Here is a 72,089-nt window from a genome sequence, read left to right on the forward strand (position 1 = left end):
CACGAATCTTTTTCATCAAAGCTGCATAAAAACAGATCGCTTTCAAGATGGGAACTAAATAAATGTCAAACTAGAAAGCATGATATCAAGACTATTGACTCCAAAATCTTTTTACACGAAACTTTTTCATCAAAGCTGCATAAATACAGATCACTTTCAAAATGGGGAACCAAATAAATGTCAAACTAGAAAGCATGATATCAAGACTATTGAGTAAAAGTAACATGGCTAAAATTGGGTTATGCTGAACTTACTTCCCACGAAGAATCTCCGGAGCAAGAATCCATAATCGAGTAATAAAATCATGAAAGGTCCAGTGAGTGGGAAATCCAGCGCATTTAATTCTTACTGCTTCAAGAACACCCTACAATAACACAATGGGCGAAAACTCTACAGGGGTAAGTTTAATTAGAGAAGCTACATGCCATTGGAAATTGTATTTCATCACATTATGCGAGTTATTTTTAAATGTAATTTCCAGTTGTCCCCTATTCAATATGAATAAACAGATAGGAGAGTAATTAATTAAGGATTGACCGAATAAATCCAGTATTTACTTGAAAGAGAATAGGAAAGTAGTAGCTAGTAAGATTGTATCAGGCAATGGAAGTGTCAACAGTTCTACTCAGAAAATATGGCAGAACTTAATTCTTAATTAGACTTACACCAGATCGTAATTGTTGGATGACGTTCATATGTTCAAATATGAAAGGTTTTAGTTGTGTATTTGGCTTCACGCATCTAATATAGTGTGGCTCTGTCAGATTGAGTGTATCCATCAATTGTTGTAATTGTAGCTGTACAAATAAGTACAAGAGTATTAACCTTCTGGCCTTTGGATTGAGGTAAGGCCTATCAGATACTGACAATATAAAGAACCATATTTTATAAACCTTGAAACGAGAACCAATGGAAGAAAACTTAGAAGATTTGGCTGACTCCTCAGAAAGTGGGGGGAAAAGACCTGATACAAATGAACATTTGGAAGCACTTAGCATCTCTTGATGTTCAGGAACAACATAGTCTTTGTTTTTGTCTAAAAAGTGCTCAGATTGATACTGAACCTGAAAAGAAGTGGCTAAATAATAAGTTTTAGCAGAAACTCGGGAAAAAAATTTCATAGCAATGTTGAAAAATCAAACTCACATCTCCTGCATAATGACAAACAGTGAAGTCTGAACGTGTCAATTTTGGCTTAATGAAGCGTTTGTGATCTTTGAATGTCTGATAAAGCTTCTGTGAAAATGTTTCATGAGTTGACTTAGGAAACATACTGCAAGCAGACAATGAACATGCCAATAAGGGTACTAGTTATTAAAAAAATCAAAATTGTAACAACTTCGTATGCTGCGTATGAACAATTTTGAAATATAATCCATGAACTTCTCAAGGACAAATTATCAGGAAACATTCACAAGTTAGTGTACATTTTTCCTTGGAGAAGTTATTGGTAAAGAGACCAAAACTTGCTCATTCTTTCACTTCAAATTTGTAAGAATGACTTTCAAATCCTTATAGTGCCAAATACGATGCATCACATATTACATGCAGAAAACTTATGCTGCCATTTACTAAAACAGTAACAATCAATTCAAAGAAATAACGCTTGACACAGTTATGGTACTTAATATGCCATTGGGAAAGTTCTACATTGTGTAAAATCTTTTCTTGTGAGGAAAGAATGCCTTCCATTTCTCTATTTTTCTCTCTTATTCAAATATAAAGGCATAAACAATAGAAAATTAAGAAATTTCTTCATACCAAGCTTCATCAAGCAGAGCAATAATTCCACCAGGTTTCTGAAAAAGAGAATTATAGATATCAGTGATGCCATTCTGAAAGTAGATTCAGAGGATACTATCTTAGCAAATTCTGAAACAAATATTCCAGAAATATTTCAAAACAGAATCCAGCACATAGCAAAAGCATGTTGTGAGAAGCTATTAATAAAACTTATCTTAACCACAGAATGATTAGTAGATGATAATCCTGGAATCGTTCCAAAACTATGAATATTGATAACTGCCTAAAGGCTTCCTTTGCTAGAATAGAGGCATATGTGGTCCATTGGCAATGAATAATGTGTACAGGTCTAACACAAGACAACAAATACACACCACCAATTGTAAACCCAGCCAACTGCCAGGCATCTGAGCCTAGCAGAAGCACGTTAGGTAAATTATGTACCAGAAATTTCAACTTCAATAGTTTCTCTTTTACAATAAGAAATTATCATAGGATTGATTATGCCAGAATTATTATTCATGTAAACAACCTTGCACTCAAGATAATTTAGACCTAGTAATGGCAGTTGATGACACATGTCTAACCAAACACAGAGGCCTTTGCAAAGCATAATCTATCAGAAAACCTAGTCTTTATGAAAAATGTGGGATACTTAAGTAATCTACATCAAACTATGGCGGTAAGAATAAAGTATACATTGTATACCAATTATCAAAGTTTATTAGATTTTACAAATACAACGGTTGCAACAATAGTTTTCTTTATTTTTCTACAGTGATACAACTGTTTAACGAAACATATAGATAAAAATGAAGATAACCAATCCTTAACAAATAAAACAACACGTCATAAAAAGCCCCGCATGCAGAAACACAATGTCCAGAAATTCCCCTCAATTTCTCTAAACATTGACTGTTGAGATGCTTTTGTCAGAGTTATAGAAACAATTGTTGAGCCTGTGAAAACAAAGTATGTAGGATATTTTATTCTTAAACGTCTCAAAAGTTTGTGACCAAGTGGTAAAGAAGAGTTCAATCCTTGGTGTGCCTGTGCATCCTGATCAAGTTAAATTCAAGCAAAAAGCAAAATAGGCATAAGTAGTTCTCTACACACCAAACCTATATAAGGTGTGTTTCAGACATAAAATCCATTTGTGGGCCTCCAGCCCTCTATCTAAGTTTAAGCTTTCATGAAATTTGACACCCTTAAGGTAGGCAGTGTTGAAACTATGTTCACATATAGCAGCAAACCATGGTATTAAATTTCACAGTTAATGGTCCTCAGATTAGAAATGTGGGTCAGTAATTGTTAGCCTCTGAATTTCAAAAATATAACTAAAATAAAAACCTATAAAGTATGATTTAAGAAGATCCTTTAATAAATACTAAAGCACAGACTAAAAGTTGGTAGAAACCTTTTCAATGAGATCCAGTACATCTTGATTATCTACAAATTCTAAGTAGCTCCAGTCAATCCCTTCTTTTGTATATTCCTCCTGCTCCATCTTAAACACATGCTGCAGCGCATCATTGGCATCAGATTGAATGTTGAGAGAAAAGTCTCACAGTGGGAATTGTAAAATATATGAAAAACTAACCTCATACCTGGTTGAAGTGTTGCTGTAGCTTTTCATTTGTGAAATTTATACAAAACTGCTCAAAGCTACAATGAGGGAACTACATATCAGCATGGATTTATCTTATTTACTACCACACCAAAATGAAAGGGAGAGCTTGCTTGCAAATATGTCTTCTCCAACTCAATATAAAATTACTATTCTGTTGTATTTTACGTTATGTTGCTAAGTAGTTAGTCAGGTAGTCAACTAACATCTCTGTAACGGACTGTTGAGTTAGAAGCTAGCTAGATATTAATAAGTGTACTCTCTCATCTTCTACCCTATAGTCAATTTATTCTCTTCTACAGTGTATTTAGGTTTCTTGGTTTCAATTATATATATATTTAACTAACATGGATGTGGCTGTATGAGACCTTCTTTTGTGAATATGTCTGTTTGTGTCTTCCTAAATTAGAGTATGCAAGCATACAATGACTACAAAATAAATCTAGAGCTACTGTAATAAATAACCTAAACTAGAGAATAAAGAAGCTAAAAAAGGAAATAATACTAATATCATTCATTTCTTCATATCCTTAACACAATAACAATTACCTTAAATAGCCTAAAACTACCAAGTAATTTGATAACAGCCCTGTAAGTGTCATCGTCTAACATTATGAAATAAAAAGAAAATAGAAAATAATGAAATGTGAAATAAACTAATTTAACCCTATCTAATATAAATCCTTCGACCAATTAGATTTGGGCCTAGAGCCCATCCTATCATACAATAACAACATTGCATTAAGAAAATATATTCTCACCTATTTGTTTGGAAGCTTTCAAAGCCATATATGTCAAGAACACCAATGAGACACTTTGAGCTAGGATCCTGCCCAATGGAGATATTAATTTTTTGAACTAACCTGGACATGACAAAAACAAATAATTGTATTTGATATTCCTTCTACAGAAAAATAAAAAATAAATGTTATATATGCACATAGACATATAGATACATACACACACACACACACATATATATATATACATGTATATAAACATATATATGTATATGTGTATATATATATATATATATGTTTATATACATGTACATATATATATATATATATATATTTATATACATGTATATGTGTATATACATACATATATATATATATGAAAAATCACATTACCAGTCAAATAAACGAGAATATATGGTTTTGGCTAAACCATCCCGGCTAACTGTGGCACCCAGAGGGTCAAGACTTCTTTTGATGATTTCTTCTGGAGTAACCATCATACGCTTACACAGTGCATCTTCCAAAGCATGCACATCACACCTGGAATATGAATAAATTCAATTGATAAATAATATCTATACAAGATTTTGGAAAGGATAACAGTAAAAATTCAGCAATACATAAGAAGTTCTGCTGTTGTTTGTAGATGAAACTTGGATTCTTCTTCTTCTAGAACTGCAAAATCAGTTTCTTCTGATTTTGAAAAGTTAATATTTCCAAGATGAAGAATACCAGCTACAACTCTGAAAATAGCATCCTGAGAGGAGGAAGTGAGGAAACATGTAACTAAGTTTTCATAGAAGTTTTGTTTGAAAGACAGCTAAATGAATTATTAGAAACACTAACAAATGTTTTAGTGATACCTGCTCGTCCTGACTGATTCCCACAATATCCATGGCTCTCTTGGTGCTAAGATATTCTTGAGCAGCATTAACACCAACTAATTCGTAGCAATTGGATTGGTTAAGGTAGTGAAATGATTTAGGATCTCCCAACTTATATTTCTCCTTTTCCTAAATGAAATCAGGATGCTGCCAATAAAATGACATGAAGAATAGTGAATAGAAGATGAAGCTTTGAATTGCTTACCTCTGGAGGAGAAGCGCAGAGAAGGTAAAAACAGTGATAGTTACGCTCAGGATCTGAGATTTGGCAAACACGAGATTTCTCAAGCAGATAAGTTCTAATGGCTGCACCAGATATTCGTCCAAACTTATCAAATTGGATCTCAACAAATTTTCCAAAACGGCTGCAAGAAAATAAAAGAAACAGAAGTATGAAACTGCTACTAATTATTGAAATCACTAATTCATAAATGAGAAACAACCTTTATGATGCCCAATACCTCGTATTAAATTAGTAACAAACTAAAAAGCATTGAGCATGTAAATGATGATATAGTCAAAAGATGAAGAAAAATTGAGTCAATTATTCAAAAACCTGCACCCATGATATGAATATAAACTATATACTAGAAATAATTCACAAAATCAAGCATATAGCTGAAAAAGTGTAGCATAAAAAGGATTTGTTTATCACGTACATAATGTAATATAAAAAACCAAGCATAATAGAAACATAACCAGAAATCTCTTACCTGGAATTGTCATTTCTAACAGTTTTTGCATTACCAAATGCTTCAAGAACTGGATTTGACTGCATCATTACAATTTAAAAAATAGATTGATGAGTTCAACATAACTCAGAAATAAGACATGAAATAAGAACTACTTGACTCACCAAGAAGAATACAAAGAAGATTACAAAATATTAGAAAAACAGGAGAAAAGACTGGAATTTGGTTGGACTAGTTTACTACATGATCTTATCACAACCAAGATCCTGATATCAATAGAAAATATTGAGTCTATTTCAGCAGACTCTCTCACATGAAATTAATCTAATTAAATTTTTTTCCTTGATCAACTGCTTGTTAGGTTGCTACAATAAGTATATTGAAGAATGTCCTGATTGGTTAGATCCTTCTGAAACTCGTCATAATCAATGAAAATAAGGTAGCTATGTTTCTATGCAAAGACAGAAATGAGGAAATAATGATACTTGTATTTGTGACTTGTTCTAAGGGTGTTAGTTATACACAGATTCTCTCCAATTGCTTTTTACATATTTCATCTCAACATGGTATATAGGGCCTAACAAGAAAACCCTAACATATGTCTACCTACTGATCCCATTATATATCAGTGCCAAAAATTTTGGAAAACCATGTACTTTTCTAGTTTCCTTTCCCCCTCTGGGCCTCCTTTTTTTCACCATGTTTCATGCCAACTGCTACTACTGTTTTCCAGAAATTTTTCTGGCAAGCAATTTTCGCACAAGACAATCACCATGTTGACTATGAGAAATAATCACAGATTTGCAACTTTGAACTTAAAAACAGCATGTGCTCTAATGCACCCCTCCTAGAAGCTCCGTTTTCTCTCTCAGTTACAACTTCACTACTCATGGCTACTCACTGGCCATGCCTTCAGCCAGCACACATACATACATGTTGGGGTTACTCAACTGCCCTGGAAAGCCGCCTATTACCTGCCCAGCCCTTTTTGCTTCCTCTCTCTCCCTCCTTGGTGATCCATAGCTGATATGCAGACTGTGACAATTAGGCAACCCTTCCATCTTCACAAACTTCCTCAAATAATACAAGGAACATGAGACATCCAGTTCTACTACTTGTGTTGTGCACACAAGTAATCCCTCTACTGGTGTCTAAGTCCACATCCACATCTCTTGGTCCTTAGGTCCTTAATTCTAGTGTTATTGATCATATCACATTCAGTAAATCCTTTTTCTCCATTTTTTTTCTAGTTTAAGTAATTTACCCTTTATTCCTTTTGCTGATTGGTCTCAAACATTTCATTTAATTTGGTACTCTCCATCTCGTACCATCTTGTTTGGTTGATAATTTCCTCAATATTCTACAGTCACAATTGAATTTTACTATCAATGAGTCATTTAACTCTTTTATTGATTATTTCATTTTTTATTAAAGATTTTGTTGCCCTATAGGATCCGAGTTTGGCTGGATAATTGGCTCCAGATGTCAATCACATGAACTTTATTAACTTAGACCTCTACCCACGTTGGTTAGTTGGTGGATTCTTTTGTTTTCATCCACACTTAGCTAGATCATCCTAGTCTTGCCAAGTTACAACAAGAAGCACTAATTCTTTCCAAATTGTCTACGTTACATTAATTATGTCAATTCCCCTGTATTGATCATTATTATCAATGCACTTTGTTGATTTTAACAAAAAATCAATTCTAGTTGTTTTCCATAATCCAATCTTTTATCAAGAGATAAAAAATCAATTTTAAGTTCGAACTTGCATTTTCCAAAGTGATAATGCGCATGAACATTTTGATGACTTGGGTCCAACCAATGGACCCATCAAAAAGGAAAAGAACTAAACAAAGGTCAATAAGGAAGTCAAGATCTATCAACAAGGATTATGCAAGCTCAAAATCACCCATCAAGGCCATGCATGTCCGCCTAGCGACATGTCCAAGTCGCTTAGCGAGAGGCCGCTCAACGAGAAACACGGTGATAGGTACCCAAAATTTATTATTTCCTCAAAGAATTCCAAGACAGGTTCTTGGATGATCTTGCAGATAGACCAGACAGCTTGCTCTGCACTAGAATATAGAACACAGACAACACCATGTCTTTTGAGAGGACCTATCTCTCCCTTCCCATTGTCTATCAAACAACTCCAAAAACTAAAGAAAACAACCCCCCAAACAGACTTTATAATAGTCTGACACACAACAAACCCACCACACAGACATTTATAACTGTTTGTCCCTCTTATTCCCTCTTAAACCCACCAACAGAACATGCTCTAAAGTTTTGGAACAAGCCAAATTATTATATACCAATGATACTCAACGTCTATATGGTGTTTGTCACGATCTTTTCAATGTTGTTGCTCCACGAAATCAATAATCTATGGCTGATTATTTTGGTAACACCATGCTCTTTTTCATGAATTTAATTAGGTTTGACCTCTTGCCTCTACTCCACCACAAGAAATAGAACAAGAGTCAAAGTTCTTCTTGGTATTGGCTTTACACAAACTTGCTAATAAATATTCCCATGTCCATGATCAAATTTTGGGTTCCTTGTTATACCGAATTTTACTTCTACTTGTTCCACCCTTTTGTGTGTGCCAAGTAAACCTATCAATGATACACTTGTTTCTACAAATGATTCTTCTGCTTTGGCATCTCAACATGATGATCACAACTGCTCTCGCAAGCCAAGAAAAGGGCGCCACAAGTGTGACCATTGTGGCAAGCTAGGCCACAAGATTGACAGGTGTTATGCATTACATGGTCATCCAACTCGCTCTGTTGTTGTTGCTAAAACTGATTCCCCCTCCATCTAATATTGGCGATAAATCTGCTCTCTTCAATGAATTTCTTAAGTGGTATGAGGATCGTCAGCCCTCTAGTTCCACTGCTTCTATTGCACACATAGGTACATCTTTAGTTAGTCTGACTCTATCTTCATCTATTGGTCCTTGGGTTCTTAACTCAGGAGCCACATATCACATTACTGGTAACAAATCTTTGTTTTCCTCTTTATCCTCTCCGAATAATTTACCTTCTGTTACAATGGCTAATGGGTCTAGGGTTTTAGCTCATGGTGTCAGGACTATTAACCTTTTTCCTTTTTTATCCATTGATAATGTTCTTTATGTCCCTGGGTCTCCTTTTAACTCATTATCTATTACTCGTCTAATTCGTTCTTTTTATTGTGTTATTTCCTTTACCAAAACTTTTGTTTGTTTACAGGACCGAAGTTTGAGACAGATGATTGGCACCGAATGTGATTCTCATTGTCTTTATCATCTCTGCCCTTCTACACATGTTGCCACAGTTACGAAGTCTCCATCTCTCCTTCATGCTAAGTTAGGTCATCCTAGTCTGGCCAAATTGCAACAGTTGGTTCCCAACTTGACCAAATTGTCTAGTCTAGTGTGTAAGTCGTGTCAATTAAGGATGTTAGAATTATTGATTATTGTGTTTAGAGCTGAGTGTGTATGTGCTGTATCTGAGTGTGTGTGAGGTGTCTTCCATTCACTTAATCCTATAAATATAGGATTAAGGAGAAGGGTGTAAACATATTCAAGTTATTCAAGTCATTCAATATAATTCCATTTTCACATGGTATCAGAGCAGGTTCTCTGATCTCTTCTTGTGGCCTCTGCTGTCTGTCGGCGGCCATGGCGGCCGACCGCCGGCAGCCCCTAAAATTTCAGTGGGCAGTCCATTTTCATTTCTTCTTAAATCTGTGCCACAGTCAGCACCAGTGCAGCCAGTCACCTCTGCCGTTGACCATCGCCAGCCACTGTCCGCTGCCAACCTCTGTCCGCGGCCGGCCACCGTCGTCGCCGCTGCCGCCGCCACCGCCGGCCACCGTCATAGTTTCGACGGGTGACCTGCGGATCTGGACCGTCTCTTCGAGCGACGGCCAACCACGCCGGTTTCGAGAGCCACTTCTCAGTCACGCGCCGCCACGCAGCGGTTCTTTCCGGCCAGTCCGCCGTCGCCGCCGCCGAACGTCGTTTGCTCCGGCGAAGTCAAGGGTTAGGTTCGCCTTGAGAAGCGCAACCCAACCCTAGTGGTCCCGTCCTCCGAAGCCTCCGCACCAGCTGTCACGCGCCGCTTCTTCTCCGTCAGATCTCGGGCACGTGTTTGTCACGCGCCGCCTTCCCAGCGTCGGCATCAAACCGCGACGCTGCCGGTCGTCTCGCCGAAGCTTCCTCTCTCTGTTCTGACCCTCCATAACAGCCATTATTGCCATCTTCGTCTGTCTTCATAGCATCTTCATCTCGCCGCACGTTCCACATCGTCGGACCTTCCTCTCGCTTCTGCGATTCTATGCTTCGTCTCAGCTGCTGATGCCGTTGTCCACGCCGTCTGCCGCTGTCCGCGCCGTTTGCCGCTGTTTGCCGCTGTTTGCCACTGTCCAGGCGCCGTTTGCCACTGTCCGGCACCGTTTGCCGCTGTCCGGCACCATTTGCCACTGTCCAGGCACCGTATGCTTCCAACCACTGTAGGCCCCCATCACCTCGTCAGTTAGTGATGGCAGTCCCTGTAGTTTTGTCGCTTCCAGCCACTACAGGCCCCATCAGTCAGTGATGGTAATTTAGTCCCTACAGTTTTATAGTAGTCAACCGCCGCTGCAGTCGCTACCGCCTCAGACAGACGCAACTGCGTCAATTCTTCTTGGGCTAGAGTTTAGCCCGATCTTCTTGTGATACACTGCTAAGTATCACCACTTGGGAGTTGTCCAACAAAGAATTTTGGACCTCCAACATATCTTTGGATCTTTGATGCCTTTGTTTCAGCATTGTAGCTTAATATTTTGTTTTGTTTTAGTGGTCCAGCAACTGTGATATTCCACATTTCCGCCGTTCACACTAAGGGGGAGTACGTTTCCAAGACACTGCAAGTCACATATATATGGGTGTAGTCCTTGCAGTTTTGTAGATTTCAGCTACTACTGTTGATCCCGTCACCCAGCCATCATTGATGAGGATTTAGTGTAGTCCCTGCAGTTTTGTAGCTCTTAGCTTTCAGCTACCACTGTTGATCCCATCACTCATCCATCATTGATTGGAGATCAGTCCTTGCAGTTTGTCATTGTCCACCACTGCTTTCCTTCATCCACTTTTGAAGTTGAAGTTTCACAAGCTGCTGTTAGTCCATCTATGTTTGCCTCACACTCTTGAAGACAAATCATCTGGTTCAACACTGATTTCATCTATTCCAAGCTTAGTACATACAATCTGTATGCTCCAGCTTGAGGGGGAGTGTTAGAATTATTGATTATTGTGTTTAGAGCTGAGTGTGTATGTGTTGTATCTGAGTGTGTGTGAGGTGTCTTCCATTCACTTAATCCTATAAATATAGGATTAAGGAGAAGGGTGTAAACATATTCAAGTTATTCAAGTCATTCAATATAATTCCATTTTCACAAAGGAAACATAGTCATAGTTCCTTTCCTAGTAGTGTTTCACAACATGTTTCATCCCCTTTTGCCTTTATGCAATCTGACATTTAGGGTCCTAGTCGTATTAAGTTTAATTTAGGTTTTCAATATTTTGTCACTTTTATTAATGATTATTCCATATGTACTTGGTTATTTTTAATGAAAAATCGTTCTGATTTATTTTATATCTTTCATACTTTTTATAATGAAATTAAAACTCAGTTTGGTATTTCTATTCAAACTTTGCAAACTGATAATGGCCGTAAATATCATTCAAATTATTTCAAACAATTTATGGCTTCTCATGGCATTCTCCATCAAACTTCATATGTTTTTATACCTCAACAAAATGGGGTGGTTGAGAGCAAGAATAGGCCTCTTATTGATTCATGGTGAGCTTTCTCAACATTTTTAGGGTGATGTTATTCTTATTGTATGATATCTTATTAATCGTATGTCGTCTTCGATTTTAGATAACAAAATTCCTCATTCTATTTTATTTCCTCATGAACCTCTCCATCCCTTGCCTATGGAAGTTTTTGGGTCTACATGTTTTGTTCAAAATTTTGGTCCTAAACTTGATAAGTTATCTCCTAGATCACACAAATGTGTGTTTTTAGGATTTACTCAATCTAAAAAATGATACAAGTGTTTTTCTCCTTCTCTTAACCGTTATTTTGTTTCTGTAAATGTAACCTTCAATGAATTTTCGTTTTACTTTAAGGGTTCATCTTCTTTTGATGTGTCTCCATCCACTATTGTTAATATTCATGTTATCTATGATCCTCCTCTTATGCATAGTCCACCGTCCGATTCTCCTCCTCCACCACCCCTTCAGGTTTACAGTTGAAGACATTGTTCCCAACAACCACCAAGTGACTCACTTCAAGTGCCAACTATTTTGTCTCCTTCAGTTCCTACAACTAAGTCTAACCTCCCAATTGCTCTCCATAAAGGTATACGTTCCACTCGTAATCCCTCTCCACATTATATTGCTTTGAGTTACCATAGATTATCTTCAACTTTTTATAGTTGCCTTTCATCTATTTCTTCAATGTTCATCCCTATATCTGTCAATAATGCCTTAGTCCCTCTTGATTGGCGTCAGGCCATGCTAGATGAACTTTATCCTCATTAGAATAGTGGAACTTGGTTGCCCGTCCCATTACCATCTGGAAAATCTGTTGTTGGTTGCAAGTACGTTTTTGCTATCAAAGTTAGTCTTAATGGTACTATTGATTGCCTCAAAGCTCAACTTGTAGCCAAAGGCTACACACAAATTTTTGGATTGGATTATGGAGATACATTTCCTCCCGTGGAAAAGATGGCTTTTGTTCATTTATTTCTGGCCATGGCTCTTCAACAATGTCCTTTTTATCAACTGGATGTCAAAAACGTTTTTCTCAATGGAGATTTGTAGGAAGAAATTTATATGGAGCAACCTCTCAGATTTGTTGCTCAGGGGGAGTCTTCTGAATTGGTATGTAATCTTCGCAAATCTATATATGACTTAAAACAGTCTCTTAGGGCCTGGTTTGACAAATTTAGTAGCGTTGTTCAACAATTTGGTACGACTCGAAGTAAGGCAGATCATTTATTCTTTTACCGTCACTCAAATGCTAGATATGTCTATTTGATAGTATATGTTAATGACATTATTCTTACAAGCAGCAACCACCATGGCATCACCCAGATAAAACAACACCTTTGCTATCCTTTTCAAACCAAAGATCTTGGCAAACTCAGATACTTCTTGGGTATTGAGGTAGCACAATCCAATGATGGTATTTTTATATTTCAAAGGAATTATGCATTAGATATTTCGGACAAAACTGGTTTGATGAATTCAAAACTTGTTAACACATCCATGGATCCAAATACCAAACTCTTACCAAATCAAGGGGAACCTACTTCAGATCTTGAGCAATATAGAAGATTGGTAGGGAAATTAAATTACCTTACAGATAATCATCCGGATTGGGCAGGATCTCCTTTCGATAGAAGATCTACCTCCGGATATTGTGTCACCATTGGTGGTAACTTGATTTCTTGGAAGATCAAGAAAAAAAGTGTTGTGGCAAGATCTAGTATAGAGGCAAAATATAGAGATATGGCCTCAGCCACTTATGAACTTGTTTGGCTTAAGCAATTGCTTAGAGAGTTACAATTTGAAAATGTCACTCAAATGACATTTATGTGATAATGAGGCAGTTCTTCATATCAGTTCCAATTTTGTCTTCATGAAAGAACCAAATACATTAAGATTGAGTGTCATTTCATTTGAGAGAAGATTATATTTGGAGACATCAAGACTGAGTTCGTTAACTCAAATGATCAGTTAGCATATATTTTCACTAAGTATTTAAGGGGATTGAGAATTGATTGTATTTTTGGTACATACAATTCATACGCACCAGTTGAAGTAAGTGTTAGATATATTAGATTTTATGTTCATTAGGGAAACGTAGACTTTTGATATTGGTAGATATTGTTAATATTGTTTTTTAACAATATCTTCTATTTACCATATTTATGTTTGATTGTCATATATACTTGACAAGTAATGGAGTGGCTTTTATAGACGAGGCAGGTAGCGGATAAGCTCTACCCATACCCACCCCAACCATTTATCATCCCTAATCAGGACAAGGAAACTCAATTTAACCCAAAACATATCAAAGATTAATTTGGAAACTAAATTACCTCACAATGATTCATCTAGATATCTCATTTCCAATAAGTGTGAAAAGCCACTTCAGCAATTATCCTCACAACAGTCACTGGGATGAAATGATAAGTATTGTGAAATATTTGAAGAAAGACTCAAGACCTCTTATTTCAAGGCAACAATCATACACATCTTGTTGGTGTAGCTCTCCCATTAACAAGTGATCCATTTCAAGGTTATTCTTTTATTGGAGAAATTTCTAGCTCTCCCATTGATAAGTAGTGAAATATTTTAAGGAAGCCCAAGACCTCTTTTGTGAAGGCAACAACCATACACATCTTGTGAGGTATTTATTACATTGATCTAGCTCTCCCATTAACTAGTGATCCATTTCTAGGTTTTTCCTTTTTATTGGAAAAATTTTGATTTCTTGGAATAGCAAGAAGCACATGTTGTGGTAAAATCATGTATTAAAAGCAGAACATAGACAGTGTCTCATTCCTGTATTTGTGACTCATTCTATAAATACTACTTCTCAATGTGTATGTTATTCAAATGGATTCTCTGTCATAGTCTCGCCCACATTTTCATCTCAACTCAGCAAATGAAAGGTTAAATTTATTAAAAAATAATCATGTTGTCCATGTTTCTCAAATGATACAGCAGTGAGTTATACATTAGCCATAACTAATATTAGTAAAAGATAAAAATCAATAATTCATTAGCTAACAATTTTTAACTATGCAAAATTGACTGGTGAGAGTAAGATAGTTGGTAAAGAGTATGCGGAACAGCTTTAAAAATATGTTTCAGTAAAAATTACAACAAAATATGCAGAAATAATAGCAACCATAATCCAGAGTTAGATAACCCTCTTACCTCTAGTACTTGTTTTTCAACTGTTCGGCCTTCTGATGCAGTGTGACCACCTAAATATGCCAGGTACTGCATAAGCATTTTGGTGGTTTCTGTCTTACCAGCACCACTCTCACCACTAACAAGAATAGAATTGCTTTTCACCTCATTCATCATTTCCCTAATTTAAACAACCAGTCAGCAATAAGAATACCATTTAAAAAAAAAGGTTGAGAGTAAATGAGGCGCAAATTCACCTATATGCTGCTTCAGCAATAGCAAAAACATGTGGGCTCAAATCTCCAACCATTGATCCCTTGTATCTTTGCATCACATTAGTATCATAGAGATGTGAAAGACTTTGGAAGGGATTGATTGCAATGAGAATATTTCCGGTATAAGTCTGCCTCGATGTAAAATTAGTATAAAAGAGATGTCAATATATAGCTGTGGTTTAAATTATTATAAAAGAGATGTCAATATATAGCTGCGGTTTAAATTATTCATCATGTATCATATTTCCCTTGCATCTAAGTTTTTTTTGCCATGATTTCAAACTGAATGTGGGGGGTAATCTTACATATATTTCATTCATCGCATATCTAGTTTCCAAATTATGCAGCACAGCTGGCTCATGCAAATAAGCAAGCTTGGTCATGTCATCAACTCCATCAGCTGGTGCATCGATATCCTTTGGATATAATTTTGACAAATGGGAAACAACCTAGTGACATGGAAACAGAATAGAAGATGATTGGTCAAGATTACATGAGCACACATGTGGGCAGCAATATTTCAAATGTGAAGTAAATTTGGAAACACTACATTGAAAGAATGTGACTTATTAAACATCTCGGTTTACCTTCCTCTCATCACTAATCTGAATTTCAGCATCTTCTCCATTGATACTCAGTACCTGGCCAGCAATCCAAATTACTTCTGGATCTCCAACCCAAACATGAGAACCAACAACAATATTTTCCGGAATCCCCTGAATCATTTGTAATCAATAGCATTTAGAAAGTTCTTGATTACGATCAACACATGAAAGTAAATGGCCAGAATAAAACAAAGTCAATTTGATGTGCCTGAACTCAGTGTCTTTCAAAGGGAACAGCTGATAACAGAAACAACATTATCTGCTGCATAATCATTCAGTTTTCATTTATTTATCCAAAGAATGTTGGAATAGGTGAAGGATATTTCCTAAAAGTCATTTGACTTTGTAAGTTCAGTCTCAGATTACAAACATAGCACTAGTTTTAAACTTTAAAAAAATCAACATTCAATATTTGAATTATAACAGATTTTGGTCACAGTCTTGGGAGCCAATCCCACCTTAATGCGCTGCTTTTAATATGAATGGAAAACATGATTTTGAAAGTCATGCCTCTTGGCATGGATTATTAGCTCGGATCACAATATTCATATTTATTTGGGGGAAAGAAGAACATTTCAAGTCTCACTAAGTTATTGAGACTTGAGATACATACAAAACCTGTCTTATGACCGAAATCCTAATCAAAAAATTTATTAGCACGACCATACACTTTTTGTAGCCATGTATAGTCTTCGCAGCGTACATGGGACTCTAAATTGCACCCTCTTCTCAATCTTAGTACGGAAGAGCGTCTCAGTCAGAATTGCAGTATATAAAATATGACAAGAAAACTAACAATTTCCACCCTAGAGCATTACTCTCCCTATATAGTCCCTAAAGTAAACACATTACATAAATAATTCCTGAAGTATAAGAAGAAATCATACAAAATAGTTCCTCAAGTATTAAAAACTCCTTAAAATCAGTACTTGGAAGTTAATGAGATATATCGACAAGAATTAAATTAATGGTTATTCAATACTCTGAGGACTATTTATATAACATCATTCCTAAGAGAGCACAAAATTTCAGTTATGAAATTGATGGTTCCCTCAAAATATGACTATATATAAGTCCAATCAAACATATCACTTTCAAAAACTTTTGCTTCTCCCAACTTCAGCAGCATTTATTAACCTTCTAATCTTCTAGGTTTTCAGCAACTTCCTTTAGTATGCCTATCAACGTCTTACGAATTGTAAAATCTCTAAAAAATCAAGTAATTACGAAGCAATGGGATAGAACACTGCAAGCCAAACTGACAAGGATTCGATTCTGCAAACAGCGATCGCTCAAAACGAAATGAGCAACAACCGTACCATTTCCGGAGAATATGAACCTCAGCCAAATAGGTGTCACCGGCCAAGAAAAACACGTGCGGACATTTTCCAACGGCGTGGAAGAGAAATCATGGATCAAAGTTGAACGCGAGGGAGCTGTGGTTTTGAACGTGCAAGAGAGATCGGAATGAGAATAGAAGCGAAGAGAATAATTGCTTTGGAGTTTGCCTAGCGCGAATGGAAAAGTGATAGTGATGAAGGTTTGTGAGAGCAGAAATGTCTGAAGGCCCTGCAAAATCGCCATGCTTGTGGACATTCTTGTGCCTCGCACTCTTCCCTCTTCTCTCCTCGCCGCATGGACTTCGCGGGTAACCATACACGTTTGAGAAACTTTGAAAGTCACCTTTGCATAAATTTAATTCTAATCTTACTTTTGTGTATAGGATATTACATAATTATATTATATCTATCTCTATTAGGATTAGTTTTCTACGTCGTAATAATATAAATTATCAATTTTATTCTTAAGTGGCTTTTTTAAAATTTAATCAATTTTTTAAACTTCAATTTTTTTAATTTAATATTTTTCTAAACTTAAATAATTATTTATAATAAAATATTATCAACAAAATAAACAAAAGCTATTTACAATAAAATTATAAAATATATATATATATATATATATTAATTTTTACAATTATGATTTTTTTTATTGGAAAAATTAGTACGAAAAAGTAGTACGTGTGCACTTCATTAATATAAAATAATTTTATTATTATATTTTAAAGAATTAAATATGTTTAGTCTCTTAATTTAGTGAAAACAAATTCCTATGTTTATTTTTTTAATAATAATAAAATTATTATTACAAAAATAAATATAATTTTTTTACCACTTAACTCTGAATAATTTTAATTTATTTTGTAGGTAACTTTTATTTATTTAATTTTAAAAAACAATTAAATTTAAAAAAAACGGTTAAATTTGGATATAGTTTCACATGTCAAATTACAATGTAACATTATTAATATAACATGATAGTATTATATGCAAAATAAATAATGTATTGCCAATTAGAATTTACCTATTGAACGAAGTAAAACGAATAATGAATATCACCTATTCATATAATAAGCTGTTTATATGAATTTGTCAACAAAATTTATATGGACTTATTTAAAATAGTAAAATAAAAAACATTTAGAATGATAAAATAAAAATAAGAACTAGTTTAGTTAACTTTTAATTATTTCATAAATTTTGGATATTTTAATTAAATTTATTTTAAGAAAATATTATATATTAAAAATATTTGTCTATTTATTCTTGTCATGAAAATTATATATATATATCTCATTTCTAACTTATTAACTGAATCAATTTATTTTTTCCTCTTCATTTTATTTTAATTTATTGATCAACTGCTTACTTTCTTCTTAAAAAAATGAATTAACCAATAAAAGGAAGATTAAAAAAATGTATAAACTGATTGATAGATTTAAAACGAAAAACAGAAACAATAATAATATTATTATTTGTTAATAAAATTAAACAGATGAAAATAAAAATAATTTAAATATTTTATAAAATAAGAATTATTAGCATAAGTTCTATTAAAAATAATTAAATATAGAACGTAATTAAAATTTAATCAAATATTGAATATTCATATTTTCATACTAATAAAGAGAAAACTACTCAATCTCTAAAAAAATTCCAAAATGGATCGAAGACTTCTTACGCATTAACTACTTTTCATCACTAATTAGCACATTTCATATCTTAAATTTGTAATTTTCAAACAAAGAAATGGTAAAAGTTGGATCGTTTTCATATTGTGAAACTAAGAACTAAAACAGCATGGTCATAAAAAAGATAATTTTTATATTTAAAGAAAAAGAAGAATAAAAAGTAAAAAATGTAATCCAAAATGAAAAATTTGTATGTACGAAAGTATTATGGTTTTCATTATATTATTAGATCATTTATCTTAAATAAAAACCTTATGCGAAAACGTAATTTGTGATGAGATATGACCCATTCAATATTTAATGCTTTGACATCAATTTAGTCAAAAGTCAAGAACATGGAAAATGGAAGACCCTACCTTTTCAAGTCATATTCACCTTTTCAACAGGCTAGAAAAGAAAACCGCATAATCTGCGTCTAAGATTGTTTTTCACTAATCAAAGAAATACAATGTATCAATTATTTTTAATTCATTTCTTTTTCTCTCTATCTACTTAATAAATACACGTATCAATTATTTTAATATGATTAATATGATATTAAGATTTACAAATAATAAATAAACAGAAGCTAAACATTTTCCAAAAATCGATATTTAAAAAGATATAGTGGAAGTATTAATAGAAAAGAATTTTTTAACATTTTTATTACATTTCAAGTATTCAAGTTTCATTACTTTTAATACATTTCAAGCAGTACAAAGAGCGTGTTAATAGAAAAGAATTTTTTAACATTTTTATTGAGAAGAACAGTGTGATAGTAAAAGAGTCTTTTGTTTATTATTATTATTATTATTAAATTGAGAAGATCTCAGTGATTAAAATATTTAAAGACAGAATTAGATAACGGGAAAAATATATTTTGATATATATATATATATATAGTGTATATATATTATTATTCTCCGATGTGGCAAAAAGCTGCAACTTTGGGCTTATGGTCGAATTGGATCAGGTGCTGAAGGCTTCAAAGGACCACGTGGAAGGAACTGTAACAGAAGACTATCAAATTCCACAGAATCATGTTCATCGTGCAAAGGCCTGGAACTTGCTGCACCTTCAGAAAAAGCAACCGTGATGATGAACACCATCACTATAACCATGAAAAGTATCCTCCTCCTAGAGAAATTAGCCATGTCAAACAAAAACAGCAATGCTCTTCAATTTATATAACAATGCACCTCTTAGAATCGAGCTTTAATATGCTCTTTGTTTCAGACAAGTTTTTCTTTGATATGACTGATAGATTATTGATGATAGGATGGTGAAGGAATTTGCATGCATATATATATATATATGTAAGGGATGTTCAGTTTTGCAATTGGGAATGCGTCGTGACTCGTTTTTCTTGACTGGGCAAATATACATGGGTTTGAAGTTGAAGAAGGTTGAATTGAAAATTGAACGAATCAAACTTCGAATACTAATAAATTTAAACCTGGTCACCAACATGAAAACGAGTACAGACAATGGTTCGGTTTATATGTCAAAATGCCTTAGAAACTCAACCACTAATACTTATGTTTCCGTTTTAATACTCCCACCTAGTTTTTAACCCCCTTAATCACGCACTAATTATGGTTTTCGATTAAATTACGCATAAATATTTCTCCGTTGAAAGTTAAACTTTTTTCTTCTTATTAAAACAAAAAAGTCAAAAGGACACAGTCCTTGTCATGTTCTGTTTGCATGATAAATAATCCACCGATATTGAATCATCTGTCTAAAACTTCTTGTTGCATGTTTACTTATCCATGTAGATTGACGTATGTAATTTTATATAAATAATATATGTAATTGCCACTGAAGGTAATTATAAGCTAGCATTTAAATCAGTTAAATCATATAATTAGCTTTATATTAAAAAATTATATCACACAAATTTGCATCATCCGTATAAGTATTCTTATACGTAAAGTTATTTAACTATTTCCTCCTTACACTTAGGAGATTTTGTTTTCTAGTTACCATTTATAAAACTAAAAAATATTTTATTTATATTTAATTAATTTATAGTTACATTGTAATAAATTTTTAATGAAGACGTTTTGGTCAATAATAATTTTCATAATAGCTATATAATTCACTTGATAAATTTGTATATATTACTTTAAACGAAAAATAATTTAAAATAATGAGCCTGTTAAAAGCTTTGTTTTAACGAATTTTCTTATTCCAAATTATATATTTACCTACCAAAAAGTTATTTATTTAAGCTTATTCATTTAGTTAAATTAATGAATACAAATTTAAAATTAGACTTAATTTTTTTTAAACGAGTCAAATATAAACTTTAAGAACTTGGCTTAGCTATTTTTCAAACTTTTGTTCTTGTTATTTATAAGATTGAATATTAGGCGTATAAAATTAACATAGTTTATGGATCAATTATTAAATAATATTTATCTCAAATAATAATTATAATATCTGGTAAAATTAGTTATGATTGTAATATTCTCCAATAAATATATTGTGAAATGTTCTAAAATAAAAATGATTAATAGATGTTATTAAACTAAACTCTTTAATATATTTATTATGCTACATACAACATCCATTCTACAAAACAAATATTTTCTGAAGTTGTTTTCCTACCATAATTGATGATAGACAGAAGGAAATATGGACATATTAATATTATTTAGATTAATTTTATAAAAAGTTATTTATTAGCTTTTGTTCAGTTTATAAATATACTATATTATATATATATATATATATATATATATATATATTAAATTAAAGCGAAGCTAATTTTGTAATCACTTATATCAAGTATCAATAATTAATTTTGTCGTATATTCTCTCCAAATTTTTTTTCTATTCTTTATATATCAAATTCTATTTTATATATTCCTCTAACTTGCGTTTGGTCTTGCTTTGTGACGAGGAGTGGTAGTCAAACTTTGATGGCTACAGTTTGGTTTGTTGTCAAGGGTCTCAAAACGCTTCTTAATTAATATCATAAATGTTCACACACACTCCACAAATTTTTGTGCATCAACAATTCATGGATTAATATTATGTTCATCAAGCTACTATATATATATATATATATATATATATATATATATATATATATATATATATATATATATATATATATATATATATATATGTTATATATGAGATGTATTGGTTATCATCAATGTGAAATCAACACTTCTTACAACAGGTCTTTGGCTTCACCTTAAACTTTAAATAAATTTAACATCGATCTAGTATTAAATAAAAATAAAAAAAGGTTTTTATTTTTAGTAATGATTTATAAATCTTATTCTTGAAAATCTTTATTTCTACACAATGTAAGTTTCTCATAATATTTTTTACGTAAATATTATTTACATTATATCAGTATAGATACCCACCACAACCCTACACCACGAACATGTTTGGCTTTGATGATAAAAAAATATTCCTTCACTTGTCAATTAAAGTAAATACAGTAAAAGGCATTTGTTCTTGTTTATATACTACTAAAAATAAATAAATAGTGTACGGAATGTAGAAGGGACTGATGAATAAATATTGAAGAAGCAGAATGTTTTATTTCAAAGAATGAGTGTTACAACTTGTGTCTGACAACTGAATAAATATAATAAACTGAGTATTTGATTTGGTCGGAAATTAACCAAAGCACTTTTGCTAAGGCTGTTCCAAGCGAGCAGACCCAGAAAGAAAAACAAAAGTTTACATGTATTAGTAACCGTTAAAAGAAGTAGAATATTTAGAATTAGAATATTAACGTTGTGCATGGACGCATGCAAGGTTTTCACGTATGAACTGGATCTGGACTTGATACAACAGGAGGACCTCGTTGAAGCTTGAGCAACAGTTGTTGGTCCTGTAATGGCCTAAGAGCTTCTCCAAATTGAGGAGACACAACCATAAAGACCAACATCAAAAGCAGAACCATGAAGAGGATCCTTCTGCAACTGTAAGACAAAGACATGTATATATATGTTAATGAATATATGGTTCTCTCGCAGATCGAATCGTGTGTTTTGTAAATGGTGAAACAGAAAGTGATTAGCAGAGAAAATGAGAGATTGTGATGTGAATGAAGTGGAGGATGCAGAATCACATGCATGTATATATATAGGGTTATTCACGCGGGTGCTGTGCCTTGACCTGAGTAATACGTGTCTCCATTAGCCTGGTTTAAAAGAAGGAAAAGTTTTGGGTTGACTCAGCATACACTTTGAAGATTCAAAATTCAAACTACAAAGAGACCATTTATAATAACTATTTAATAATATTATTGCGTATGTGATCGTCATTTAATTATAAGAAAATTTCGTTATTGTTTGTAATTATAGCTTTATAAATACAAGTTATAATAAAAATCTCTAATAAATAAAGTACAAATTATAATAAGGGTATATAATAATTAAATTATAATGAAAGCACATAGATCACAATATGCAATAGCATTGAATTGAACAAATCAAAATTATTAAGTAATTGTGACGCTAAACACACCATGCACCTATCTAGAAAGTGTTCCCTTCCAAATCGTTTATTTCAGTCAGCAACGGTTTGGATAGGAGTGCCATGAGCAGAGAATTTATCATCTTATTATTATAAAATTATAACTCGTTTAAAATTTTAGTGCTTTTGTAATCGTGAATATTTGAATGCTTATACCTGCCTTTACTACTTGCATTTTAGTATGTACTGTTCTAATACATACTAGAAAAGTAATAATATTATTTCTTAAGTCTTATGAAAAAAAATGATAAAACTAAAGTGTTAAGCAAATACAGCATAACTAATTCAATAGAGCATCTCAGTATTTTTTTTTTTTTTTACTAATATCGTATTAAATTCTTTTCTCTTTCATTCTCAAAATAGGAAAAGTTATTTGGATTTTTTTTCCTGAATTATATACTTGTAGAAAAAAATTCCCAAGTATACTTAACCCTACCTCCTTTATCCAAATACACCTCTTTTTTCTAATATTTATGCTCAGAATTTAGTTTTTAAGCGATAAAAAACTTACTGAATTTTGACTGATTTTCATTTTTTACTGTTAAAATTTTTAGAAAAAAAATTGATTAAATAATTTGTAAATAACGTTTACTTTTGATTTTACTTTTAAATAATTAATTTTTAAAATAATTAATAAAAGCAAAATAACACTATATTAATTAAACTGATATTTTTTTTATTTTTTTTAAAGTGTTATTTTATAATATAAGGTAAAATAAATATATTATATAACACTCTAATATAGTAGTATTCACTTTACTAATTTAAAACATCAATTTGATAAAAACATAATATTATAAATTGTATTTACAAATCCTCCATCATCATGAAAGCAAAATTTTTGAAAAATAAATAATACTTAATTAACTAGGAAGATATATACAATACAAATATTATATACTTAAATAACAACTACTTTATAAAAGCATTATTGACGACTATAATCCGTCAAAAATAGTCAAAATTCGTCAATAATATCTAATTATCGACGGATTAGCGACGATCATATATATGTCAGTAATTGTTATCGACGGCTAAATATCTGTCAGTAAACCCTTTGTCGGTAACTATTATCGACGGCCTTTGACCTTCGATAATTACCGACGGTCTTTTTTTCGATAATTACCAAAGGATATGACTGTAAGTAATTACTGAAGGATATGACTGTCGGTAATTACCGAAAGTAAAGACTGTCGATAGTTACCAAAGGTAAAAAACCGTTTGTAATTAGCGAAGGAAAAGGTCGTCGGTATGGACCAGACTAAATTAAGTTAAATTTGTATTTGTTGTCTAACTACACAAACCTGCATAAGATGTTCATAGCACAGACAGACCTATATAAAATTTTCAAAATACAGACAGACCTCCATAATATGCATCCCATAATCATCCAATCATTGATGGAGTAAACAATATAACATCACTTGTATTGTTCAAATATAAGAACTTGTATTTGTAAAGTAAACATGAAACATAAAACATAAAATAATATGTTAATCTAAACCAATAATGTATATGTTTGAAAGAAATGAGCAAATGTAATGTAGCATAATCATAATGTTCTAATAATATCCAAATGTTCTAACAACTATGTTCAATAATAAAAGAAGACTAATAATCTACATAGTCATCATCAGAATGATCTTCATCATCTTGCTGCTCTATAGATGGTTGTCCTAGTGTGGGTTGGACTGTTGTTGGCTGGATTGATCTAGACTGGACTAGAGTGGGCTGGACTGATGTAGACTACTTTGGGATGACGGGTATAAATTATTTATTGTACTGCATATTGCTTCATAACTCTCTCACCAACATTATTTACTACTCAACATCGCAGGTGGATAAACCATAATCAAACACAGAAAACAAGAGAAACTAGTATAAATTTAATTCATACCACTATAAGACTAAAAATTACTTCATAAGAATCATTCATCCTTTCTGCATTTCACACATCATACTCCAAAATACATCAATTTAATAACATAAATCCTCTATACAACCTTCATGGCGCAGGAAACATACATTTGACACAACCTCCATAGAATTAATGTATTGATCAACATCCTGAGATCTTGCACCTGTCATTACTCATTCACTTATGTCTTTCTAAAACTATAACTATAGCATGTTCAAACATCTTCCTGATCTATAGTACATGTCAAGATAAATTCTATATTTTATGAACTCAACTTGTGTTGACTCATTCTATATATTTAAACCTCAATTTACTCTCAAAAATAGTTATTTTCATTTATCTGTAAGGTCTCGAAAATTTAAACCACCTCCACCTGTCAAATCACGTCATTAATACTCTAAAATCCTGTCCAGAATTTGTATTAAGAAACGCACCCACACCCACTCGTTCTGAGCACCATTTAATGCACCCTCGTCACACGTGCAGTGCCATTAAAACATACTCACACTCATTCTGCATGCAGCTGCCAAGTGTCACTTTGGAACATTCGAAAACGTTAGTGGAATCCAAGTGGCACCAAGCGAATGGACGTTCGTCCTACGTGGGAAGAGAAATTACTTTTCTGGAAAACACTTTCCCACTTTTCTGCATGTTTCATCTTCTTCCCCAAATTTCTGATTTCCAAATTCTCTACCTTCTCTCTAGAACTTCCACCTTCTCTCTACCATAACTTACCTTCTTCTTCTCCGATCAAATTTCAGAGACCGTAGAAGCAATCCAGACGTCATAAGCTTTCCATCAAACCGAACAAGTTCAAGTTTTGAGTTCTGGTACGTTCGTCCCTTAGCTGTTCATTATTAGGGTTCATGCAAAAACCAAATATGGTTACATGCATTCTCTGTATCTGAATCAAGTTTTGATTCTGGACTTTTGTTTTAGTTCCAAGAGTTGAGTGGTCTGAGGATAGAAGTGATAGTTGGGCGAATACGGATTTTCACGTTAGGACGTTCGTTCACTACTGATCCAGGTAAGGGAAGCTTATTAAGTTTAATTCATGTGTATGTGTTGTGCCGTATGAATTGTATGAAATTATGAAGTATGAAATGTGTATTTTTGATCCTTGATGTATGATCTGGATGATGGGATGATATATGAAATTTATGAGATGTGCTATGATATGAGTAGTTAAATGTATGAAGGTTTATACTGTTTAAATGAGTTACTGTAATTGAGACTGGAAATATGAAATACTATGAAAATGAACGTTCGTTATCGAACGGTCTTTGACCGTTCGGTATTTTGTACTTTACTTGAAAACAAAATTCTTTCATTTGGAAAGAATACTGTGTTAGGACGAACGGCCTCTTCTATTAGTCTTACGTTTGAGCGTTCGGCCAAACGGAGATATTCTGAGTATTAAGCGAGAAAGTGAGAAGCTTAGATAAATACCATCTTATATACTTAGTCATTCCTAAATAATTCCCTTCACTATGAATGTCTTATACAATTTCCCTTTCTATTAATATTTTGCCTCAGCGATGGGTCTCGACCCAGAGTGTACGTCCTAAGTAGCGCTCGGTCTTATACCGAACGCTCGTCCTAAAAGTGTAAATGATAAGTAGCGCTCGGTTCTATACCGAACGCTCGTTCTTTCCGTAATTAACAACGAACTGAATTAGCGTTCGTCCTGAATTGAAATAGCGTTCGTCCATAAAGTTAATTAGCGTTCGTCCAAACAGTAAATTTATATCCGCTACCGCGCTCGGTCATTGACTGGCGGTTAATACCTTTTATAAATTCGTATCCGTTGTAATAGCTAAAAGTCTTATGATGTCTTTATTTATTTGGATTCAATCTAATGTCCTTGAAATTAAATTATTCTAAGTATCAGTTGAATCACTCTAGAGTCAGTCCATTTAGTTGATTCAAGTGGTCACAACGTTCGTCCTCGGAAAGACGTTCGTTTTCCTTCTGTCAGAAACGAGTGTCTTTCGGTATCATATTAACGTTCGTCCTCATTATGAAGGGGGCTGAACGGTCGTCTTTTTATGAAAGTGGAACTAAGAATGAAAATGTGAATTAGAGGGAATTATATAATGTGTGAACCGTATATGAGATGAAACTGTGATTTTGGGATTTGAACGAGCGTTCCAAGGAGGAACGTCTCTATGATTTGAATATGAGAAGTTGTGTAGTATGACCATGGTAAATTTACTGATGGCAGTTCATCCTGATATTCCGTGAGTGCTCGTCCTCAAGTAGAGGGGGTAGGTCATGTGTGGGAATGGCAGGAGGTCCTAGTCCTACTGAGTACTTTGGACTGATAGGGCTAACCTCGGGTGGCAGCTGTTGAATGTGTACAGTTATCACATCACCCGGGTGCACGAACGTCTGTAGGTACATGGATTCATACAGTCCGGACGGTCTGTCATATGAGAGTTTGAACTGATTTTTATGTGTTGGGATATTTTATGAATGTTAAAATGATATGTGTATGAATTACTTGTGAATTAAATTCAATAAGCTTACCCTGTGTTATTTCCTTGTGTTGTCGTTCGTCCATGAACGTTCGTCTTGTCTATGCAATGATCATCCGTGTGGATGTGAGCAGACGGAGAGGCGTTACTTGAAGAAACACTGGAAGAAGAAAATTTGGAGGACGCCAATCTGGTCGACGTAGAGGTTAAAGCCGAGCCCTAGAGCGCTCGTTCGTTGTAGTTTTTATTTTCTGTTAGCTTTTGGGCGTTCGGTTAAAGTTTGTAAAATCGTTCGTCTTTAAATTTTGAAATACTGCTGTATGGTATTTTATCCCTGTATGTAATTACGTTCGGTTTTGGAATTTTGTGTTTAGTGTAAAACTGCATGTTTTAACTGTTAATTGTAATTAATTCTAATCTATGGTAATTACTATATTTTGGGATGTTACACAAAATTCAAACATGAATAAAACGTATGAATTCTTCTTAAAATCTGAAACTACGATCACCCAAAAATTCCAAAAAAATAATAATTACGGATCACAAATTGAAAAATATAATATTTAAACGTTAAGATGAAAAAAAATGGACCAAAGCATCCCATTTTTTCCGTAAAAGCATGGTCGAAATTGGAACAATTTTGGCGGACTAATCCATCAATATTTAAAAAATAATAATATTTTTATTTTTTAAAAAAAGATATATTGAATCATGTAAATACTTTTGAAGATTTTAAATAATTAATCAGTATTTATTAAGTAAATTAAAAATATCACTATTTTTACATGTTAAATCATTTAATTATAATTAATAATTGAAACTAATGTATAAAATTTATAACTTAAATTAAAATATTATTATATATTTTGTTTCGAACAACACTACACCAAATTTTATTTAAATTTCAATAAAGAAAAGAGTCAACAGAGACCTATAATAGGGTTTGAGAGTTGAAAACGTGAAATTATCCAACTAAATTAGTGACTACTATAATTGATATATATCCAAGTCATTTTTTCTTCTAAGATAAAGGACAAAAAGAATAATATTCAAATATATATTTTTTAAGTACTTAAAGGATCTACAAAGCAATAACCTTAAAATAAGAATAATAATAGGTTGAAACACCTACACTCAATTTGATATGATTTTAATAACAAGAGAATATGTCAGTATAGATGTGTCAAAGAATATTTTCTTTTAAAATAAAGATACATAAAATTTTATTTTATTTAAATACGAGTCCCTTTATACCTTATAATTTTTAATCAAACTCAAATTACATTTTTATATTTACTTTGTTAAAATCTTGTAAATCGTATATAATTTATAGTTTTTATTTGCACTTTAATATTTTACAATTTAAATAATTTTTTTAATCATTAAAATATTTTTATTTTTTAAGATCCATGATATCGTACAAGATACAATTTTTAATTTTAATATTTTCACCAACATGCAAGTAAATAAGTAACATTAGTATATTGATAAGATTTATTTAAATATTACAAATTACAATTTGTCTCTTATAATTACAATATGTAAGTATCAACAAAGTTGGTATAGTTACCCCGATAACTTTTCGGAGTAAAAACCCAACCAAAAAGAAAAGTTAAACAAGAGCATTAACTACTGTAAGAATGAGTTAATTTGTAGAATTTCTACAACAATCCAAATTAGTTAATTATGTGTGCATGAATATCTCACGTATGAACTGGATCGGGACTTGATACAACAGGAGAACCTCGTGGAAGCTTGAGCAACAGTTGTTCGTCCTGGAATGGCCTGCTGGATTCACCAAATTGAGGAGAGACAACAAAAAAGACCAGTATCAGGAACAGAACCATACAGAGGATCCTTCTGCAACTGTAACACAAAGACATGTTATCTTTGTATATGCTGTGTTTGGTGTCTTGTGCAACAGAGAACTGATTGGTAGAGAAATGGAGGTAGCAGAATCACATGCAGTTATAAATATATATATATATATATATAGGGTTTCTGCATTGATCTCTGTGATACGTGTCTCTATTAAACTGGTTTATGTTTGGGTTGACTCAGCATGCACTTTGAATGTTGAACTTGAAATTACATGCAACCAGATTTTTAGATTGAATTGAACAAATCAAAATTAAGTAACTTTGACGCTGAACTGCACTTACCTAGAAGGTGTTCCCTTCCGAATAGTTTCTTCGTTTGTCCATAGTTTAGTAAACATTTCGATGCATGAGAAGAGAAAATTAAATAGGTCTTCTTATATCTATAAATTATTATGGCGGGTCAATGTTTTAAGTGTTGATGTTTGTAATTAATGGATATTGTTTACCCGTATTATTTGCAAAATAAATGTGTGTGTGTTTTTATTATTTATTACGTTATCAATTATGACGTTAATGACGATAAATATAACATGTTTATTGAAAAAGAAATATAAATGATTTAAAATTTATTATTAAGATTGTGTAAAATATATAGGTTTTCTTTCATTCCAATTTTTTTCGTCTTGTGAAGAGGGAAACTTATTCCTTTAAAATGAAAAACATATTCTGTTCGTAAATTATGAATTTTTTTGAAGTAGTATATCAGAATTTCACTGAATGTAGTTTCAAAAAATATATAATTTCAGGCCAACGATTCTTTTGTGAATTTCACTAAATAAAACATCTCCTCAAGTTTGCGTGATAAAAATATGTTAAAATGAGTGTTGGTTCTTACAAATTAGTAATAAATAAGGAGGATTTTTTACATTGATATGCAGTTTTTTTTTTAGAATTAAAATTTAAAAATGAAAAAGAAGTCATTTATACTTGAGATGATAAATAACATATAAAAACACAACTACGGTAAAATAATATAAATAATCAAACTTTGGTTTTTTAAAATATTAAATAATAATTAACGATGCATTATATAAAATAAAAACTCTTACCTTTAATAATGAAGTTTGACTACTTCCTCAACGGTTACACTATTGTCTTATAAAATATAATTTTCTTATTGATCAAAGTGCCTTTGTCATGAACCTATATTTTATATTTTATGAAGTATACAAAGATATTAAATTAAATATTTAGTACAATAAATACTTTATATTTCTTAATTAGGATTCAAAGTGTGAAATGAACTTGTAAATGCAAGTAAGATATGGTGATCATTTAATAATTTACTCATAAATTTATGGATACTCTAATAGAAAGTATGATCTTATAGTAATTTGGAAGAAACAAAATTAATGTTCTTATCCTATCTAATAGACATATTTAAAAGCGCACTTCAATAAGGTTTCTTAAGTCTTTTCATTATGAAATAGTTTAAGTCTATGCCTATTTGAGTCATATTTGCATATTATAATAAAAAATCTTAGTAGTTTGGTGTATTAATTATTATTTATCATTCTATTTCTATTTATTATACCGTTATGACACTTCCCAAGTAAGTATTATATGTTATGATACTGTCTACAGGCTCGCTAAGTGTTTCTCTCTACTTACAATTAGTAAGATGATATTACAATGAAGCTTAAGAGTGTTTTTCGACTTTTTTCTTTCTCTTATCAGATATTCTTCGTTTTATCTTGAGCTCTTCTGTGCTTTTTCTCTCGACGATGTTGCTTTTCTTATGATATTATCTTTGTAAGTTATTCTCTTGATTATTTCTTCAAATATTCTTCTATTTAAAGGCTTCTCAAAAGATATCCGTTAGACTTGAACTTTTGCCTTGAATCTTGTGTCTTCTTTGTCTTGTCGTGTGAGGTAGCCTTTGGTTAAAGTCAACTTGTCAAAACATACTTGCTTTTTTAGTACTTTGATAGAAGTAGGCTGTATATTTCCTTGACACATGACTTTTGATAGAGAGAAAATTCTATGAATATCATCTTTGTCTCTAACGTCCACTTCTGATATATTTTGAATAGAGCAGGTTGATGCGTGTAGTAGGTAATCTGCACAAAATAGAGTAGATATGAATGCAATAGATATTCTTTTCTCTTATCACTTTTGTTGTTTTTGAACGTTGAACATTTAATGACTTTTAATGTTTGTTCGAAACAACAAAATGCCTTTTACGTTTTCTACCATTCAGGTAACATTTTATCATTTAAGCTTTTCTATTAAGATAGCAGTCGTTGAATGATGACTTCATCGTTAGACGAAGTATTGTGTTTAGCTCATGGTATCATCTAGACTATTGTAAATGCTTTAGTATTCTGCTTTCTTCAGCTAGAGCGTTTAGCAAGTTTATCCTCTACAACTTTTTGGAATATTGATTGAGATTATTAAAGGGCTTTACCAAAAACATTACATTCTTTTGAGAGTTTGATTGATTACCGTTTAGAATAGTATAACTTTCGTTTTTAGCACAACTCTCATAAACGCTTTAACTTTGCGGATCGTTTAGTATAGTTTCTCGTTTAGACCTAACTATTTTTCTAAGGCTTTCCTATTTTTCTAAATCTTAAAAGGCTTTCCTATGTTTAGACCTAACTATTTAGAAATTTTGAGTTTATCATTTAAGTTTTTGCTATCCTGATATTTTAGTAAAGACTGGTTCATATTCACATTTGGTTTAATGTTTTTTTGTTAAACTTGAAAACATATGAGAACATATTGATACCGTTTGAAAGGTTATTAGATATAAATGACGGTGACTTCTCGAACTCTTCTCTAACCTTTCACTTACAGTTTTTTCACATATTTCTACTCTTTGTAATATCCATTAGTTTACCTGTAATGTTATTAATTTTATCATTGAAGTTAATTGAAATTATGTTTAATAAATTAGTATTTTATTTTTTAAAATAAAATGCCAGTGTAATTTATAAAGTATAATAAAAAGTCTCTTATTTTAAATTTAATGAGTGTAGGATAAAATGTTTTACAATTTGTCACTTGTATTTATAAACATAAACAATCATTTTTATTTATTTGTAGTTATTTGTAGAGACTAGCTTTTACAAATTTTTCATAAATTCCATATATTGTATATTTATAGTTTTTTATATTAATAAATAAATAAAGTTATTATATGAAGTACATATGATGAAATATCAACAATTAAATATTAATGTATATGTAGAGTGCCTAACATGATTTAATGCTGACAAATGGTATAAAATTCTCTTCTAAAGTTTTTCTGCTTTCAAAATGTATGGTAATTAAGGATTGAATTTCAACATTATTAATTAGAATCAATCAAAAACAAGTTTCCTGAACTTTAAATCCCATCGCATACTGACAGAAAAAAAAAAGTGTTTAAAAATTGAATACGATAAAGTGATCCTATTATAAATATATAATATATGCGTCAAATAATTGAAAAATATATAGACAAATTATTATTTTTGTTTTGAATACTTTACCTTTCCGATTACGACTTTTGACCAAATAAGTATCAAACTAAAAATAGCTAGGTTTTCGTTTTAGTTATTTTTGGATGCTCTCAACCGCAATAATAAAAGAAGGGTACGCATGTAGTAATTTGTAACACTTTAAAATTTAATTATCAACTATATTCTAAATGCAAGAACTTTTTAGCTATGGCTTAGTTTATGATGTTTAGATTATCATTAATGAAATTTCAGTCACATAAATCCAACAATGATTTACATATTAGTGACTACAAATTTACATAATTATCATCAATTTCAATATCGTTATACAATATAACACATTTAACTAAAAACATAAAACCAATTATATATAAGAATTAATATCCATTTACATTTATAAACATTCACATTCAATGAGTATAAAAGACCATAAAAAAAAAGAAAAGAAAAGAAAAACATTTTGACTCGAACATTTACGTTGAACTGGAGAAGTGAAAATCCTTTTTGTGTTAGTGAGTTGTAGTGTTATTTTAGTTGGACAGAAATATCTTTCATTTTAACGAAAATAAGTCAAAAAAAAAATTATTTTTAATTTTATTCTTGTTTGAGCAAAAAATCTTCCGTTTAAGCTAAAATAGGGTAGAAATGAGGTTTATGACTCTATTCTATTTTTGCCCAATATCTCACAGCAAAAAGCCACAACAGCATACCAATATCTACTACTTACCTATCTTGTGCTCAATATCCTTTTAACTAAAAAAACTGTGAAAGTGTATATGGTGGAGATTTTCATCTTGCTAAAACAAATATATATTGAGTTAACCTAGCCAAAACAAAACATTGGTGGCCCTAAGCTTTGGTGAAAGAATCTAAAACCCTTATAATTCTATACGTTCTTTATAAAATAATCAAACTAACTCTACTTACGCAAAATAGCAAAATATTTGAACTAATGGGTTGTATATGAATATAAGTAATTTTAAGTTATATTAATCAATTTGCCTAGAGCAATAACGTATCTATTTGACCAGAAGAGTTTTACATGTTAAATTCAACATTCTATATATGTTAACGACATCCACCTTAAGTATTACGTGAAGAATATTAAATATCAATGGGAGAGTCTATTTTTCAAACAAAGACCAAATAGCTTTTTTAATATTAACGTTTTATTGGAAAAGAAATCGTCTTTAACTGTTTTTTGTTTTGGCTGATGTGTTTGAATTGATAAAGGGCTCACTAAGAATATTTGTTGTGACAAATTACTGAGTCCATCTCACTGAGACAAATTTAAGATACGTATGTTTAACGGCAGAGAAGCTGTCATTTAATTTATGGTAAGAATGTCTGGTGCATCAAAACGTAATATACTTATTTTGGCACTAGAAAGTGAATATTGGGATTCAGTCCAAGCATGGTTTCCGATAGTCGCAACATGTACAAGTTAAATGGTTGTGCTTACTTCATGTAATAATTTATATAATACTATATTTTCTATCATATTATTAGTTGCAGTTCATATTCTATAAATTTAAACGAGTGTTTTCTTTTATCATAACAAATTTTAAATATGAGAGTATTTGGAGTAATAAATGAGTCGGGTTGGGTTGACTCACTAAGTGACTAACCCGTGGTGGACCGAACCGGATAGGATTGGGTAGCCCGTTTTGACAACACTAGCCAGAATACAGAACACACATTGGAGTCTCGGCTCTTAGAACCCTAAATCAATTCCAAAACGTGGGTTGAACCATAATGTTGGAATCAAAAGGGTTGGGTTCGAGAGAGGAGTGGTGTTGGGATCGAGGGCATGGGCTTGAACGCTAAGCAGATGCTGATTGAAGCTTTTGGGCATTGGAAAAAAACCGTTTTTGGCATCAAAGCTGCTAATTTGAGTACAAAGAGGGTTAGGTCTAGTGATTTTTCTTCTTTTCCCCTTTTATAAAATAGGTTTCGTAGGTCTGAAAAGAGATACTTGATGGAATCCTCTTCAAGGAGCTAGATGAGGAGTCCTAGAGTAGCTTTGCGAAAGACTTGAATTGATGAAGGAAGTGCTTGATGAAGAGTGGCTTGGGGATAGTTTCTTGAAGGAGGTTCAACAAACCTTCCAAGAGAGAGCTAAGAAAAGTCTTAGAAGAATACAACCTACTTGATCTCAAAGAAAGTGAGACACCAATTTAGCAAAGTTTCACTATATTCAATTCCAAGATGATTTACAAAAAATGGGACGAGCTCTCATTTTATAGGAGGAGGAGAAATCTCTAGAAGAGAAAAAACATTCATGTATCTACAAAGGTACTTTGAACTTCAAAAGGTCCTAGAAGCTTTCTTTGTCCAAGGGGAGTGAATGAAAGCATTTTCCTTCACCAACATTCCAAGGGGGACGCATGAGAGTCTTTCCGTTAAGTGATCAGCCAAAGGGGATATTCTTCCACTCTTCCAAGTCCATATGAACCTTTAAGGCCTAAATCAAGCCCAAATGAGGCACTAATCAAGGTCCAAGGCCCAAAAATGGCGCTAATCTTCTATAGTTTGTGCCAAGCTTCTTAATCAATACTAAAAAAAGTTCTTGGTGCAAATACTAGGCCTAAAAGGAAGATATATGTTGATATTTACAAAGATTTTAAGAGAAAGGAAGAGACTAGTAGGTAAGCCTCCATTGAAGTAGAGTTCTTTGAGGTCTATCTTCCTCTTCATCCTCTTTGCCATTGCTCTAGTGAAAGGTCCAATGTGTCATCTAGATGGTACTCCATCAACACTTCTTCTCTTCTTTGGGTTTTTTGTTTTCTTCTCTTCATTTTTGTCATTGTAGAGAGTTCAACAATTAACCTCGTGAGTAGTAGGGTGATAACCTTGTGTTTATAACTCTAGAGAGCATAAAACTATTAGGAGTCCACATCTACCGTGAAGTCCTATGTCAAAGTATGTATCTGGATATTGTGTCTAGAGTCATCTATTTGTGTGTTCATATGAATTATGATATGTTATAATGTTGAACTAATATGTTATATGCTTAAATTGTTTTATGAAGTTTTCTTTTGAACACTAGCTTATCCCGTCTTCTTTTATTTTTATGATGTTTATCTTTTGCAATAATCACCTATTAGTGTGAGCAGAGGATGAGTTAGGTACTAACATGCCTTTAATGGAGGTCGATACTGCTGTCGAGTGATATTTTGTGTTTTAGTTAGATCTTTCTATAATACTTCCTTATCTTTTGAAAAACTTGTATAATATTTATATGATTATTACACATAATCATTGTATTAATATTTGGTATATTTGATATCCATGTGTTGTGAATTATTAAAATTTATGATGTTTTATTTAATAGTTTTTGTATGTAACAAATTTTTTTATATAGGTATTGCTTTAGATTACCGGCTCATGATAATTGAATATTTCACGAAATGAAGATCAATGCGAGGTTATAAGTGCCCTTGAGTAGAATTTTATCTAAAATATTGGTATATATCGTGTAAGACTAATACAATGGCATGAGAATAGAAGAAGGCTAATATGAAAAGTCATTCATACGTAAAAATACACAGAGGAAATGAACAGTGTAAGATAGCCATGAAAATCAGTTAACTTCTACTGAAGTTGGCTTATTCTGTGTTGAAAAACACGCTAACCATAGTGCCATAACGATTTTCCCATACGCTTATTCCAAACACAGTTTATGTATGAATGGGATCTGGGACTGATGGTGGTGCTGGGCCTCTTAAAATTGGCCAAAAGATATCACCTTTTGATGAAAATGGCCTGCAGGATGCACCAAAGTGAGACACAACCAAAATGGTGAAGATGATGAGAAGTAGAACTTTTAGCAAGGTCTTGTGGTGTGAGAAAGCCATGAAGGTGTTCGATTAATGGATGAAACAGAGCAAAACAAGAACAAAATGCAGCTTTTGTATGAAGCAAAATGAATGACATGAAATCAGAATTTATAGGGATTGGGATTGAAAGTGGTAATGTTAAGAGCCTAATTTGGGGTGATTGCAAGATTGGTTGACTGAAGATGCTTGCTTGCTTTGAAGGGTTGAAAAATTTGGAAAAACGAATTAATTCAATAGATGAGATGATATTAGCGTATGCTGACTTGGACTAATGAAATACACATTTTTAAGCATTTCAACACCAAAAACTACGCACAACTCACGCTTCATACACCAATTCACATGGTTTAAATAAATAATATCAAGGTTCACAAATAAATTCATATACATGGATATTGTTAAAATTTGTAATCGTGTAAATGAACAATATTCAAATTCATCCAAAAATCAATTTTTTAAATTAAGTATAACAAAATATATATATATATATATATATATATATATATATATATATATATATATATATTGTTATACTTTCTGCAAGAGTAATAGTCTAAGCGAGTTGTAAGCAATTGTTGATTAAAATTTTAAAGAAAATTAAAACACTTGTGGTTGAAACTCTGAAGAGTTAAGGCAGCGTACTAAAGGATACCAAGATTTTCTAGTACCTGGTGTGGATACTCAACTAGTTTAGGATAACGAAAGTTTATTCGTTAACTAGGAAAACCAAGAGTGGTGAAGAATATTGCAAAACTAAGACTGGGTAAAACTCAACTAGGTATAGCATAGGAGTGCCTAGGGATACTAGGAGTGGTGAGAACACTCATGTGTAATCTCAGTGAAGATTATAGTAGAACCCTCTGTGGATAGAGGAGACTGGACATAGCTCAGTTGGAGTGAACCATTATAAAAATATCTATCCATTTATTATTTACCTTTGCCTAAACGTTTTTCTTATAAATCTTACAATTGTATTTTAATTTTATACATACAAGAAACTTACCAACTAAACGATTGTTCTTTAAGGAAGGAAGTTCTCACAAACACTACTGTACTTTCTGAATAACATGTAAAAAGAAGTTATCGTTTATAATCACTTGCAAAGTCAAGCGTTTAACATATGTGCACAATATTTCCACCACCATCAAAATTCTACAAACATCAACCCATTTAGAAGTCTCCACCTTGCTTGAGTCATATGATTTGAAGGAGCTTATTCTAACTTACATAAAACGAGATAACACTAATCAAACATTCATAATTGTTGGAGACTATCATTTATATTTAGACCAAGATTGAATATATAATGTGAGATGATCTCAGTTCAAAATATATATATATATATATATATATATATATATATATATATATATATAAATAAAGTAATTCAAATATTTTATCCAAATATTATAGGAAAATTGAACTCAATTTCTTATCCAAATATTATTTTTTTTAAATACCTTAACGGCAAATAATTCCTTAATCTTCCTCAAACAGAAATTATGCAATGAGAAATAAACTAACCAAATTAGTGTGATAACTAATAAAATAACAATTTGAATTAGCAATTGAAATTATTATTTTTTAATTTAAAAGATTAAACTAAAACCTAAAGCCTAAAACATAGATGAGAGGTTAAAGTTAAATCTTAGCTTTTTAATGAATAAAACGCAATTTTATTCTAACCCGTTCTTTTAAAAAAACCTCGTTCAACATATTAATACGTTTTTTCATATATATATATATATATATATATAAATTGTATCAATACATCAATAATGATTTTTATATTTATTACTCGCCATGGTAATTAGCTTTTGAGATTTGGATTGAGTTCTTGAAATAAAAATTATATTTCATTTATGCACATATTCCAGTGGAATACATTTAAATATAATTTAATAAAGATAAAATTTCTATACTTTTTATGTTATAATCGATTCTTGTTTATATTCTACACTTATTTTATCAAATAATTTGTTTATCAATAGTAAAAATAAGTTATTTCAGACAAAAATAAAATAAAAATTACTACGGAATTTAAAATGCAAAAAATAAAATAAAGTTTTCATCAAATTAGAAGAAGAATGTGATAAATCAGATATAGTGAGACTATTATTTAGTGATGTAAGAATGAAAGAAAAAAAAGTGATGAAGATGAACACCACACCTTTTAGGTGGTGACTCTGTCAAGTAGATCACATTCACGGAGTCCTCAAACTTACACTCTCTTTCACTCAAAGCGTCATCTACTTTCTTTTTCTTCTCATCACAAAAATGAAGGTAAATTAATCTCAAAAAGTGAATATTAAAAAAAATACAATTATATTTACTATCGCTTGTTACTTTCTAATATACAAGATATAAATCTTAATTTATAAATTAGTTTTGTAAAATTAAATTAGATTTAAAATGAATATTAAGAATCTAAATATAAATCTATGTTTGATCAAAATATAAATGAAAAAAGTTTAACAAATTATTAGAAACATATAAAAATCTATAAATTCAATATTTTAAAATTTTAAATTAAAAATAATATCAATCACTTTTATATATATAACTCAAAGTTTGATTCATATTATTTTCCGACGAAATTGTCATAAAAAGTTCTTTCAGTGAAACATTGATCTTGTCATAAGGACTACGTCGCGTGTATTTTGAATTCTTCACGTTTGTTTGCACTTGTTTCTTCTTTTTTTCAGTTCTTCGTGACTCGAACTATTCGTGAACATGAAAATGGTCTTACACGTGTTGATCTGAGATGATAAAAATTGATGAAAACATTTCACTCGTATGTACTTATCCTGCGTAATCAAATATTGCATCGAGTACAGACATCAACACGAGTTCTAACCCGTCAGTTAATATGGTTAATTACAGATTAAAACTGAATTGGATTGAAAAAAATTAGTTTTTTTATGTGGGTTATAGTAAGTTTGACTCACTTAATTCACAAATTAAATAGGTTTAATTCTGATTGACTTCTAAATCATTGACTATAATACTTTATTAGTGTTTTTAATATTTTAATAATTTTTTCTTAAAATTATTTACTATTTTTAATTATATAATTTTTTATAATTTGATTTATTTAGTACTAAAATATTTTTCATAATATTTGAAGAATTTAGACGTTTAATTTATTTGGTTATATAAGTTATATAAATTGATATTTTAATTTTTAACATATACTTTTATAACAATATTTGGAAAATTGTGTAAACACATTCCATTATGAATTGAATTAATCTACTTTATTGTATTACAATAAACATATAAAATAAATCACAAAAATAAAATATTTGTAAGTAAGATAATCTATTAACCTATCAATTCGTTGTGGATCAAGCTACGGTTACATGAATTTATAATTATAAAAAATAACTAAGTGGAGCTGGCATTTTTTTAAATCATCTCATGATAAACTAACCAGTTTGATTGATTCATTTTGACACAATTAAAAGACTTACAACTCAAAAAATATATAAAAGTCAAATACCTAATTATTTGTAGGAATTGAAAAAGTTATTTTTCGGAAAATAAAGATTAAAAGATAAGTTATATCCATAGAAGATTGAGCTCATGCAAAATTTGTAAAGAGAACACCTAAAATTTTATTGATAAAAAATTAAAGGGAATATATTTGTAGTCCCTAAACTATTGACCATTTTTGGTTTTAGTCCCTCTTTCAAAATAAGGTACAATTTGGTCTTCATTCTTTTCGAAACTTTGGTTTTAGTCCTCGAAAACTAACGTCGTTAAAAAATGTACTTATGTGTCTAACGTCTCTGTCCATGTGTAATTGTTTTTTTGCTGACGTGTGTTAAGTGATCTGGGGATGGAACTGATTTTCGAAACAACTACTCTCCAAGTCAAGCTTTTCTCGGAGTGGCCCAATCTCTACCTTCACTCTTCAATTCTTCTTCTATTTTATCAAAGTCTTCAACTTGATACACCACACGCAGAAGTGACACAAGCTCCGAGATATTCATTTTGCTGTAATGCTTTTGAGAAGTAGTAGAAATGGAGCTCTGCAAAGATCCAGGTTCGGTTTTGGATTGAAGTGCCATGAGAAGTCCAAAAGATGCCGACTTTTTTCTGTGGGTGAACCAAGCGAAAGAAGAAGAAGCCGCTACCTCTGGTGCAAGCAACGAAATTTGAGCAAATGAAGAAAGAAGAAGAAGGAAGAAAGAAAGTGTATTTGGAAACGTATGAAAAAAGATGAAATGAAAAAGATGTGGGACTTCCAACACACCCCCTTCACGCCGAGGTATAGACATCTCGTGCGTGATAGTAGAAATTAGGTGGTCCGATAGCGGCCCGATTGCGGGTGGAAGAGAAGAATAGAATGCCCACTTAGAACTCGCTGGGATAGGCTCTGATACCATATTAGAAAGTGAGTTTATGCCTAACTCATCCCCACAAAACCAGCTTGTAAGGTGAGGTTTGCACCTCACTTATATATTATCATTTGGCCTTATCTCTAGTCGATGTGGGACTTCTAACAGAATATGAACTTATACACCTTTTCACTTTCAATAATCTTTTACGGGTCAACAAAATTTATCATTTAAATATTTTTTGGTTTAATCCTTTTCGACATCCCTATTTATGTACGAATGTCTCAATTGGGTCCTCGTTTTCTAAAGTGTATCAAAATGGTCCCTAATTTTGAAAATTGATATCAATTGAGTCCTTTCCGTTAAGTTGGCTGGACGGCGTTAAAAAAATTGATGAGTGGATGCTGAGATGACGAACGAACGCTCGTCCACCAGCGAACGAACGCTCGTCCATCAGCGAACGAATGCTCGTCCATCAGCGAACGAACGCTCGTCGACCACCGAACAAACAGTCGTCCAGTGTGGAACGAACGGTCGTCCAGCAGTAAGAGGTCGACGAGCGTTCGTTCTCTGGTGGACGAGCGTTCGTTCTCTGGTGGACGAGCGTTCGTTCGCTGGTGGACGAGCGTTCGTTCGTCATCTCAGCATCCACTCATCAATTTTTTTAACGCCGTCCAGCCAACTTAACGGAAAGGACTCAATTGATATCAATTTTCAAAATTAGAGACCATTTTGATACACTTTAAAAAACGAGGACCCAATTGAGACATTCGTACATAAATAGGGATGTCGAAAAGGATTAAACCATATTTTTTTCTCCATTAATAGTCGTACGCGTAGCTAAGAGTAGGTACTGGATACTGGATAATTAAAAACGTAAAATAGTTGACAAATTGTGTGTTTTATTCTACCAAATTTTTATTAATTAAGTATCTCTTAATTTCTCCTTTTAACCATACAAATCAGTTTTTCTATCACAGAATAATTACAATTTCAATTTCTACGAAATTCAAATAAGTGAAAGGGTACTGAATTAAAGTATTTTAGGTTTTCTCTTTATTTTCTTTTCCGATGGAAATAAAAAGAAAAAAACAATATACCTGCTCACATAGACTATAAGTTCTAACAGTTTAATAATCACCAAAAGTTCATCACAGTCTAATATATCAGTTTAGCTTAGCTTAAATAACTTAATGTCATAAATAATGTGTTTATCTTCAATAAATTTCAATCAACACTGTCATATCCGAAAACTTGGACTGTATCGTACAACTAAACCAGAAAAAGAGAAATCATATGTACAAAATATATGACTTTATATATTGGGAAACTTTTCATAGAGTGTTAACAGAAACATACCAAAAGGGTTGCTTTGACAACAGTGTCTGATAGGGGGTGTTCGAGATCACCATTTTTCTGAAGCCTTAAAAGAACATCAACTAGATCTTCCCTATGTTCTTCACCAAAAGCCCCCAAAGTTTTGTCTCTGTGATTTCTAACAATGTTCTGAAGTACTCTATCCATTCCTTGATGAATCTTCTCAACTCTAGTCCTAATCCCAGTAATAACTTAAAGAAGTCCAATAGAAGGATACAGATAAGAGACAGAAAACCCTCCAATTGTCGGCGTCTTTTGGACTTCTCATGGCACTTCAACCTAAAATCGAACTTGGGTCTTTGTAGAGCTCCATTTCTACTACTTCTCAAAAGCATTACAGCAAAATGAGTATCTCGGAGCTTGTGTCACTTTTGCCTGTGGTGTATCAAGTTGAAGACTTTGATAAAATAGAAGAAGAATTGAAGAACAGAGAAGACAAAGTGAAGGTAGAGATTGGGTCACTCCGAGAAAAGCTTGACTTGGAGAGTAGTTGTTTCGAAAATCAGTTTCATCCCCAAATCACTTAACACACATCAGCAAAAAAACAATTACACGTGAACAGAGACGTTAGACACATCAGCACATTTTTAACGGCGTTAGTTTTCGAGGACTAAAACCAAAGTTTCGAAAAGAATGAGGACCAAATTGTACCTTATTTTGAAAGAGGGACTAAAACCATAAACAGTCAATAGTTTAGGGACTAAAAACATATTTAACCCAAAATTAAACAATAAGATAACTATTTTAAACATTTAATAAAAGAGAAAATGTTAAAATACAAATTTAATTAAAAATATCAAAATTACAAGTTTTTTAAAATTCAATTAAACCAAAATGATATATTCATTCTCCTATTAGAATGTACATATGTTCTATATTGAAGTTATCTTTTATTTAGTTTTTTATTGTTTATTTTTCTTGCTTCCGTTTAATAGGTTATTCCCTTTATTCGTTCAAGTTTAAGAACCACACTCTCAACCAATTAAACTATTTTAACCTTTAAAACTTCATATTACGGAGAGAATATTTGTATAACTTTTACTATTAAAAATGTAGTATAAATTATACTTTAATTATAATTTAAAAAATCATGTATTTATGTATACGATTCTGATTACACAATAATTATCATTTATTTGCATTTTAGTAATAAAATATTACGTAATATTCTCTTCCTAATATAATTTTTAAAAAACACTCACAATAATATAGTTTATGAGTTAAATTTTTAAAAATTTAAGTTTATTTCCAAAATTCTTGTTAACAAAATAAATTTGTTATTTCATATAAATATATAGTAGAATATCTTTGATTCATGGAAAAAAAACGCAGAAAGAACTCGGAAGATAAAGAAAAAAAAAGGAAAACTTCTCTTCTTGACTAATTTGAATATGAAAAATTACAAAAAAAAAATACATTGCGAAAAAGAAAGAGAAGGGTATACAAAGCAAAACAGAAGAGGAGAAGCTGATGCCCTAGTTCAGCAAGCTAATTTGGCAAACTTAGCTTGGTAAGCTAGCTCGGTTTCAGTCCCTTCAAGTTGGGAATAAATGTCTTTCATTCCCAGCTTGGAAAGATGAATTTGGACAAAGACGGTGATAGAAAGAATGTAGGTTAAATTTTTCAATATGCTTGGTGTGTTTGTGAAAGACCTGGTTGGATGGCTGAGTGGTTGTCACAATATATCAAAGTAGGTTGAGTGAAGAGGCATGAAGATCTTGAAGAATGTAGGTTAACCATCACAATTCACATGTTGTGGAGGCGAGAGCACGATATTTAGCTTCGGAGGAACTTCAGGAGGTTTGTTGTTTATTTGATTTCCAGGGGAAAGAGAATTCCCAAAGTAAATAAAAAAACATGTGATGATTTTCTGGTAATGGGGCACGAAGCCCACTCTGAATGCAAAAAAGAAAAAGGCCAATGCTTGGAGACCGTTTGAGGTAACGAAGAATACCTTTTGAGGTAACTGCAAAAGGTATGTCCGGACGGTGTTGGTAAGGTAAATGAGGCGACCAATAAGCCTTCGATATGATGAAGAATCCTCATTAATTAAAAGGTTGGTAGAAGTTATGGTAGATCAAAATGTGTGATGGTAGGAGAACAGTCGAGCATCCCAATCTCAAGGAGAAGATCCATAATATACTTTCTTTAGAAAATGTGGAAACCAGTGTTGTTGTGAACCACCTCGATGCCAAGGAAATATGTGACGTCCCCTGGGTTATTTATACAAAGGTTGATGTCAGGAAGATTGGTTATGTGTTGTATCTTAGCATTGTTGTTCCTGACAAGGATTCTGTCATCAACATAAACAAGTATAATGGTGGTGAATTTTTTATCATGTTTTAGGAAAAGAGAATTGATTTGTAGAAGAAAATAAGATAGTTTAGCGTACCATTTGTGTCTGACATGTTTTAAACCATAAGACAGCGTTGGAGTTTGCAAACCTTGGCTTTATCTGGTGTGCAATTCTAGGAAGGAGCATCATATAGACATCTTCATTGAGATAATCTTGACGGAAGGCGTTGTTGAGAGTCACTGCCATATAGTCCAAATAGGCTCCTTTAGTTACTAATATCCTTTTGCACCACATTCACTAGTACAAAATATGCTTTTAAACTCGCACAATAGACCTCTCTTTACATTAAACCGCTGCCTATTCAGACACGGTGGCAGTTTCGTAATTAACAACACCTTATAGGCCTCGGTTCAGACTAGACCGGTGCCAAAAAGAGCTATTACTTCGGTTGTGAAGGCAACCGGTGCCTAATTAGCAGTGTCTGACGCAGTTTCTGACACGGTTAAGAGAAACCCGAGGTAGAAAAGTTATACGGCATCGGTTGGTAGGAAGGACCGAGGCATAAGCCTCTACTGCCTCAGGCACAAGGACCCGAGGCATATAAGCCTCTCTTATTTCCCCAAAATTTTCCCCAAGTTGAAGGAAAACCTAGCTCACTCCTCGCTCTCGCCTCCCATCGCTCTCCCTCCCTCCCTCCCCTGGCTCTCACCTCCCCTCCCCTGGCTCTCGCCTCCCCTCCCCTGGCTCTCGCCTCCCTCCCCTCGCTCTCGCCTCCCGCCCCTCGCTCTCGCCTCCCGCCCCTCGCTCTCGCCTCCCTCCCCTCGCTCTCGCCTCTCGCCCCTTGCTCTCGCTCCCTTCCCTCTCGCCTCCCTCCCCTCGCTCTCGCTCTCGCCTCCAAAATCTCCTGCGAGTGCGTCGCCTCTGGACGGAAGAGCAACCGGTGGTGGTGCGTCAATGGTGGCGGCGGTGCTAGGTGGTGATGAACGGAGTGTTTTCTATGCTGGTGTGTCAATGGAGTTTTTTGGTGAAAAAGGTGAGTGCGATTGGGGTTTGATGTTGATGGTGGTGGTGCAAATTAGGGTTTGATGACGACGGAGGAGGAGGAGAAGCGGCAGAGGAGGAGAAGCGGCTCTGTTCGGTGGTCGCTGGTGTCTCTGTGGCGGAGAATGTCTCAGTCTGAGAAGGTGAGATTTGGGTCTGTTCGCTGCGTATGGGTTTCTTTGAGAGCTCAGAGCTCGTTGCATCTGTGTTGGGTTTGACCGTGAGGTAGATTGAGGGCACTGGATGGCAGTAGACTCTTGGATTGGGGCAGATTGAGCTTAGTTGGGTCTGCAATTTTGGATGGCAGTAGACCGTGAACATTTTCTGTGCTTTCTGCTTCAGTGCTTTTTGCAGGTTCCTGGAACATTTTTTGGAAAAATCGAAAACCACTATACGCCTCGGTTCAAGTCCAAGCGGGACAGTAGAATCCAAGATATTGACTCGGTTCAGCAGAAATCGAGACAAAATCTTATCGTTTTTCGACTCGATTCACAACCGAGGCAAAAAAAGGTAGATTTTTTTACCTCGTTTGTATATGCCTCGGTTATGGAACCTATGTCTATAACCGAAAATAACCGAGGTCAAATCCCTTGATTGCACTAGTGATTCTCGAATATGCCTTTTCCTCCCTACATATTTGACACCAAACCATCCTTCATGGTTTCCTTCTTTCTGCCGCATATGTTCTTCGACTTATGATATTGGTTTCATCAAGCAGGTGCTCATCATTAGCATATAATTGGCATTCTTGTTGTGCTACCAAAGAGAAAATGTTAGTAATAGGTGACATAGGATCCATAAGAAAAATGTGAGACTAATTTACATTATCGTAATGATCATTTAAGTCGCGAAGAAACTGTAGAGCTAGATCCCTCTTATTTTTCTTTGAATTATTACATATAAAATAGTCTAATTAAGAACAATGAGCTTACTATTAGGTTATTGGGCTCTCTTCCTATTTCTAGAATAGGTCCAAATAATGTGGACCATTATGTATCATTAGGTTTAGTGGACATGGATCAGATTAGTAGAGCACATTAGAGTCATTTGAAGAGAGAAAAAAACCAAGTGAGAGAAAAAGGAAGAGAGAAAGTTTTTTCCGCATAATCCTAAACCTGCATTGATGTATTCGTCGTTGTTAAGTCGTTCACCGTTGGATGAGGCTGATGTTTGGACAGTGGGTTCCAAACGTATGGTTCTTCATTCTGACCGTTTGGATTGTCAATAGAAGGTCTAGTTTGGGAGAAATCAGTCCTGCATCAGTAGTCCTGTTTTGGAGAATTTTCATCTTCTTTATTCTCATTTGTAAGCATTTGTGCTTAGTTAAATTGACTGATTGAAAACACCATTTGGTGTTGTTATTGGAAACTCTTTTATACACTATTATTGATCGTAGTGAATTTTTCTTTAGTCTGAACCACTCGTAGTTTTTACCCTTGCATTGAAGGGTTTAAGTTGTTGATGTCTCTTTGTGTTTTGAATTCTGTTTTTTTTAATCTACTTTTTTGGTGTTCCTAGTAGATTCTCGTAAGAAGGGGATTAATTTTCCCCTAAGTTATTACTCTTTGATAAGTTATTATATTTTTTTTTTCTTTTCTCCATCACTTACAAAGGTTTGAAATTGTCAATCTCGTCTCAAATGATACAAACCTTAGTGAAATAATTAGTGACCGTGAGATCTCCTTGATTCAAGGTTACAACTTTCATTTGTAAATCTGATATGCGTACATGATGAGCTTGTGAGAAACGGTGCTTCAAATTTGTTCATAGAGTATAGGCTTTATCCATTCAAATTATGCTTTGACAGATTGATAGAGATACAAAGTGCACCAGTCATGACACGACCATGTTATTACATCTATTCGATGCCGATAAGTCCTTTGTTGCAACAGCTGGCCGAGGCACAGTACCAAGAAAGAACTCAACTTTGTTCTTGGCACTAAAGGCTATCAAAACAAATTTACTACATTTATGATAATTGTTTGCATCTAAAACAGGAGAGACTAATAATGTTGTAGGATTCTCATTAGGGTGGATAAAGAAAACTATGGGAAACCATTTCATCAGTCATGGTTGAAAAGAAAGAAAACAAGGAACAAAGAGAAAGAAGATAATAGATCAAGAAAGAAAAGATAAACGCCGAATATCATCTAATACCATACTAGAATATCTTTTATTCAGGACACAAAGAAGATGCAGAACCCAAAAAATACAAAAAGAGAAGAAGCTAATTAATTTGAATATAAAAAATTACAAAAAAGAAAGACACATTACATAGAAAGAACATAAAGATATATAAGGAAAAAAAAAAGTTCGACGAACTAACTCGACAAATTCAATAAGCTAGCTTGACAAGCTAATTCAATTTTAATATATAGTATTAGTTGTAAATCAACTTTACCAAAAGACATATACTTTAAAAGTGTTTATTTACTCTTAACATTTGTCATTGTAGCTTCTTTGAGAATTACTAATTTTCATCCAATAAATGTGTTTCGGTTATTGGGACTGAGTCACCAAACTCCTCCATAATTTGTCTTCTAGCTGTCTGGTCTCGTGTTCACTTTTTCGCCCGGAAGAGAACCTGTCAAAGATTCTCGATGCCAAAGTCAGTACAGAAACCGTTTGACGATTCAATGAAATAGTAATGAATGTACAGTAAATGCAACTTATCTACCACTCACCTCTAACCTGTATTTATAGTTTTCGCCATGGGCTTGGGATTAGTGAAATGTTAATCACGGCCCAATTCCAGCCCAATGGCTCTAATCACAATTTCCCTAATCCTAGTCTTAATGACCCAGTATACCAACTGGCTGGCCTTGCGCAGCCGCCCGTACGGTATACCGTCGTTACTCATCCGAGTAGAAAGATGAATGGTCGGATCACACAGCGTGTAGTGAGTGTTTATGTCAGCCGTCCGACAATGCTATCAGAGGAGTAAAAAAGATTGAAAAAAAGTCGACCATTATATTGGTGTCGGCGTTGCTCTCAGACCGCCCGATCCGTTGATGTTATTCTCGAACCGCCCGGTCCATATGGTACAAAATGGATATCCATAAACAAAGACATTCTCATCTAAATGCACCAGTACAATCGAAGAGTGAAACTGTCGCTCGTAAAAAAACCAAACTTTACCTACTACACATGTTATTTATCCACCTTCCAGGATTGATTAAAAAAAGAACTATGATAAGATAAGATGTTATTTTTTTTAAAAGTTAATTATTATTTTCTTTGTTTAAAATTATCAAGTTTAAATATATCTCCAGAAAAAAAACATGTATAAGAAGGCACCAAGAATAGAAGATCAATACTAACTGAAGTCCTAATTTAACTTATATATTTTCCATAAAAAAGAGTCAACAAAACAAAAGGAAGACGTGTCCGATTATACATGGGAGATTTTTTTTTTCATTTTTTGAATTTTAAATTTCAAATCTTTTCTCTTTTTCTATTCAAATTTTAAGCCAAAGAGAGTGTATTCTAAATCTCTCATTGTATGTAATTAGAGGCACATTTAGATAGAATTTAGGAGAAGAATGTTGGACTCATAAACCATAAATAACCATCTCCACTCTTTGTAAATATCTTTTGAAATGAGTTTGTAAGAATAATACGTGAATATATTATTATCTACTTTGAATTGTGTCTTTGACTCTTGAACACAAGTAATGACTTTTTCTTGAACTTTTATCTAGGAAAACGATTTCTTCATCTTTGAAGAAGTTTTTCTTTTGTTCCTACAAGACTCAAACCTATTTTAATAAATACCCACTTAAACGTACTACATAAAATAAAATAATGCAATATACGCATAATTGAAGATTGAGGTCAGGCGCAGCCCTACAAAGAATAGGTAATGCAAATAGCAGAAGAATGCACAGTAAACACAGCAATATTTAAGCCCGAAGGGCATTAAAGAATATAACATTGTATGCGTCATTTATTTCAAGATTTATTATTGTATTTTGAAGAATAAAATCATCAATAATAATATTATACTAACAAAAGAAAAATGTTTCATATGGTCCAGAATTTGCCAGTTGAGTAAGCCAAAAAACAAAATATGATGATCCGATGTTATGGCATTTTTTTCGCTTAGATTGATGGTTATAGAAAATATAGTTCAACTTGTATTATCCACCACCTGAAATTCAACCACTAATTTACTTAGGTACATAATTAAGGTTATTGATGATGATCTGAATACATTTTAAAACAGATTACAAGTAACAAATAACACTAAGAACAATCATATGTCAGCCTATCAGACAAACTGAGGGTAATTCTAAGAAGACTTAAAGCATCATTGAGATGCTACATAAATATGATCTCATGGTCAATTTTTGGATAGGGCCGCTTCAAGCTTTTCTTTCAACTGTATGGCAGCAGCCTCCCCTCCCTCAGTTCTTATGGAGAATGTATGAATGATTTTATCATCTGTAGTAGAAACATTGGTGTCTTGAGCCACAATTTGATGCTCCCTGAAAGTTTTAACTACATCAGAAACAGGGTGAGTATCCAAAGGGCATCTCACTGTCACAACTGTGTCATCCTCTCTTTCCTGAAAATCCATATCTGGCAAGGATAGCTTCTGGTCCTTGTTGTTAATCATGTTCTTCTCAGCTTCCAACACTTTGATCTTCATCTGGAGATCAGTGATGAAGGTAATGGCATCACCAAGCAAAGATGCCTTGTCCATTTTAGATATATTGGGGACAACAGCTCTTAAGGCATAAAACCTCTGGTTAAGCTTCTCACGTCTCTGTCTCTCTGCTTCAACATGATTCAGTGGTTCCTCTCTCCCATTGGCAGGTTTTCTACCTCTTTTTCTGGGCTTCCGCTCATCTGCATGAATTGAGGACGTGTCTTCATTACCAAGATCTAGACAAGGAACCCTTGCTTGGGCATTAAAATTCCCACCCATCATTTGATTCAATTGAGGGAACATCTTCCCTTCACTACTGTCCCCCAAAGTTCCATTGGATGAATTTCCATACGCATGGTTCAACCCCAGTGCTTGAACTTCAAAAGAGTCTGAAGTAAAACCAGGATCATCTTCCACCTTTGGGGAGAAACTAATGGTTATAGACTGAGATTTTGTATCCCCCAGGCTTAACTCGTGCCCAAAAATCTTCGGAAACACCTTAGTCTGCCCGGGACTGGATTCCCCAAATGCTGTCTTCACCATCTCCACAAAACCCTGTTCTTCAGACACCACTTCATTCGAACCAAGCTCCACCACCCCAGATTTTAGAGGAACAAAAACAACAGTTTGAAGACCAGCCACTTTCCCTAGAAATGATCTAGATTCTAATTGATTCAAACAAGCGGCAGCATCAGATGTCCAAATCCATTTACCAGATTTGAATGAACTCCCAGGACCACATGGTGAATCAAAACCGAATATGTAACACATTGAGGATAAGTAAAACATGAGCAAATCAGACAACCTATCCAGTCTTGCATAATTAGCCTCTTTCGACACAGACCCACCAAAACAGGCATCAAGCTTCTGCAGCACCATCTTTCTCACCTCCTGCTCATCGTCCTTCCCCATTGAACTCCTCTTCCCTTTGGGATCACTGCAATGCCCGTCACCCCAAATCAAGGCAGAACCACCAGATTTCAAGCCAGCAACTTGCCAGAACACTGCATAGTTCCACTTGGAACCATCAACAAGCTGGCACAACCTCTGACGGAGGGTCGAGTCAGCACCGACGGAAGGAGCAACAACGCTGGAAAAGACATTATTGGAAAGTGCTGAAATGAAAAACGCAACAGCCTCTGCACCCAATACAGACTCCAACACACCCTTGTCTTCTTCGTTCAGACAAAACTTCTCCCCCATCATCTTTCTTCCTCCCTCCTACCTCATATATATCAAGATAAAAAAAACAATTCTCAAAAACGTTTCACTGGGATCTCACCCAAGCTTAAATTTCCAAAACCCCAAAATTTACATAAAAAAACCCTAAAATTAAAACCTTGAGAATATCCAACCAAACCCCACAAACTTCTGAAATTCATGACATGTGTCTTTCCAATTACATATAAAGGATGATTATCACCAACAGTCTAACTTAGTCTTGAGCTCCAGCTTAGTAAGTCGCAAACCCAATGAAAAATGTTTACCAGGAACAAACAAATTCAGCATAAAAACAAAAGAAAAAACAGAATTACCTGAACGATATTGATTTGGCGTGGTGTATGACGAATAGGTAGATAGAGAAAACTTTGAACAGATATAAGATTTGGAAAACCAGAGAAAGAAGTTCCGTCTGAGATCTGGAATTAAGCTATTTGTTCTTCTTTCCTTTAGTTTTTCTTTTCTTTTCTTTTACTTTGCCTATTAACGTTTATTATTGCATGTTCATCTATACGGTGGCACTAATATGTCCTCTAAAGTCTGAATAGAAAACATTGAACCACAAATATTCTTATACACAATATCTTATAAAATTTTAATAATAAGACTTAATTATTTTAATACTTATGAATCTAAAGAATTTTAATAAAATTTGCATTGTGTATCTTTATGAAGCAGTTAATTTCAAACTTAACAATTTATTCTTAAAAAATATTTTTTAATTAACTAAGGATGTAAAATTGTTTCAGATGTTAATTTGTTTGAATTAGTTTTTTTAATAATATAAAAAACTTATATTAATCCTTGAAAAGGTTTTCTTAATCTTGCTAAATTTAAATGTGCCACAAATTAACTCCTTATGGTTAAGAAAAGTCATTTTCTATCATAGAAATTTAAATTATTAATTTCTGGGACATTAATCATAATAGACAAAAACAACAATTATTGTTGTTAAAAATTTGATTGGGAATCATGTGTACTAGATAAAGTCTGTACACCAAAATAAAAAATCTGAAATGTTGTGTTCTAGAGATTTCTATAATTAAGGTATCTATATTATATCTAGAGTTCTCTCATTCAATGCTCCTTACTCAACTATAACATATTATATATATATATATATATATATATATATATATATATATATATATATATATATATATATTTATGTGTATATATATATATTTATGTGTATATATATATATATATTTATGTGTATATATATATATTTATGTGTATATATATATATATTTATGTGTATATATGTATTTATGTGTATATATGTATATATATTTATGTGTATATATGTATTTATGTGTATATATGTATATATGTGTATATAAGCATATATGTATATATGTGTTTGTTAACGCGCGTATACTTGTTTTTCAGTTTGTTTTTCAGTTGGTACATTTTATATGTGTGTATCGGGTTTTAGTTGACAAAATTATTCTTATATATTATGGATTCTAAGTTTTAAGGTTAAGGATATTTGAATAATTTTATTTTGAAAACTAAAAAAAAAACAGAAATCCTCAAACCTTTATTCACCTCCCTCGTTCCTTTGAACTTTTTCTCTTTCATCTCTCTTACTCTAACATTTTCTCTGTCACCCTACTATAGCCCCAAGTGAAAAAATTAGAAATATTCGCCATTAAACAATTTGTCTTTGTAAAGAGCTGAGTCATTGGCATATTTGCTTTCATTCAAGATCTCTTCAATTTCATCGTCTTCAGTAACCTCTCTAATTTCATCATCTGCAGAGGTTGAATCATCATCTCTAAAAAATCCCTCTAGGCCAATTATCAATTCTTTCATATGTTATTATGCTTGTGAAAATTATATAAGACAAAAATTATAAAATGAAAAATTATTATATAAGAAATTGTTTAACCGCGAGTGTTTCTGATTTTTTCCATGCCAATTACCAATTTTTTTGGATGTCTTTATGCTGGTAAAAATTAGACATTTTTTTTAAGAAATTGTTTAACAATGAATGTTTCTGATTTTTTTTAGTTGGGACTACGACAAAGAAAATATTGGAATGAAAGAAATGAAAAAGAGAGAGTTGAAAGGAATGAAAGAGATGAGTGAAGGTTTGAAGGTTTTATCTAAAACTCGATACACATTGCTAAAATATACCAACTGAAAAATATATATACGCGCGTTAACAAACTCATTCATATATATATATATATATATATTATTTTCTTCTAGAGTAGGGTAGTCGAAATAAATATATTTATTTTTAATTATATATTTGATGTAAATATTTTTAAATTTAAATAATTATTTTATTCTTTAAGGGACTATTTTACTTAAATTTAATTTTTTTCGATTTGATAATTTTTAAAGCTTAATATTTTTTATATTGTCAATTTTACTTTTTAGGAACTATTTTTTTTAAATTAAAATGATTAATTTACTAATTTTTAAAGAAATCATTTCTTTGACATTTTTTGAAGTTTAATTATTTTTTAAAATTAAAATAATTACTTATAATAAAAAATTACCTCCAAAAAAAATTAAAAGATTGAAATTATATTTAATTATAAAAATTATTTATATTTATATTTATTATTATAATTTATTAATTTTTACCTTATAAACACATGTAATTTCATATTAGACCACGCATGCCATATTCAGCGGAAAAAAAACATTTTCCATACAACAGAATTTTAAGAGAGTTTATTTTTATTCAATTACTTATATATAACATATTAAATTGAGTTGCAATGCACTTGTTAATAAAATAATATGTTAAAATTAAATTGTATCTTTCAAATAATATAATATTTTTAAAAATGATTACATTTTAATGAATTTTTTTTGATTTAAAGTTAATAATATTTAAAATTGTTTAATAATGATTAAATTATTTGATAATTAAAAAAAATTAAATTATTTATTTAATGTAATATTCTAAATTTGTATTTACTGAAATGTATTAAAATATTTGTTGTTAAGTAATTTGAATAAAAATTTAAAACAAAAATTGATAATATCATTTATTAAAATGTTAAATTTAAATTAGAATCACTAATATTAATATCTTCAAAATAATAAATAACTCTATAAATTTATTGATAATAAAAGACACATTGATTATTTGATAGTTTATATTAAATATATAAAGATAATTTAAAAAACATAGTTTTAATATTTCAAAATTTCGAAAAAGTATATCAAAATGGTAGAAAATTGAAGACTTTTTTTTATAATGATGCGTTAAAATGAAAGTTGAAATTCATAAATATTCTTATTTGAATAAATATTACGAATAATATGTTATCTGAATAAATTTTCACCAAATTAGTAAACAGCTTTATTTAAATAAATATTATGAATACTATGTCATCTGAAATTTCACAAAAGTTTCACACAAATTAGATTTTATAAATGATAAATCACTTGAAAGAAGTTACATTTGATGAAGGTTATTTGCAGAGGTTATAAAGTCCTCCAAAAATAAAAGATTTTCTAAAATCTAATAATAGTAAGAATTTTAATGTTTTATTAAAGAATATTATAAGACCTATATAAATTATAATTTATGTTTCATCTATTTTTAGTTTTGGTTTTTAGTGTTCTTTCTCAAAATTTTGATGTTTCTTTTTCTTTTCAGGCTCTTGTTCTTCTTTAGAATCAGAACACAGACACTTGTCTGTTCTACTTTCCATATCAAACGCGTCAATTTCCTCCTTTACCTTTCACCGCCGACAAAGATTTTGACAAAACTCGAATTCGAATTGCAGCACCCTTGTCTCATTCCGCTTCATTTCCGCTCTTTTCCATTCTTATACAATAAAGCTTCTTTCAGTTCGCAAACATTCATATACAAATCATGTCTTCTAAACATTCATATATAAATAATGTTTTAAAATACTAACAATTCTTTCTTTTAAGTGTAAATTTTTTTTATCTGTAAACTTCAAAGAGGATTTATTTTTAAGTATCTCAGTGGTAAAACTTATTATTATTATTCTGCGACAAGCTACACACGGAACACTTTTAATATAATAAATTTATAAAACACTAGTTTTTGTAAATGAATCAACTATTTCGATGACAAGTTGATTGGGATTCTTAAAAAAAATTTAAAATGAGATTAACTTATCAGAGGAATGTCGTCAAATCAGAAACAACAATGATTTTTCATATAACTATGTTGTTGGAGTGATTCTCCAATGCATCTCCCAAAATTCTTCCTACAACTCTAAAATTATTAATTTATCCTTTTAATTAAAAAGAAAAAAATTGTACCGGTAATTCGCTTAAACTTGATTATAAACTTAATCAAAATGTTTTTCATCTTTAAGTCGTTTACTCTTATACCATCCAGTTTTTTTTTTTTGTTAAGATGGTAAGTTTGAATTTGGTTGGCCAATTGTCTTATCGTCCGTTATACTCAATGATCGGACGGTCTATAATTAATATTCAATAGTGAAAAATAATGACGTTGTGTCATAATGTGTCAACTGAATGGTAAGCATAGTAAGTTAGCACCAATTATATTTCCATTCTCAAAATCCAAATTAATACAATGAACAAGTAGTAATTATCTTACTTATAATCATTCTCAAACATCTAATAAAACACAATATATCTTACATATCTAATAACATATACAACCCTACACATAATATTTTTACATTCCCATTTTTCAACGGCTAGGAAAACTACCACGGAAGAAGAATCACCTGAGAGGATTCAAGTGTTTTATTTGTCCCTGCAACACACCATTTTAACCAAAATATTAAATAATAATTTTAACTCTTTTAATTACGATTCTGAATTCTGACGGGGAAGCCACCCACCATGAAAGAAGTGAAGTAGCCACCGTACTTGGGTTCCGCCACGTCGGAAACCACCTTAAAGCGTCTCAAAATCCCGGCCACAATTCGTTTCATTTGCAAGAACGACATTTCCTTACCCAAACAGATCCTTGGACCAGCCTGAAACACGGGATAAGTAAAAGCATCCACGGCCACGAACTTCCACCTGCCTTCCACCTCCTCCCAAGTCAGCCACCTCTCCGGCCGAAACTCCGCCCAATCCGGCCCCCAAATCTTCTCCGACCTCCCCATGGCGTAAATATGATACGTCACCCTCCACCCTCTCTTCACCAAACTCCCATCGGGTAAAAGATCATCGCGTATGGCCTCTTTCGAATTCGCCGGAACGGGTGGGTAAAGCCTCATGGTCTCACACAAAGCCGCATGCGTGTAGACCATGTCTTTCATTTCCTCACACACGTGTGTGTACACCGTGTCTTTCTGCGTCACCTCCTTTAGAACCTTCTCCTCCACGTGCGGGTGGTTCGAGAGGAGCCAGAAGAACCAGGTGAGCACCCCTGAGGTTGTGTCCCTCCCCGCGATGATAAAGCTGAGGATTATATCTACAACGAACTCTTCGTCCGAATGGCCTGAGCATAAAAACCGTGACAAAAGATCCACGGAATCTAGGGTTTCCTTTTCCCGAAGCTCCTTTTTCTTCTCTCTTATTATTCTCCTTGCCAAATCCTTCACTTCCGACACCGCTTCCTTCAGCCGCTTCTCCGAGCCTAGGTTAAGGACTTTTTTGGTTTTCCATATCAGAGGGAACGCCGCGTGTAGTCTCTTACTGCAGATTATTGTGGCGTCGGTTATGGCGGTGGTGAAGGGGGTTTCCCGGAGGAAGCACTCCGGGTCGAAGCCGCAAGCGATTTTGCAGATGTTGTCCAAGGTGAAGCGTTGGAGAGTATTTTGGAAGTCTGAGATGATGGTTTTGTTCCGGGATGCGTTATCGAGAAGGGGCAGAAGGCGGTCGGAGAGCTGCACGTCGACGACGGTTTCGATGAACTTGCGGAGGCTCTGAGTGCTGAATTCATGGCTGGATATTTGGCGTTGAAGTTTCCAGTCGGGGCCATCTGCGTTGAAAATTCCCTGGCCGAGAAAATCGTCAAGGGCGCATTTGAAGGTTGGGCCCTTCTGGTAGAGTGGGAAGTTGGTCTTGAGAATGTGTTGTACTACACTAGGATTAGCTGTGAAGAGATGGCGGGAGCCGAAGCCGCGGTGGAGGACGAAGGTGGAGGAGGGGGAGGCATGGAGTATGTCGGACGTCCAGTGTATGCGTCGATGCTTGTTTGCTATGATGGACGGCACTGAACCGATGATAGGATAGACTTTGGGAATTCCGGTGGTGGTGGCAGCGGGGGGCGTGGAAGAAGGAGGAGAGGATGGTGATTTGCCTTTAAATACTATTGTGGCTAAGAACCAAAGGGGAGTTGCAAACAGAAGAAGTAAACAAAACAAAATTTCAGATTCCATGTTTAGCGAGTTAGTGTACTCAATCACGTGATCCTTTCTCTGCTAAATGTTCACACATTCGCAGCATCTTTATACTCACCAAGTGCTTCCTGTTTCGAATATGGAAGTAATTTTCAAATTTTAAAATTTTTACAAAGATGGATAAGATATGTTTATTATTTCAGGTTGAAAAATAAGAATTTGTCTTTACAAATATGGGTTTCTGTTATTTTTATTAAAGTTATAATTCACATTATGACCTTTTTTCTAATAAAATTGTGTCTTTTAAGCAGTTTTTTATTTATTTTATGGAATCCGTGCTTCTTGTCTGATGTTTTTGTATTATCTTGTTGATCTTGGCCACCCTTTTGAATTTGTTGTCTCTTTTTAGTTTTTCTCTTGATCCAAGTTTGTTCCAGGGTTAAACAACTTTAAAGAATAGAAAGAAAACATAGTGTCGTCAAAATGGGTTGAAACCCATTAGTCAACCCGGTTCACCACGGGTTTGAGTCAGATTGGGTTAGAAAAAAATGTAAAATTTTTTATGTGAGTCAATTTTGACCCGGCTCACTAAGAACCCGGCTCACACGGGTTGAACCCATGGTAGGTCGGGTTGGCTCACCAATCCACCTATTTTTTTAATCAAATTAAATTAATTATTCAAATCCTATTTTTTTTATTGAAATCAAATTAATTATTCAAAATGCACAACCTTTACTTAGCAAAAGAGCCTTCGCGTTGGTGTATGACAATTTTATCTTGTGCTATATATTTTTGTTAACGTCTATATGTAGTTTCTTTTATGTCTCACTAAATTAAATTGGCAAAATTTTACGCTTGATAGCTTAGAATATATATAACAATATATTTCTTTTGTTTTATTTTCTTTTATATCAATTGGTTCAATTATTATTGTTTCAATTTGATCGATCAAAGTAACATGTTATAAGAATCTGAGAAGAAGAAGGTGAAAAAAAAGTTAATTAAGTGAGCCAATGAGCCAACCCGTTTAACCAACCAACCCATGGTGGGTCGGGTCGGGTTCAAATTTTTTTGGCTCGCTAATAAATGAGCCGGGTTGGGTTGACTCACTAAGTGGTCAACCCGTGGTGGGTCGGGTTAGGTCAGGCCGGGTTACCCGTTTTGACAGCTCTAAGAAAACATGCATATAGCTCTTGGCTGGATCTCGACTTTGCATTGCAGAAACCTACTTCTCTTACATACTCAAGTACCTCTTATGAAAAATTATGAGAAGTGGAATTATTCAAATAGCATGATTTTTAAGCGTAGTCTTGTTTTGGTATGTTCTGAGGTCAATTTAACTTTAGTACTGATAAACACGTGGTGGTCAGATTCTAATGCAACTACTAACATCGGTGTTTCAATGAAGGGATGCATAAGCTACCGAAATCCAACTAATTATGAAAGATGGATCTATGTGGGAGATGACAATTTAGTAGAGGTGGAAGCTATAGGAAATTTTAGGTTATTATTGTGCACCAATTTCTTCATGGATTTGAAAGACACTTTTGTTATGCCATCATTTAGATGAAAGTTGGTCTCAATTTCCTATTTGAACATATTAGGATATCTGTGTTCATTTGGAAACCGTAAATTCAAATTATCTTTAAATTCAAATGTTGTCAAAACCGATTCACTTTTGGTTAATGATAACTTGTATATGTTGGATACAACAACTTTCTATAGTAAATGATTCAATACATAATCGTTTTGGTACTAAGTGTAAAATTGATAATGTTGATTGTGGCACATTTTAGTACAAACATTTAGGTCACATCTCTAAAAATAGAGTTGAACAACTTGTGTAGATGATATTTTGAATTTCATTAACTTCACAAACTTTGATGTTTGTGTTGAATGCATTAAAGGTAAATAGACCAAGATATTGAGACTAGGTGTATATAGACCTACAAACATCTTATAATTAATAGATACAAATATTTGTGGCTCATTCCCTACACCTTCATGGGGTGGTCAATAATATTTTATATCATTCATAGACGATTATTCTAGATATGCATACCTATATCTTATTCATGAAAAGTCTCAATCATTGGACGCGTTCAAATCTTTTAAGGCTGCAGTTGAGAATTAACTCGATAAATTCATTAAGAATGTTAGATCTGACCTGAAGTAATGAGAAACACTAGAAAGGGGGGGGGGGGTTGAATAACATTTTTTTAAATCCTTTCCGGTGCTGATATTTGATAATTGTTGATAGAGATTGGGTGATCCTCATAAGAAGCTAAGTTCTTAATGTATAAACGTTGTTCTAATAGCCACATTTATAATTCTAGTGTTTATTTAATCTCTGTAGCGTTTAGGAGAAGTGACTCTTAGAGGAATAAGTGTCTGTTGATAAGTGTGCATGCTAACGATGTACTTTTCGCACATCTGATTATTTGAAAGTCAAATGTTTGTAAAGCTAGGACATGACACACAGACTTTTTATGTCGGTTCATTCAACTTAGCTACGTCCAATTCTCCTCTAAAATAACTTGAAGGTTCTACTAGAACCGAGTATCACATACTCTTGGTTGTGTATTATTCTTTATCACTCTTGGTATCCCTAGACATTCCCAGTATCTTTTCGATACACTGTCTCGTTAAGTTTAACCCACTCCTGATTGTTGTTGTCAACCTAGTAACCTTCATTATCATGACTCTGACTGAGTTTTACCCACTTCTAGTTGTGCAATATTCTTCACCACTCCTGGTTTCCCTAGACACTTCCGGTATCTTCCCGATACACTATCTAGTTGAGTTTAACCCACTTATGGACAACCAGGAGTGAGTGAAAATCAGTTATAGTCATAATAACGGGATTACTAGGTTGACTAGGAACACTAGTAGCGGGTAAAACTTAGCTATATAGAGTATGGGGAAGATATTGAGATTGTCTAGGGATACTAGGAGTGGTGAAGAATACTACATAACTAAGAATTGGTGATACTCAATACCAGTCACAATAGCAGGGGTTACTGGGCTTAAACTAGTGTAACTAGGAGTGGTGCGAATACTCATATGTACTTCATTGAAATCTAGTGAAACTCTCTAAGATATCTTATAGGAGAACTAGACATAACTCATTTAAGTGAACTAGTATAAAATGTGTGTGCTTAGTATGTTAGTTCTAAAAGATTCTATCTATAAATATAGTATATATTTGCAAAGCAAATAGTCAACAAACACGCTTATCATCAAACACACCTTTCCTTAACAGCTAAATAATTGAACTATAAATGCTTTTGTCAAAACAGCGTTTTACAAGTCAAGGGTTTAGCAACTCACGAGAATCATCTAATCATTATCAAAGTTTTTTAAGTATCAACATCAAAAATAAATTTCAAAAATACTATTCAAACCCTTTTGTGTTTATTATTTCTTGAGGCTCTATGGTGAGTGTCACTTGTTGGTTCATGAGGAATGAAAACAAAATTAAATAAAGATTGATCAAAGTGCATAATCAATATTCAAATACAATACAATCTCTTTCATTCACCTTGATCCATCTTTCTTTAATCTTATTTTCATTCTTCACAACCTACATTAGCAAAAGAAAAACGTGTTATTATTTCTCGTTTGTGCACTACAACTACAGTATAAAAAATTACTGTTTAAAACTTAATCAACTTTTACATCAAATGCACGTGATACCATGTAAAATATCTCACAATAATTAAAGAAAAAGGTCATGGCGCTGTTTTAGGTCGATTCTTGAGGAATAGTAGTAAATAGCACATTTTCTAAATGTGGATATTATAACTTCTGCCGGCCACACTTTTTTGTTGTTTGACACTGTGGAAGACAATTGGAAGGCATTAAATATGCTACTGTTAGTGTGGTGGGTCTCAATCTCATAGGGTGGGAAACCGATTCTAGCTTGATTATGATTCTGATTAAACGTTCTTGGTGCTACATTTTCTCCAAGTCCATCCAAACCCAAATCTCCAATCTTGTCCTTGAAGGTGGATCTCCCTCATCGCTTTTCATGACACTACACTATGTGTGTCCCCAAATGCTCCATTTTACTAAGAAAAAGTGATGATTTAAAATTTAATAACAAATAAATTGGTATTTGTAAACACTATACTCATTCTAATAATGTTTATATAAAATTACATCATTTTAGTAAATTTTCCGATTTTGAGTATCAAATAATAATCCATATTGAGGGAGATAATAAATCACAATGTTTTTAAGGTATAAACATGCTTTGAATTGTTTCCAAAATGGGTTCAAACTTCTTGGTGAAATGAATCCATTATAAGTTTGGACTTTCAAATTAGATCAATTTTACAATGGATTAAAAAAATGAACTCAATCCACTTTTGACTTCACTTTTAGGAACCTACGAAGTCAGCTAAATATTTTACCTAAGATATATTAATAAATTACGTTTTAACTTTTTAATTTATTATGAATTGTATATTATATAAAACATTTAAATTTGAGATTATATACAAAATGTTAAAAGTTGAAATTGAGAATTGAGTGGTTAATAGAGTAATTCTTCAATTAATTATTTTCATATATTATGTGAAATCTTTTAATTATGAATCATAATGTTGTGACATTCAATCTAAATTATAATTAATCATTCACCAAATATTTATATTATATATATATATATATATTATAGTGCAAAATGAGTTTATAACATCTTTTATTCAACATCAATAAGAAAACCAATATCAATAGTAATCGATGATATTTTTGTAAATAATAAGGAGTTTGACGACCATTGGGGTCGTGGTTTTTAAACAAGTCAGTTGGAAGACAATATTCTTAAAGAGTTTGACGTTGAAACCTAAGAGAGTCGATATCATATCTCATTAGACGACGAATTATATGAGGTCATCATCTAATGGTCTTTAAAACATTAAAAATCACAACTAAAAAGGATGTTCTTGTACCCTTTAGATGTCAAATCGTATGGTGGTCGATGTCTAATGGTATTTAAATCATTAAAAAATTCATTTTCCTATACTCATTAGACGTCAGCTCCCCTACATATCTGACGTGTAATGAGATATGTCATCGACCTCCTATAGAATCTGACGTCATATGTTGTTTAAAAAATTGAAATAAATAGTGCTACAGGATTTTCCTTTCACTATTTCTTTGCGCTCTCTCTTCTCATACCTCCAAATAGTTGCGGCAACTTGTTTGACCACCACTAAAGGTAAGTTTTCTTTCATTTTAAAAAAATGCTTGTTGTTGGGTGATGAATCATTATTTTCTACACTTCACTTAGTTTATTGTGTTAGAATTAATCGGGGAATTGTGCTTAATTGTCCAGTATTTTCCCATTTTTACTGATTGTGTTTAACTTGATCAGAAATTCTTATTTTAATTAATTTGAATTATTTGAGTTAAATATTTTGCATTATAAATTGTAGGGAATATTTTGGAAATATTTTGGGGCTTCAAGATAGATGTGACATAAATTGTAGAGGCAAAATTGGCATTGCATCATAAACCACAAGGCCATTCACGTTGCAGCAGCAAGCACACACGGTCATGGGAAGTTATGGATGGTGGAGAGAATAATAGAATTCATGTTGGTTTCTAAAATCAATAAGCAATACGTTTTGAAGCTCACATAGTTTTTTACAAATTTCCATCCAACAATTAAATAAGTTAAGCTTGATGGAAAATGGGCCACCACTCACTCATTTCACGTAGCCTTTTGATTTGGAACACATTCCACATTCACATCCAAAATAGCAATTGCTAGTGGGAGCCACCACATAGTATGGGAGAATTTTTCTGACTTATGAAGAGTAAGCCGTGAATAATGAAGAAATAAGGGGCCACGGTTTTCCTTATTTGTTTTTGGCAGCAGCCACCAAGAAAGAAATTGTCACGGCCCCACACCCAACTTTAACAAATAGAAAGCACGGGGCCACGTTGAAATGGAGTGGAGTTCACGATGGCATGGCTTAGGACCCATGGAATTGGCATTTTGGAAAAGAATTCAGCAAGCACTTTGAAATCAAAAGGGGCCACACCATTTGTGATAGCTCACGGGTTTTGTTGATTGTAAGAGGCATGCCACCACTTACGTCCAAGGCAAATATGGAAGTGGTGTATCCACAGAAAACATTATGACCCACTTTGGCACTCATTTCAGAATTTCAGAATTGGCTTACAAGAAACACACATCACTCACGGTTTTATACCCCACTCAAGGTTTTATGTTGGCATTTAGTTGATGCCTGGAAGTCTCACGGTTCAGCACAGAAGCTTGGAGAGCTCTCGGTCCTCCATGCATCCAGCAAACCTCCATGCATCCAGCAAACCTCCATCATCCAGCAACTTGAAGCAGCTGCAACGGTTGGAAGAAGAAAGAGGTGTGCTTGGCTTTGGAAAAGAAAACAGCAGCTGCAATGTAATTGGAAAAAAAGGAGGCAGCATCTTGAGTGGCGTCTCGGCCTGCAGAATAACAACTTGAAGCCACCACCGGAAAGGTGAAGATCACGGCCTGGCATGGAGAATGAGAGACGCAACGTCTTGGCAAGCAGCTGGAAGTTAGAAGTCAGAAGCCAGCAACCGAGAAGAAGAGGAGGAGGCCGTGAGAATCCAGCAGCCCACACTTGGGACGTTCCAGCAAGCTCACGTCCTTGGTGCTCCAACATCCAGCTGGGAGGTGTCACATCCATGGTCTCCACACAACGTCCAGAGCTTAGAGGAAGAAGATGCTTGGAGGTACACGGTGATGGCTGGAAGCTAGGATGAACACGCTGCCAGCAACACGTAGGAAGCAGCCCTCACTGTGCAGCAAGCTTGCAGCAAAGAGTTGGAAGAAGAAGCTTCACAGCAGAAAGCAGCTCACGCCCAGCTGCACACAGAGGATACCTCCACGGTCCAACAAAGAGAAGGAGACCATGGCTGAGTGGAGCCATCAATCTTTTTGGCAATTGGTTCTTCATTGATTACAACGTGTGAAGGCTGAAGAGAAAGAAGAAGACAAGGTTTAGGGGCCCACTTTATTTTTGGGAGAGACAAAATGAAAGAATGTTTTATTAATATGGGTGGAAAAATTGGCTGGAGAAGTCACGGGAGTTTGCAACAAAAGGAGAAGTGGCTATAAATGGCATCAGAACCAGAGGAGATTAGTAGATTTTAGTATTAGGATTTAGGAGTAGGAGTTAGGAAGCAATTTACGTTCTGGCTTTGGTTTTCTCCTCCCCTCTGGGGAGGTTTTGTGTTTGATTTCATTTACACGTTCATGTACTGCATTTTGTCAATTACAATTTCAATCCTGCATTTTAATTCCAATTCTGTTCTGCTATAAAATTCAGTTGAGCATTTTAAATTTGTCAGAATTATGTTTTCAATTTACATTCTCAAAACGTTATTCAGTTGCTTCTCAATTTTTATTTTCGCTGCACTTGTTGATTTACATTTTCTGGTTAGGTTAAAAAGTTAAATTTCGTTTTTACCATTCTCTAAATTTACTGTCTTCGGTTTTCTACTATTTACTGTATTTTCAATATTTACTGCATTTTCATTTTCTGCACTGCAATTTTATTTCCCGCATAAAACATCCACAAACCCCCCCCCCCTTCGTGTGTAAATATGAGACTCAACCTATATTTGGTCCTTGAGAGACGACCTAGGAGTCACATCCTAGCACTGTACTGCATAAATTTTTGCAATCAAATTTGTTTGACCGCGACAGTCGTATCATTGGGTTGTCTTAGTTATGATTTTATTTCGTTTTCACTTATTATTTTTCGTGCAGAAACTATGTTTTGAACACCTTTACGCAACGGTGAAAATTCTTCTTTCTTCCTCACTAGTGACGAATCGTCCACAGTAGCGTCGACGACTCCTCCACCATCCTCCAACTTCATTCAAGGTTTGTTATGTACACTAAATATTGAATGAATATTTCGTATGGATGTGGCTTGATTTGCATGTGATTGTCATTATGTTTCCAATTATTTTATTTATCTTGGCCAAATATTTTTAGGAATTTGAAGAACTTTTTTTGGAGAAATTGTTTTGATCACTTTTTTTCTTGGTTTTGTTCATATGTTTGACATGTTGGTTTTATTTACAAACATGAATGTCTGAGTCAAAAGAAGAAATCCATCTTGCACCATACATTAATGGGTAAGTTTTATTGAATGCAATATTTTATGAAATAATGATAATTAATTGATTAACTATTTGTGATTCTTTGTAGGACCATTGACAACTAATGATTTTCGTACCAAGGAAATGCACATGTATGGTGTTGGTTCCTACATAGGAAGATGAAACCTAAATTGAAATCCATGTTACAAATGTAAGTGTTACTTTTTTTCATATCATCTACTTAGTTATATTAATGCTAACCTTTGTTTGAAATGTTTTCAATTTAATTAGAGTTATGGGTAAGGCACAAGAAATTCAAGTACTATATCCAAAGGTTGGAATTCATTCATCTTAAAGTTATTAATTTTAACATGTCAAATTATGACCTTAATATGTGAATATTATTTTTGTCATGTTTAGTGTAACAAATAGACAAATTCATGAATATGTGACTATTATGTCGTGTCTTGGATAAAAATCATCATTTGAGCAGTAATTAGAAAAGATTGGATTGATGTTATTCCTTTCACATATTATAATTCACATCAAATTTTAACCATTAGTATTAACCATAAGAATGTTGGAGTGAGAAAAATAAAAGAGAAATGGTTGAGAGGAATAAGGGATGCGAGAGATATGAGTAAGGGTTTGAGGGTTTCTTGTTTTTTTTTTTTAATTTTGAAAATGAAAATTATGCAAATACCCTCGACATTAAAACTTAAAATCCATGAGAGTATTTTCATTTACTAAAATTCAATACACTTTATTAAAATATACCAATTAAAAAAGTGCTAGCAAACCATATATATATATATATATATATTAATGTATTTACATTTTTTCATAAATAAAAATTATCTCTCTAAATTAAAAAATACATACACATACAAAAATTATCACTCTTCCATCTATAACTATTGAGTATTTTCATCTCAAACATCACGTGTTTACGTCTAACACACGATTATCACAAATTAAAAATAAGACAAACTGTAAACCAATATGATTACTTAGTATTATTTTAAAAGTATAATACATTTATAAAGTCACACTAACACAATCACACATTTTCAAAAATCACATCCATATCTAATTAATATCATTCAATAATTAAAAACATTTAGTCATTGACTACTTTCACAAGTTGGGCATTAAATCAGACTCCAATATTCTTCACTAAAAAGAATTACAACCACTACTAGAAATTTATTGAATAGTGACTGAAATCCGTCACTCAATAATATGACACTATAAATTAGTTTTAGTTCAAATATTTTTATTTAAATAGTTGAATTTTATTTTCATTCACAATTTTTGTTTCTTATTTTTCCACGTACGTGGCAAGAGGAAACTCCTTATCTTATAAAAAATATATATATATAAATTTTGATTCTTTTTACTTTTTATATTTATTTTTTAGTCGGTTAAGTTTCTTTTTTTGCAAAATGATTCAATATGTTTTTCCGCTAAATTGATATTAACTTTGTTTGAAAGTGTCACCTCTTAAAGTCTAAATCGGTTAATTATCAAAATTTAAATTATCTTTTACTTTGTAATCCTATAATTTTGATAGATGACTTTTATTTCAATAATAAAAGATGATATAGATTTGGATATATGACAAATCCATTGACTACATTGAGTTTTTTTTTAATTACAAAGATATACGGATTCAATTGAGTCTTTTTCAAAAGAAAAAAAAATAGGGCCATAAAATAAATTATAAAAATAAAAATAATAAAAAACATAAATATAAAGATTAAATGACTAAGCATGAATTTTTTTAATTATATCATGTTAGTTGCTAACTATAAATCACTCAATTTAATCAATTTAATTCAACCTGAATAGACATAAAAATAAATATGAACAATATTCGTATTAATATTATGGTTAGCAAATAATAAAAGAAAAAAGTAGGTGAACATTAAATTTAATATGTAAAAAATTGAAAAGTTGCAAGGTTTATGACATCTCTCAAGAAGATGATAGTGCATGCCACAAAGTGGTGTGAATTAACAACAGTGTAGTTTGTTTAGTGATTATCGATTAGAGGTAGTGGTATACACCCTGGATCGTTGTGATAGAACATATAACAGAATAACACCTGTAGCATCATGAAAACCGACCAACTAGCTTTGTCTGTTATGTTGAAGGCACTCTTTAGTCGCAGACAAAGGAGAGTGCATCACCATTACTTCAAACGCCACATTCACCATCATAACACCCTTTGTCTTCTTCCTCTGCACTTTCTCTCTTCTTTTCCTCTTCATTATCGGCATGCAAACCTTCTCTTTCAATTAACAATTATTAAGTGCACCCTTACATTTCATCTTTTATCAACATTTTTTTCTCTTTCATTTTCTATATCGAAATTATAAATTTGAAATACAAATATTTCTCTATTTTCTTACTTGCATCTTGTTAATAAGTTAGGAATATAAGATTAGTGGAACAAGATATTATTTATATTCATTCATGATAAGTTTTATTACAAAAACTATTTCATTTATCTATCTACAACCTAAATATCATAAGACATAGTTACAAATATCAAAGGGTTTTTAACCTATCTATAATTAAGTAAATTACAGTAATAAGAATAAGAATATATCTTTTAAATATAATGATTAACAACAATAATTTTAATAATATGTTTGTAACTTTATTATGAACAAAATGGGTATTTTCATTTTTTTCATAGAGTACTGGATTTTGAATTATACGTAATGTTTATTTTTTATCAATTGAATCTTTCGAATTAATAATCCTAAATCATTAATTGTTTAAGTTATTTTACCTCACATATAGTTCTTATCCTAAACGATATTCGACCTCTATGAAAGAACGAGAGATCATAGTTTTCAAAGATGCTAGAGGAACCACGAAGTACCACCCAATTAGTTAAATAACGTCTTGTATGTGGGTTGTCCGCCCAATCCAAATCACATGATCTCTAGTTTCAATTTACTAACAAACTAAAGTATGCAGAAATGACTTTTAACGTCATTCCTTAGACGTCGGATCACATAATATTCAACGTAAAAAATTGACCGGTGACATTTTGGTAAATAAGTTGGTCTTAGCGACGTCGGTTCATGGGGAGCCCGACGTCTAGACATCGGTTACAGGTGTATAACTGACGTATATACTTTAAACCACGTCAGTTCGTACAATTAGATGCCAAAAAGGGAGCGCCAGAATGTGAAAAGTCATTTTTTTTTCGCCATTTAAACGTCGGATCCCGCCACACCGACGTATAGATAGTCATTGAGACGTCGGTCCCCCTTATCCGACGCCTAAATGGCTTAACAGAGTAGGTGAAAAGTTGTTTTGGACGTCGGCTCCCCTTACATCTGACGTCTATATACACCGCGAATATTAATTTTTAAATCGAATGGACGTCATATTATTGAGGTCCCCGACGTCTAGTCGAGAATAGACGTCGGGCACTAGGGGCACCGACGTCTTGATGCTTGTTAAATCAGAAATTGCGAACCCACGGTTACGCGCACTTCATCGTCTTCCTCCTCGCCTTTTCTCTCCATGGCATTGTATTTTCAGGTGCGTTTTATCTCTTTTGAACCGTTTAAACTTACTTTTACTCCGATTAAATTAGTCTTTGATGGATTATCTTCCATTTGAACCGATTAATATGAGTTTTCGTTGTGGTTTGGTGCAGTTTTTCTCATGTCTTTGGGTAGCGTAGTAGCACATTCTCCCTTTGCTAGTTTTCTCGTAAGAAAAACTTGTGTCTTTTTGATCTCTTATAGCATTTCAACCCAAAACTGAACCTGGGTCCTTGCCTAGTTCTCATGTCACCGTATTCTTTTTCATTGGCGGTTGGAATGGAACTAGGCAAGAACCCAGATTCGGTTTTCGGTTGAAATGCCATAAGAGATCCAAAAGACGCAAACTTTTCTTATGAGGAAACAAGGAAGAAGGTTACACAAAGACACGAGTTGTAGTAGACGTTGATTAATGTCATGTCCAACGTCTATAGTGTCCTTAGACGTCGGTTTTGGTGTAATCTGACGTCGTTATAGACGTCGGACTCTATAGATCCGACGTCCCATTAACGTCACCCATAAAGACGTCGGATCGGGATCTGACGTTAAAAGCCCAAAATAACAGACGTCTAAAGCCCTTTCTGCACTAGTGAGTATACCTTGCCCCCAAATGTTTCTTCAAATATTTAATAACCTTTAACACTGTCTCCCAGTGGTTTTTGTATAAATTAAGATAAAATGTATACAGAGCAAGCAAGATCAGGTTTAGTCATAGACAAATAGATTAATCGCAAGTTAATGCTAGCTTACAGTGTTGTTCCATTGAAAAATTTGCGAGCTTGACACCTATAATAAACTTGTCTTTAATTATTTAAAACACATATTTTCTCTATAAAAAATAAATCCTATTGGGATTACGGGTTATTTTCATCCCTAAAAAATATTTTAAGACTTCTAAGCCTTTAATATGAAAGCAAACACCAAAATAAGCTTTAAAATTTTCATGGCTAAAATATCATTTAATACAATAATTAAGTCATCCACATAGGCTAAAACATATATTTCTCCCCTATACAATATAAACATTAAGTAATTTAAATAGGATTGAACAAAGCCATTACACTTCAATGTCAGAGTCAACCTAGCAAACCAATGAAAAGTTTGTTTTAATCTATTCAATGTTTTTTCAACCAGAAAACCAAATTTGAGTATGTGTTCTTAAAACCTAGAGTAACTTTCATGTACAACTCCTCAACCAAATCACCATAGAGAAATGTCCTATGTAAACTCATTTGGTGAACTTCCCACTTTTTAATTATCGTCACTACCATACATACAATCATCATGTTTGCCACTAGTCAAAAGTTTCATGATAGTGTATATCTTTTTTCTAATGATGTTCAAATATAAAAAGTCTCACTTTCAAAAGTTTTATGCTTTCATTAGAGTGATGTTTTATTTTGTATACTTACTTACAAGAAATTTCTTTCCAGACAACAATTTTTTACAAAACTCATGTCTAATTATCTTATAGGGTTCATATCTTATTGGCCATTGTAGCACACCAACAAGAATCTTTTAGACTTCCTTAACATATTTTAGGTTTGTTCCATGTTATTAAAATTGCAACAAAAGTTCAATGTCTAGCAAAACCAAATCATCATAATCATAGAGTAAGCAATAGGATAAGGAGTACTTAAGACATGTTACTAAGTAGATGAACTTTCCAAGGACTTTACCTACCCAAGATTTCTTAAACACCACCCCATTCATTAAAGAAAAATCATGCATTCTATTAAGTAATATTGTGCCCCACATGATGAAAGAATGTGATACGTACTAGATGAAAAAAATTATAATTGATTTATGAATTGATCACTAACATTAACTATCAAGGTTTTGGGTACCAAAGGAATTGGTCTCTAAATTGGTCTTTAATAATTAGAGACCAATTATTTTGGTAGTCAAAACCTTGATAGTTAATGTTAATGATCAATTTAGATATCCATTCACAAAACAATCATAATATTGGTTTAAATCCTCGAATGATCCTCATATTTGCAGGGAAATCTCAAGTGGGTCCTCTTGTTTAAAACAGTCTCAATTGGGTCCTAATGTTTGAAAAATTGAGTCAATTAAGCCTTTTTCGTTAAATGTTGACAAACAACATCAAAGTCTGCTGATATGGTAATGCTGACTTGATGATTTTATTAGGTGGAAAATTTAAATTATGACTTGTAATTCCCCACCCAAATTAGGATTCTTATTCGAAGGGGGACTCATCTTCTTCATCGCGGCACCGTAGAACCTTGCACTGTCGTCACTCCATCGGACCACCACGACTTCACCTAGTCATGCGTCACCGTGAAATATGGCAGCCCGTCAAACCGCCACGATGAAGCCACCTTGTGCAGCGAATCAAACACAGAAAATCCCAAGCGAACTTGCATTTGAAATCCAGGCTTGTTCATCTCAAAATTGCGTCGCTAGTAACCAAGGCAAAATCGCCGCTATCCTACATCACAGCGTCCTCGCCATTCGCCAGTTCTTCGCGCTTTCCATATGCAATAACTCCTTTTACACTGTGTTTGCTTCTTTCATGAATAATCAGGTTCTTTGCTTTCTTAATGGCCGACGTCACT

The 72,089-nt window shown here is 32.9% G+C and overlaps 3 protein-coding genes across 7 annotated transcripts in view; all 3 read right to left on the bottom strand.

Annotated features, from left to right (window-relative positions):
- LOC108323722 (myosin-11-like) overlaps window positions 1-17,222 on the bottom strand; it is a 17,827-nt gene extending 605 nt beyond the window's left edge. Inside the window, exons 1-19 of one of the 4 annotated variants that reach the window (XR_008247620.1) lie at window positions 16,851-17,222; window positions 15,514-15,642; window positions 15,232-15,375; window positions 14,909-15,054; window positions 14,676-14,832; window positions 5,708-5,766; window positions 5,200-5,359; window positions 4,974-5,123; window positions 4,731-4,867; window positions 4,504-4,650; window positions 4,132-4,233; window positions 3,351-3,408; window positions 3,161-3,262; window positions 1,762-1,799; window positions 1,147-1,273; window positions 894-1,064; window positions 666-797; window positions 255-390; window positions 1-21 (exon numbers count right to left, since the gene is read on the bottom strand). The exon at window positions 1-21 is cut by the window's left edge and continues 40 nt beyond it. Coding sequence is in view for 2 of the 4 variants with exons in the window: in XM_052874372.1 (XP_052730332.1) it covers window positions 1-21; window positions 255-364; window positions 666-1,064; window positions 1,147-1,273; window positions 1,762-1,799; window positions 3,161-3,262; window positions 3,351-3,408; window positions 4,132-4,233; window positions 4,504-4,650; window positions 4,731-4,867; window positions 4,974-5,123; window positions 5,200-5,359; window positions 5,708-5,766; window positions 14,676-14,832; window positions 14,909-15,054; window positions 15,232-15,375; window positions 15,514-15,642; window positions 16,851-16,853 (2,189 nt within the window). In the remaining 2 variants the exon portion in view is untranslated. Of the gene's footprint in view, window positions 22-254; window positions 391-665; window positions 1,065-1,146; window positions 1,274-1,761; window positions 1,800-3,160; window positions 3,263-3,350; window positions 3,409-4,131; window positions 4,234-4,503; window positions 4,651-4,730; window positions 4,868-4,973; window positions 5,124-5,199; window positions 5,360-5,707; window positions 5,767-14,675; window positions 14,833-14,908; window positions 15,055-15,231; window positions 15,376-15,513; window positions 15,643-16,850 lie in introns of those variants that run through there. The other 3 variants (XM_052874373.1, XM_052874372.1, XR_008247621.1) reach the window with 3 other exon arrangements.
- A 32,558-nt stretch (window positions 17,223-49,780) lies between these two features.
- On the bottom strand, window positions 49,781-52,088 carry LOC128193342 (transcription factor MTB3-like). Of its 2 annotated transcripts, none has more exons than XM_052874375.1 (2): window positions 51,854-52,088; window positions 49,781-51,539 (listed from the first exon to the last, which is right to left on the bottom strand). In XM_052874375.1, the coding sequence occupies exon 2, from the start codon at window positions 51,522-51,524 to the stop codon at window positions 50,010-50,012; it is 1,515 nt and encodes a 504-aa protein (XP_052730335.1). In that variant the 5' UTR covers window positions 51,525-51,539; window positions 51,854-52,088; the 3' UTR covers window positions 49,781-50,009. The 2 variants fall into 2 exon arrangements, with proteins under 2 accessions (XP_052730335.1, XP_052730334.1); XM_052874374.1 differs by having other exon boundaries at window positions 49,781-51,543; window positions 51,854-52,075.
- A 3,953-nt stretch (window positions 52,089-56,041) lies between these two features.
- On the bottom strand, window positions 56,042-57,922 carry LOC108325063 (cytochrome P450 94A2). Its single transcript, XM_017558056.2, has one exon. It carries the CDS (start codon window positions 57,848-57,850, stop codon window positions 56,321-56,323), a length of 1,530 nt encoding a protein of 509 aa, XP_017413545.1. The 5' UTR covers window positions 57,851-57,922; the 3' UTR covers window positions 56,042-56,320.
- Between the last annotated feature and the right edge of the window lie 14,167 nt (window positions 57,923-72,089).

Source organism: Vigna angularis, chromosome 3 (assembly GCF_016808095.1).
Source record: "Vigna angularis cultivar LongXiaoDou No.4 chromosome 3, ASM1680809v1, whole genome shotgun sequence".
Classification (NCBI taxonomy): Eukaryota; Viridiplantae; Streptophyta; class Magnoliopsida; order Fabales; family Fabaceae; genus Vigna; species Vigna angularis.

Coding starts and splice junctions, on each gene's coding strand:
- LOC128193342 (XM_052874375.1), bottom strand. CDS start 51,524: ATGATGGGGGAGAAGTTTTGTCTGAACGAAGAAGACAAGGGTGTGTTG.
- LOC108325063 (XM_017558056.2), bottom strand. CDS start 57,850: ATGGAATCTGAAATTTTGTTTTGTTTACTTCTTCTGTTTGCAACTCCC.